General features: G+C 48.6%; 1 non-coding gene across 1 annotated transcript; it reads left to right on the top strand.

The window, feature by feature from the left end:
• The first annotated feature begins 28,967 nt into the window (after window positions 1–28,967).
• Window positions 28,968–29,153, top strand: LOC147707177 (U2 spliceosomal RNA). Its single transcript, XR_015297096.1, has one exon. It is a non-coding gene; the product is annotated as a U2 spliceosomal RNA (small nuclear RNA).
• Window positions 29,154–72,089: the final 42,936 nt, after the last annotated feature.

Below are 72,089 nucleotides of genomic sequence, written 5' to 3'. Positions count from 1 at the left end.
GGACTGGGTAAGAGTGGTCTGCTTAATTCAGACACTCTGTTCATCACCACCCCCTTTTCTGAATCGTTTTTGGCCACTATAGGTGTGGCAGGGTACTCATACATGAGTCCCTTTCTCACTGCACCATCAGGATTCAAGCAAGCCGGGCCGAAGAAGGCTGAAATGCCAGAAACCGGTCCCCGGTAGCTTGTCTCCTTTCTGGTGAAGAATTGGCTTGGTAGTTTAGTCTGCCCTGTTCCCATGATGCACTGGGCCAGGGACAGACTGATTTGCATATAGCCAGGTTCTGAGCTGGGATGGTGCAGTGAGATAAATAACGGTGATGGATCAAGCCCTGATCTTTGGACTGGGTAAGAGTGGTCTGCTTAATTCAGACACTCTGTTCATCACCACCCCCCTTTTCTGAATCGTTTTTGGCCACTATAGGTGTGGCAGGGTATACTCAGACATGAGTCCCTTTCTCACTGCACCATCAGGATTCAAGCAAGCCGGGCCGAAGAAGGCTGAAATGCCAGAAACCGGTCCCCGGTAGCTTGTCTCCTTTCTGGTGAAGAATTGGCTTGGTAGTTTAGTCTGCCCTGTTCCCATGATGCACTGGGCCAGGGACAGACTGATTTGCATATAGCCAGGTTCTGAGCTGGGATGGTGCAGTGAGATAAATAACGGTGATGGATCAAGCCCTGATCTTTGGACTGGATAGGAGTGGTCTGCTTAATTCAGACACTCTGTTCATCACCACCCCCTTTTCTGAATCGCGTTTGACACTGTAGCACATTCCATCTTGCTACAGTGTCTAAACAAAGCAGGGGTCACCAAAGAGGCTTTGGGATGGCTGAAGGCCTTCCTTACCAACAGGAGCTTTCAGGTCCAAAGAGGGACCTTTCTCTCGGACAGCATGACACTAGTGCAGGGGGTACCTCAGGGCTCTGCCCTGAGTCCCACCCTGTTCAACCTGTACATGGCACCGTTGGCAGAGGTGGTCCAATCGTTCGGCGTAGAGCTTGTCTCTTACGCTGACGATACTCAACTTTGATCTCCTTGTCTCAAGCTCCCTCCTCTGAGGCCGACAATTTTAAATCCTGCATGTGCAAACTTGCTACTTGGATGACCGAACATTGCCTCAAATCAAATGGCTCAAAAACTGAGGTACTAATAATAGGAGGAAAAGACAATAAGTGGACTAACGACTGGTGGCCTACCTGCCTGGGACCCCTTCCGACTCCCAGTCAGGAAGCGAAGAACTTGGGTGTCTGGATAGACAACAAGCTCTCTTTTGACAGCCATGTCAAAAAAACAGTAGGTAAGTGCTTTGGAGTCATGAAAACCCTCAATCGTACCCTGGACTTGCTCCCGATGAACTCCAGGCGAACCATGACGCAGGCACTTATTACCTCCCGAATAGATTATGGTAATGTGCTGCTGCTGGGCACCTCGGAAAAAAACATCAGGAGACTACAAGTCTTACAAAATTCAGCTGCTCGCCTGGTGTTAAGACTCCCTCATAGACCTCCTTCCAGACCAGCCCTGGCCTCCCTCCACTGGCTGCCTATCAGTAAGAGGATACTTTTCAAAGCACTCCTCTGGTGCCACAGGATTATCCATCAAAAAGCCCCCTCCTATATGTCTGATCTGGCTTTACTGTATGAGCCCAACAGATCCCTCCGTTCCAAGGGAATAGGTCTGCTTACAACATCTTGCCCAAAAAAAGCCAGAATGGGAGGTAGGTCTTTCCGCACTCTTGCAGCTAAGAAGTGGAATACCCTCCCCATGAATATCAGACAAGAAAAAAAAGAGGCATCTTTCAGAAAACTGCTGAAGACCTTTCTATTTACTCTCTAGTTGCCTGTCTCTCTGTTTTCCACCCTCCTAAGATTCTTCTCCACAGCGCGGGGACACGCCGGGAGGCGTCACCAGGCGCTTTACAAGCCCCTTTAAATAAAATAAATAAAATAAATTAAGTCCCGAGTTTGTATAACTGTAATTGACAAATGTTATTGTGTTTAAACTCTCAATAGTGCTCTCGCTCTTGCAACACTATGTCGAGTGACAATGATAATGAAGAAGCTTGTGTAAGATAACAATATTAGTAATCAGCAGTCCAAAACAACATTAGAAAACTACAGTTCCCAAGTTGCAGACGGCTAATTGTAGTTTTGAAGTCACGTGTCTAGGAAAGTCATGTGACACGAAGCAAACAAAAATGGCGTTTGCACTACACACCGGCGCCCCCCTCCCCTCCCCCAGTTTGCCTAGCGTGACGCTAGGTGTACCGACTGGAAGGTTAGTGCCCTGTAACAATTTCAACCGGCTGGTGGGTAATGTAGTCGGTCTCCGGCTGGGGACCTTGATGAACGCGTGCGAAGGATTTGCTCGTGTACTAATATGTGCAAAGAGAGCAAAAGAAAACCTTTTTTATTATACGAAGTAAGTGCAGGTTTGTCGAGCAACATTTTGTGATATAACGGGCACGATGTATGCATTAAGGACATCGATTTGTTTGTGCATATATCTGTCTGTGCATTAACAAGCTCACATAAAGTAAGCACAAGATTGTCGAGCTATGCTTGAAGATAACTTGGCACTATGTACGTATCAATGAGATTAGTTTATTCTCTAATCATGAAGTAGTACTTACATAAACCGATGATTAACCACTGCGCAGCATACTACAATTCGATGAACATGAGCTAATGTTCTGTCCATTCAATTATACCTGAAAGTACATAAACATATTAATACTGAATCTAGATTGCAGAGGATGTGTGGCTGTTTGGAGTTAGTTTAAGTGGTTTGTTTTTTGTTTTGCGTTGGCACTAGAGCGGTGCTCCTGATACCTGAGCAGCAGCCAGGCGGGGTGATGCATTTCCTCCTACCGATTAGGTAAGATGGCTAAAAGTCTAGATTTGAGATAATGGTGATTTTTTGACCATCTCTATAGATATGATGAGGTATCTACATCATATGGCTAAACTATATGTTTATGCCCCTGTGCTAATTTTACTGTGTTTTCGTTTGTTGTGGTGCATTGTTTCCTTTTCTTCTTTTTTTTTCACTATTAGTCACGGAGGAGAGGACTGAGCAACACCGAGAAAAGTATACAGGTGATATTTTTCCATTTTTGTGCAGTAGCCATTAACATCAAGGTCCTGAAGAAAGCAGTGACATATTTAGAGTCACATTTGCTGAAACATGTTGACCCTACTGACTTGCAGATATTATGTCACATCTGCTTGTTTTCCTATATTTTAATATTGGGAGTATTGAGGGAACCTAATAAAATATTTCTCTTATCCACTCAACTACTACCTAATTTTATTATCTGCACTTTTTCATCACAAAATTTATTTTTGGCACTGGAATTCAGCTACCCGGATATACAAAATTTTCCGGTCCAACCCAATGTACAACTCTTGATTTTCTTGAAGTTGTCAGTCTGTCAATATCACACTCGTAGACAGACTGTACTTTCTCCTGGGTAAGGAGAGCCCAAAATATGTATAGGGCGGTACCGGGCGGGAGCTGATGGGCACTTTTTTCCAAACTCAGGAATTTAAGTGCAGTATGACACATACTTTCACATATTAGTCTTACCTTTGTCCATCTCACAGTACCTTTTCTGATGTTTACACAGTAGGATTGTAGCATTCTTTGACCCCCCAGACATTTTTCTCGTCTTTATAGTGTTAATAGGGCATGTGTCTGTTCGGTCGTTAATCTAGCCCTAGGACCCTTTTTCTAACGTTGTATTTTATTAATGGTCAGAACCCTCCATCACAACTAAATATAGTCTCAGTGGCGACTTATTTGGGCATTAAAATTATGGTCCCGGTTTTGGCTATTCCAGATCTAAATATGAATCCTGTTTTGAAAAAGGCAAATTCATCGTTAGAATGCATTGATCAACTTAATTTATCCCTATTTGGTAGGTGCAATGTTTTAAAAATGTTGATTTTGCCAATGTTTATATACATGTTCAGGACAATTCCATTAGAATTTCCGCTCAGTTATTTTAAACAATTAGAAAGGATGGCAGCCAGATTTTTGTGGGGATATAAACGCCAGCGTAGAGCATATAAGAAAATGATGCTCCCTAAGATTAGGGGTGGGTGGGGCATCCCTCATTTCTTGTACTATTATCTTGCGCCTGTCATACAGTTTATTTCACCGCTGATAATTGGTGGGAGAGCGCGAATTCCATTTAGTCATTCACCTTTAATGTTTGAATTTGCAATGGGTGTGGAGTGTCAAGGCATATTATAAAGTAAATTATAGAGCCCAGTTATTTAAAAAAAACTAAGTTTAAGACTTAAAAGCTGCGTATGGAGTCTGGAGGATAATTGAACGCCAGATGGGCATTGAGAAAATCTCGCTGTATACATCTGTTAGTATTTTCCCTTCAGTTTTTCAGGGCATTTAATGACTAGGTGGCGTAACTCCGGAATTTTGTGTGTTGGTGATCTTTGGCAAAATGATCAGTAAATGGCTTTTTCGGAATTAGTAACAAATATAACTTAATTGCCAATGATTACTTTAAGTATCTTCAGATACACAGTTTCTTTAATACTTTACGACCACAAGATCGATCTGGGCTCCAGAGAATTCTCCTTATTGAAAGTATGTTTACTAAAAAAACGATAGGTTATTATTATAATCTATTTATGGCTTCATTTCCAGACGATATTGACTTCTATCAAAGGAGGTGGGCTGAAAAATAGGGTATTGATAATATTCAGTTACAAGAATCTATAACATTGGCCAATACTATTTTAATTACTGGCAGAGCACTTACCCAGCATTACATGGCCTTATTTGACCTATATTATTCACCTTTAAAAATTAGTAAATGGGGGACCACTGTAGGTACATCTTGCAGTAGATGTGGACTGTTTGCAGCCGATTCACTTCATATGTTTTTTTACATGTGCTCGGCTGTCTTCACTTTTATCCGAAATTCAGACCTTTCTCGCATTATTATGTGGTCCAACAATTGTCCTTTCAGGAGAATTAGTGTTAATTGGGATATCCTCTCTTGAACTTCCTGAAGGACAGAGAAATTTTCTCTTTATCTCCATGGCAATATTGAGGGCTTGTATCACTCAAGAGTGGATCAATCCAAATCCCCTATCCTTTCTCACCTGGAGAGCTCGTCTGCTAGCTACTTATAATCTGGAAAGGGCCATATATAGGACTACGGGTCAGAAAAAAGAATGTTTGGTGTAAAGCTTTGGGCGCCGTTAGAACAGTGTATTCAGGGGACCCTGAATTGATTTATTATGCTCAGGTTCCAGGACAATGTTAATGTTAATATTTCTTATTCTTTTTTTTCTCTTTTTAGGTAATGTTCTGGCTAATGGTCAATGCTTTGCTTCTTTTTTCTTAGCTTTGCTTCTTTTATGTTATTGGGATCTATGGAATTGTGTCTCTTTTTTTATGATTTATAATGAATTTCTGTTATTCATGAGCTACCCCCTGCTTGCATTAAAATGTTTAAAACTCAAAAATAATTTTAAAAAAAGTAATCCACGAAGAGTCTGGTCTAACATTTATTAGTGATACTCTGGCTATGCGTCCATTGCTTTTTTGGCTCAATTGTTGGCTGAAAGAAGATCTCGGCCTAACCCAAGAAATAATGAAAGAAATCTTGAGCCTGGATCATATCATTCGGATACCTTGGTTACAATACCTAAAGGGCAGCGTTGAAGAGTTTGGACGTCCGGACCTCTTTTTAAGACCCAATTGCATCACCAGATCAGACGTGGCCTTTGTGAAGCAATCTTTTATCTTGCGTAAAAAATTAAATAGAGATGGAATTGTCTAAAAACAGCATCGGGGGCGTGGCTTAGCGGGCGAAGATGGCAGTCGCAGCCTTGTAGAGCTCCCGCCGGCCCGGACACAATTTGCTAATTTACCTGGCCCCCCAGGCCCGCTAGCTGTACCACCTGGGTGGCGAGTGTCCTTGGCGGCGCCTAAACCTCTCCGGTGTGCCGAGCTATCCTCCCGGACGTTCCGGTGGGCCAGGATCATCTGCGGTGTGGTGTGGCCTAGTGCCCGTTGGTGGAGCCGGGACCTCAATTTTCGGGCCGCCGAGCGGTGGTCGGACCGGCCGGGCAATTCCCCGGCCTGAGATTGCAGCACCGGGGATCAGAGGAGCCGCAGCGGAGCCCTGTGGAGCTGCCCTGCACGTCGGGGAGGCCCCAAAACAACACAAAGACATTGAGGCCTGTGCGGACCTCGGGTAGCCGGGGCCTCGAGTTTCGCGACCCTGGGGCTGGCCCGGGCCCGGATTGCAGTCAATCAATCAATCAGTGACACTTATAAAGCGCGCTACATACCCGTGGGGTCTCAAGGCGCTGGGGGGGGGGGGGGGGGGAGCCGCTACTGCTCGAACAGCCAGGTCTTCAGCTTCTTCCTGAAGGAGAGGTGGTCTTGGGTCAGGCGCAGGTCGGTCGGGAGGGAGTTCCAGGTCTTGGCGGCCAGGTGGGAGAAGGACCTTCCTCCTGTAGTCGCTCTTCGGATGCGGGGGACGGCGGCGAGGGCGTGGTTGGCTGATCGGAGGTGGCGTTTGGGAGCGTAGAAGTTGACTCGGCTGTTGAGGTAGCTCGGGCCTTGGTCGTGTAGGGCTTTGTGTGCGTGGGTGAGGAGGCGGAAGGTGATTCTTTTGTTGACGGGGAGCCAGTGAAGGTCTCGCAGATGTCCGGAGATGTGGCTGGTTCGTGGGATGTCGAGGATGAGTCTGGCTGAGGCGTTCTGGATCCGCTGGAGTCTCTTCTGGAGCTTGGCGGTGGTCCCGGCGTAGAGGGCGTTGCCGTAGTCCAGTCGGCTGGTGACGAGGGCCTGGGTGACGGTCTTCCTGGTCTCGGTGGGGATCCACCAGAAGATCTTCCGTAGCATGCGTAGGATGTTGAAGCATGCCGTGCGTGGGATGTTAAAGCAGTGCGTCGGCGCTGCTCGTTCCTGGAGTTGGTGGGGCCGTGGCCGTGCCCTGAGAGACCATCCGACGATTGGAGGAGGTGCCTGGGGAGGCGAGACACTGCTGTGGCCTGTGTAAATTGCGGGCGGCAGGGGGCCCCGTCTTTTACGCCCGGGGGTAGGCCGTGGACCTACATGTGGAGCAGACCGACGGCGGGAGCTGTGTGACCGAGGCCCTGGAGAGAAGCGGTGTGGCCTGTCGGTGTGGCTGTGCCCACCCCGCCCCCCTGGGGCATCCGGCGGGCCGGGGAGTGACCGGCCACGGGAGTGCTGCCCGGAGGCTCACCGCAACTGTGAGTGACACACCTGAGACCTGTTGAGCGGTTGCAGCCGGCTGTGGGGCTGTGGGGCAGTGTGCTGGAGTGGGCCACGAGGCTGGACACAAGTGGTGGCCGGAGCAGTAGGGACGGCCCTGGACCAATTTGTGGTACATATGTAAAGGGGTCCCCGTAAGGAGAGTGTATTGTGAATAACATACACTGGAAACAAAATAAAACAACCAGTAAAGCAAAATTAGAAAGGCAAATTTTCGATTGGTATATATGATTTATTACCAAACACTGCTTGATTGCCGGTGACAATATATGAATTAAATTGTAATTAGCAAGCCCCAAGGGGGAGAGAAGGGGGAGAGGGAGGGGGTAGTGCTCAAGGGAGTGTTTAGAACATGGAAAATAACACAGTATCAAAAAGGTAACCGATATATTATAAGGTTAGTGACAGTATAAAAACAATTGTAGTGCACATGCCAAAATAAAAGGCACAATTTGAAGCTTTGTCAATGAATCACATTCAACGGTCACATCTGAATACTAGATGAATCGGGGGTGCCGGAATTACAACAAAAGAAAACAGTCGACGTTTCGACCCCTATCAGCAGGCTAATTAAAGTCCTTTAGCGGGGTCTTCATCAGGACGTCACACAGGGAGGGGAGAGGGGCAATTCTGTGTGAAAAAATAGAGCAAATGAACTTTAGTACATAGTAGGGAAGACGATTACTCATCCTATCTAAAATATAGACCAAGGGAAAAATTAACAACAGAATTACCAAGGGATACGGCCCAGCCGGGCTCTGTATATGGAAGGGACGTCACGCTAAGAAGTCGTGGTCAGTCAATAAGGCGGGCAACCTCAACTAGAGAGGAGACAAACAATCAATAAGATTCAAAAGAATCGGTGGGATTCAAAAGAATCGGATAACAGTTCTAACCAAGGTGAAATTTACTTCCGCCCTGTGGTGGAAGGTTAATGTGAATCTAGAACAGTGTAGGCCAAACATGATTGCCAGTATTAGCACGTAACACTCAGGGGTAAATCAGAACAATGTAATACTCTTGCCATATGGAGATTATACCTCTGATTTTGTAGAAAGTCGATCCTTCTAGGATCCACGAGTCTGGCACAATGCAGGAGACAAATTGTTGCTTTTGATCTCCTGTAGTCAACTAAACAGAGAAAAGTTGTATACTAAATGTGCTGGACGAGCAAATCTCCTAGTCTGGGATTTTCGCTGCAGATGGACAGATACTTACAAAAATAGAGCAGACAGCGCCGTCTACGTAGGACATTCAGTCGAACTCCGTCACGTTGAGAGCGCGGAGTGAGAGGTTCACAGATCTGGCTCGAGTCGGGATATTAATTCGTCCGCTCGAATTGTCTGTTTTACCTGCGATATCCCAGACTAAAAAAACTCATAAGAACCCGGCTACATGGGCACCTTTTCACCAGATATTTGCAAGAAAACATAATCCCGGTAGGACTGCAAATTAAAATCGAGCCAGTTATTTTTGTAGATGTACCAAAGTTTAAAGAGGGATTCAGCTACGTGGCAAATAACTGCTCCCGGCACTGGATGGTGCTGGGATTAGAGACAGCTGCTGAACAAGTTGTCTCTAAGCAAGGAAATTGCCGACCTAAAGGCCGAAATCCTGGGAGATAACACACTCACCAAAGCTGTAGAGAATTTGGAAGCCACAATCAAAGAGTTCGATACCACAGCCCAAACTAAAAAGCTGGAAAAACTAGCAAGAGACCTCAGATTGTTTGATAAGAAACTAGTCTACCCGTATCTACAGCCAGACTATTACAAACAGGACAATCAGGGTCGTTTTACCAACCGCGGACGCGGGGGGTACAGAGGACGAAGGAATTTCACGACCTTTTCCGACTCTTCCTACAGCTCCGGAAGTGAAGGTGAGGCAGGACCCAGCACCTCGTACGCTTATTGGCAACAACTGGCCCCGGGGCCAAACAAGAGGACAACAACAGAATCAGGCGGGATGGGACGGAGGACGAGGCAAGCAGCAGAAACAGGTGACCTTCCGACCGGAAGTGCACGGGGAGATCTCGACCCGCAGGAACACATACAGATGGTAGATGTACGTACCACACAGGGCCCTACCTCACCCACTACCACCAGCCCGGTTATCAACATCTCCAAATACAATTTACAGGACGAAGAACTTAAGGTCCTCGGCCGAGGACTCTCTTATGTCCCTACTGCCCCGGTGAATAAATTCCTGTTGAAGACAGAACTATACAGTTTTTTCAGGTAGATAAGACTACGTTATTTCTTTCGAATTCAAACATCAAGACAACAGAACTCGGTCACAGGACTTAAAGTACCCTCAACCTTTTTTCCACCCACGTATGCTATGAATAGTCGGATTCTTGCCTTTGAAGAAGTTGTCATCTCTTCAGTAGATCAATCACTGAAACAACCCAAATTCACGAATCTCAATTTATCCAAAACAGAGAAAAAGGCCCTGGCAGAATTACGCAACAACAAAGAAGTAGTCATTAAACCTGCGGATAAGGGGGGTGCCATTGTTGTGCAGGACCTTTCTGATTACAAGGCAGAAATTTACAGACAACTAACGGATGGCATTAGTTATCGCCTCCTACCCAGTGCTCGCGTGAATTGGCCAGCACCATTCTCAGAATCACACAGAAGGGATTGGATACTGGCTTCTTGAGTAAACAGGAATTTGAATTCCTCAATCAAAAATTTCCGAGACTAGCTACCATTTACACACTACCAAAGGTGCATAAGAACCTCAACAAGCCTCCTGGACGCCCCATTGTGTCCGGCTGTGGATCATTGTTAGAGCCCCTTTGCCAATATGTGGACTTCTTTCTAAAACCCATTGCCCTCAACACTAGGGCCTACCTAAGAGACACTACCCAGGTCATTAATTTGATGGATGAGAGACCATTCAACCCAGAACAAGCACTCCTAGTCACCTGCGATATCATATCGCTCTACACCAGCATCCCCCAACAAGATGCATTGGAAGTTATGAGAGAGGCCCTAGACAAACGAATTGCACCGGTTCAGGTCCCAACAGAATTCATAATCGAGCTACTGGAGATTGCCATGATGCACAACTTCTTTATCTTTCAGGAAGGATTCTATCTGCAGACTAAGGGGGTAGCGATGGGGGCTACCTTCGCTCCAAACTTGGCAATAATTTACATGGACCATTTTGAACATCAACACATTTTCCCAGCAACCAATCCCTTCAAGGCCAATCTGCCTCTTTGGGTCAGATATATCGATGACATTCTTTGCATTTGGGAAGGTAATGGGGATCAACTTCAAGTTTTCCACGACTGGCTCAACTCTCGGAACCCTCATATCCAGTTCACGATGGAATCCAGCAACAAAACAATACCCTTTCTAGACATCTCGATCTATGTGGAAACAGATCACTTGCAAACAACGTTGTTTCAGGAGCCGACAGAACGCAATTCTCTATTGCAATACCAGAGTCATCACCCTAGAGGTCTCAAGGATAACCTGCCGGTCGGACAATTTCTTCGAATCAGGAGGAATTGTTCCACTAGAGCAAACTACCTGAAAGAGTCCGAAGTCTTAAGCGAACGCCTTATATCACGGGGGTACCCTTCCAGGATGGTGAAACGAGCCAGAAAACGGGCTTGGTACAACCCTCGCGACTCCTTACTCAATCCAGATGACTTGCCACGTGCCTCAGCTGACCGCGTCATTTGTGTCACGACCTTCTCAACACGTAGCAATGACATCAAGAAGATCATTAATCAAAACTGGCTTTTGGTTGCGGATGTAATTAAACAACCCGAACTGCCTCTCCACTCTTTCAAGAGAGCTAAAAACATTAGGGACATGGTGGTCCACTCTTACCTGGAGTCAGCAAGTCAACCAACCCTAACATCCCTTTGGAACCTACCCCCTGTAGTTGGCCATCACAGGTGTGGCACATGCATCGCCTGTGACACGACCATCCAGACCAAAACCTTTGATCACGGGGGTAGAACGTATAATCTAAAACATTATACGAACTGCAATTCAACTGGAGTCATTTACATCATTCGGTGCCCATGCAGCCTGTTATACGTAGGCCAAACTCAACAAAAAATCAAATCTAGAATTTCATCTCACTGCAGCAGACTAAGATGCAAAGTGGCAGGGGCGCCCTTGGTAGACCATTGGCTGACAGCGGGACACACGGTCACAGACTTACGCTGGTTTGTTATTGAAAAGATAACCCTGGGTAGAAGGGGAGGTAATCTTGTATCAATACTGAACACACGCAAGTCCAAATGGATGTCCCTTCTGGACTCCATTCAGAATGGGTTGAATGAGCAGGATAGTAGTATATCACAATTGGCAGCACTGGGTTAAGCTACATCTCACAATTTTAAATGCTTTTCTAATCACCCACACAACTCGTTACACTCTCATGTTGGAGAAGTGCACGAGTAGACTGCCATGATTTGCTGTCAAATGTTTCCCACCTATGACCTTGTGTGATAAGAGTCGCGTGGATTTGTTACATTACATGATTTTGAATGCTGACCCCCTGGTGATCACTGTTTTACAATACTTTGCTTACTGGTTTACATCCTCCTGTGTGAGAGTTGCACCAGTGTCCATGTTCTCCAATTTTTCCAATTACAATTGTTCTATTTCTCACTATTTGTATATTCACCCTGTAAATCCATATCCAAATATGCACTTTGGCTACTAAAACCTTACTCAGATGCCCATCCCGGCGATCGTGAGTAACTCTTCTATTTAACTGAATTGCTATATCAGTTAGCTCCTCCCCATACTCCGCATTGCAGCCGCTGCGGAGTTCGTGGCAGGACCAGTGTAGACAGCGGCGCCCGCTTTTCCTTTTGTAAGTAACTCTCAAGTCCGATACCCTTTTAAAAGTACAGTCCCGGCCTTTAGGTAAACAATTACTTCATTTATCGCAGGTAAAACAGACAATTCGAGCGGACGAATTCATATCCAGACTCGAGCCAGATCTGTGAACCTCTCACTCCGCGCTCTCAACGTGACGGAGTTCGACTGAATGTCCGGCACACTCCCGATTCATCTAGTATTCAGATGTGACCGTTGAATGTGATTCATTGACAATGCTTCAAATTGTGCCTTTTATTTTGGCATGTGTACTACAATTGTTTTTATACTGTCACTAACCTTATAATATATCGGTTACCTTTTTGATACTGTGTTATTTTCCATGTTCTAAACACTCCCTTGAGCACTACCCCCTCCCTCTCCCCCTTCTCCCCCCCCTTGGGGCTTGCTAATTACAATTTAATTCATATATTGTCACCGGCAATCAAGCAGTGTTTGGTAATATATCATATATACCAATCGAAAATTTGCCTTTCTAATTTTGCTTTACTGGTTGTTTTATTTTGTTTCCAGTGTATGTTATTCACAATACACTCTCCTTACGGGGACCCTTTTACATATGTACCACATAGCGCCCAGGTACCCGTGACTGCATTTTTGTAACGCTGGACCAATTTGTGGCGCATTGACTGGTTCGGCTGGAGGGCCCGCCTGCCGTCAGAATCTGTGGTGCCGCGGCCGCCTCCCCCCTGGGTTGGAGGAACCCCCAGTGCTGATCGGGGTGGAACACCTTTGGGGCTCTGAAGAGCACGAACGGACGCGGACACCTGGGGTGTTGTGGAAGTGGGAATACACGCAGCAAGGACCAGGGGAGGAGGTGGTCCGCCCAAGCAGGGTCCCATCGACAAGTTTACAGGGCCCAGTGGAGGGCCTGGTGCGTCCAGTGGCAGCAATGGAGCGGTGCCGGACAACGCGGCGCTCATGGCGGCAATCACCCAATCCAGGGACATGCTGGACGCCAAGATTGGGGCAGAGGGTGCGGACGTAACGCTATTGCGCCAGGACCTGCGGAATGCGGTAGAGCGGATCACGGAGACGAAATCCAGGGTCTCGGTGGTTGAGACAGACATTGGGACACTGAAACAGAAAGTGGCGGAGATGGAGCACGTCCAAAAGACTCTCGCGTCTCGGGTGGAGGATGCTGAAAGGCGCGCACGCAGAAATAACCTCCGCTTCATAGAATTTCCAGAGAGATGAAAGAAAGATGACATGGAGCAATTTCTGTCCCAGTGGCAGGAGAGCTGGCTCCCACCGGGGGTTCTATCTAATTGCTTTGTGATTGAGCGTGCACACCGGGCCCTGACACTGAGGCCGCCAGAGGGTGAGTGTCCTAGACCAGTCATTGCCAGATTTTTGAATTATCACGACCGGTATGTCATACTGCGAGAGGCGAGAGGAGATGGAGTTGGTTCCTCCAACTCCATTTCCTATGAAAATTGGAAGATTATGAATTTTCCCGACTACACGAAGCTTGTGCAGCAGCAACGCCAATAATTTGTGGCTGCCAAAGCCAAGTTGCGGGGCCTGAAACTCCAATACTCCTTGTTATACCCGGCTCGCCTGCGGGTGGTGTACCAGTCCCGGACCCACTTCTTCGACTCCCTGGAGGACGTCTTCAAGTGGACAGACAAAACTGTGAGGATCAGGCCACATGCCCAGCCGGGTCTGGACCCGGGCGGATTGAGGGGATCATCGCAAGAGCGGGCAGACCGCCCAGCCCGGAAGGGAAGACATCGGAGGTCCTGATCACGCAAGAGATCCGCCTCTGCCAGCGCGACGCAGACCAGTGGAACAATGGAATCCGACCACTCTGACAATGGCCGTTAAACTCTGGAGGGGTTCTGCCCTTCTCTACAGAAGTATCGCCTTAATCTGCTGGGGGTCCCATGGCGAGACTGCCTATTGGGGGGTGCCGCTGACGCGGAACTGCCTGCTCTGAGAAGTGCCTTGAACATATGTGGTATCACAGCTGGGGTTCGGGAGGACACTTGATAGGGGCCACCAACCTCCACACGCTATGGGAGTTGCCTAGGGGGGGTGTGATCTTAAAGGATAAGGGGTGTTGGGATCCATTGGCATGGTTGGCCCTGGGTCCTCGGTTCTGGGTCCGGGGCTGTCCATGCCGCAACAGATACTTCAGTGTTTCATGAGGTATAGGGGTGGGGGGAGTTGGGGACAGGGGGAGGTGAGAAGGGGTTTGTTGGGGGTGGTTCGGGACTGGGGTCGGGTGGGGGTAGATGTTGCTGCTTGGGGGTTCGGGGTTGGTGGGGGGGATCGCACGTGCTGTTTTCCGATGTACTGAGTAGGATGTGGGGTGTGTGGGGGTGGTGCAGAGGGCCTGGTTGGGGTTATCACCTTGACTATGGTTGAACGGACTACTATGCTTCCTAACGAGTCCCTGCGTGTAGTAACCTGGAATGTTAGGGGGATGCTTGATAAGATCAAACGTGGGGCGGTACTGCGCTGGGGGAAAAGGGAGACAGTTGATGTACTTTTGCTTCAAGAAACACATATGTTGGGTTCCAAAATCCTTAGCCTACAGAGGTTTGGCTTCCAACAGGTCTTTCACGCCGGATTTACTAGAGGGTCCAGAGGAGTCGCTATTTTGGTGCATCGCAGGGTGGCTTATGTGCATGAGAAGCAGTGGGCAGACCCACAGGGTCGATACATATTTGTCAAAGGAATGGTGGGTGCTGAACCAGTGGTCTTTGGCAGTGCGGGTGGCATCTGACGGGCTGAAATACCTTGGGGTGTTTCTCTCGGAATCGCCAACCATTGCTTGGGATCGCAACATCGTGCCTGTGTGGGAGCGAGTTCAGGCTGATACCAAAATGTGGTCCAGAATGCCCTTAACCATATTCGGCAGGTCCGCAATCTTCAAGATGGTTGCGCTCCCACGCCTGCTATATCAGTTGCAAAACTACCCCTACCCTATCAGCCCGCAGTGGTTTCGGCAAGCCAACTCGGTGCTGGGCCGCTTCCTGTGGGCTGGAGGGGCGGCCAGGGTGGCGCTACGGACGTGCTTCTTGTCCACCTATTGTGGTGGCCTGGCCACCTCCGATCTGCTGTCTTATTACCAGGCCTCTCAGCTGCTTATTCTTAACGAATGGTGGTATGGCGATAGGGGGGACCCGGCATATGCTTTGGAGCGCTCGCTCATGGGGGAAAATACGCTACACACAATCTTGTACTCAGCCCGACTGCGGCGGACGTCGCCGTCCGTCACGAAGGTGGTTTTTGCTGTGTGGAGACCGGCGTTGCGCCGAATGGGCTGGTGGGGCAAACTGACAGCAGAAACGCCACTGTGGCATAATGGCCTGCTCCCGGAGCTCTTTACTCTGGCCGGGTTTGAGGGATGGGAGGCCATAGGGATCTCGCTGCTGGGCCAAGTCATGTCTGGAACTACCCTCAAATCGTTTCAGGAGCTCAGCGCGGAGTTCCACATGCCTCAATCCCAGTTCTTCCGCTATCTACAACCGCGTCATGCACTCACCCTCAGTATCACTCACTTGGAGTCTCTCCTGAGTTTAGTCCGGTCGAGGCGAAGGTCTTTATGGGAGACCTGGAGGATAAGAAGGTCTCCCACATCTACCAGCTGCTGGTCACTCACTGCTCCTCTACATTGCTTCCCCTCCGGGCGGCATGAGAGGTGGATGTGGGTCCCCTAGACGAGGATGATTGGAGGGAGGCCCTGGAGTCCCCGCGTGGGGCTGCTATCGCAATGCGGCTTCGGCTCATCCAATTTAAGTATCTTCATAGAGCCTATTACACCCGAGAGCGACTGTGGAAGGCGGGACTGATTGAGTCTCCGGAGTGTCAGCGCTGCGGGACTGCACTGGGTACTATGTTGCATACGGTGTGGTCGTGTGCTAGACTGTCTGGCTTTTGGAGGGGTGTATGGGGCTGCCTGTCTGAGGTCCTGGGTTGGGATCTCCCCCGCACTCACCGGCTGGGGTTGCTGCATGTCATGGAGGGTATTGGTGGAAACATATACAAACGCCACTTACTGTTGTTAGGACTTGTTGTGGCTAAGAGAGATCTGGCCCGGGCATGGAAGGGAGAGAGAGCCCCCCCCTTGTCTGCAAGGAAGGCTGGGCTGGATTACTACATGGGGCTCGAGAAACTGGTGTTTGAGGCAAGGGGATGCCCCCGCAAGCATTTTAAAATCTGGAAGCGGTGGGCTGATTATAGGGGGCTGTCTTTGGATCCCCCAGCGGAACGAGAGGAAGACATATGAATGAGATGTGTTGCATTGGCCTGAGTTCTGTGACATACCTGTCACACCGCACCTAAGTCTTACTCGCAGTTTTATACACACATCCGGGGGGGGGTAAGGGGGGGGTCTGGGGGTAGTGGGGTACTGGGAGTTGGTGGGGTAGGGAGGGATGTGGGGTAGTTTTCTTGAGCTTTTATCTTCTTATTGATTGGACAGTTGTGCATGCGTAACAAACTGTACCATAACTGTTGGTGGTGATCTCCTGATTGTGGAGAGCCATAATTTCCCCTTGCCTTAACTGCTCAATAAAATCTGTTGTGAAAAAAACAGCATCCGCAAGTATTTAATGCTTAAGTCCACTCCAGATATGAAGCCATACCTGTCGAGGCCTTTTTCGGCCCACGAGCGGTTTTTACTAACCAACTGATTATTGCCATCTTTTACTAGCCGTCCCGAGGGGGTGTCACAAAGGACAAGTGTTAGCACCCTGTGGCTGCGACAATTTGTCTCCGCAGGACTTGCTGCACTTTGTGTTCTTCTGTAGTTTTTATGATGTTCCAGTGAGGTTCATTTTAAAATCATTTTTAAAAAAGTTAAAATTTAGTCAGGTTCGCCCGCTCTCTATTTTATGCAACTTCTAAAGCCAGATTGTATACCATTTATGGTTGCTTTTTTGAAATCTTGTTTTAGGTACAGAAACAATGTGGACCCCTAAAAATTGGGTAATGTATTCTCTCAAGTGATTTCCCAAATCTCGATGACGTTGTGCCTATTGAATTTCATTCATCTCTTTTTAGTCTTTTTTGTATGTAGTGGGATATTTGCATAATATGTACTGATATGTATATTTGTGGCTTTTATATTTTTAAGAATGAATTGTGAACTTTTATGGTTTTCAAAACATGTAAACCGAATAAAGTATTTTGAAATTGAAATTGATAGAATACATCGAAAGCTATTTTCAATATTGATGGACATGAAGTATCCCTAAAGGTGGACACAGGATCTAGATATACTATTATTCCTCAGTCTATTTTTAATAGCATCTGGAAAGAGGAAAGGTTGGGACACAGTGACATATCACCTAGAGGTTTTCAAGGAAAAAAGATTGACATTGTTGGTTATTTTGATTCAGACATTGTTTTTGAGAAGAGATCCACTTTTGGTAGGGTATATGTTTCAGTTGATGGCGATCCAAATATTAGGATGGGTACACCAATATGATCTTTATATTGTTATTATTCCAAGAGCTAAAAAGCAAGTGATGGTCATCGAAGATGACTCTGTTGAGAATATCCTGGAAAAATTCAGTTCAGTTTTTAGAAACGAACTTGGAACTCTTAAAGGTTATTCTCATCTCATTAAACTTGAAAAAAAATAGTTTGCCAGTACAACACAAATTGAGGAGAATTCCCCTCTCCATTAGGGATGAAGTAAAGTCCTTGATCAATGATATGCTTCAGAGTGGGGTAATTGAACCGGTAGAGGCATCTGCATGTGTGTCTCAGGTGGTGATTTCGAAGAAATCGGATGGTAAGCTGAGGTTTTGTGTTGACCTAAGGTCATTGAACAAATGTGTAGTTGCAGATACATTTCCTCTGCCCAACATTGGCGAAATGGTGTCCACTCTTCAGGGGGCAAAGTTTTTCTCAAAACTTGATTTGAAGAGTGACTATCACCAGGTAAAGCTTCATGAAATCTCAGAACATCTCACTGCTTTCACTACCTCAGAAGGAATTTTTCAATTTACACAACTTCTGTTTTGCCTAATATCGGCAGCTAGCGTGTTCCAACGGATGGTCACTGAGAAATGTAAAGGCCTACGGAAGGTAGTGTTTTTTTCAAGACGACATCCTGATCTTTGGTGACTCAGTAGCTGATCACAATAGAGTGCTCAGAGATGTGTTGCATAGGATTTGGGATACTGGCCTTACCCTGCGTAAGGAGAAGTGTTCCTTTTTGGTGCAGAACATAGAGTATCTTGGTCATGAGATTTCGGCTTGTGAAGTAAAACCGAAGAAAGATCTTCTTGAATCCATACGCCTTGCCCCATGTCCGGTAGACAAAGACCAACTGCGGTCGTTCATGGGGTTAATTGAGTACTACTCAAAATTTGTAGAGAAATTTTCTGAGAAGACAATACACTTGAGAGCGTTATTATAGAAAGTATGTAAATTCGTATGGGGTGCTCACCAAGAATCAAGCTTCATTAAAATTAAGAATGACATTTGTGGAGCTAAAGTTCTTGCCCCATTTGACACTAATACAATTTTGACCTTGATGGTCGATGCAAGTGCCACTGGGCTAGGGGCTCTGCTTCTACAAAAACATAAGGAACGAGAACTTGCCATTGCCTTTGCTTCGTGTACGCTTTCATCATCCGAACAGAATTATTCTGTCATTGAAAAAGAAGCGTTAGCGGCAGCCTGGAGGGCACACTATTTCCGTACTTATCTTTGGGGCACCAAATTTAATTTGAAAACCGACCATAAACCACTTATCCATATTCTTTCACATGGGGGTGCAATTAGAGGTTCACCAAGGTTAGCAAGACTAGCTGCTAAGCTACAGGACTACCATTTCCGAATTTCTCATACACAAGGTTGGAGAAATTTCCAGGGAGATTGTCTATCTAGACTTTCTATACAAGGGAATGTTGCAAAAGATGTGTGTTTTAGCTTAGAAGGCAAAGAGGAAAATATTGCCTGGATTGATGACATTCTTTCCATAAGCAAGGGGTCTTTCTCACACGATGATTGGGTAAATGCTATGCTCAATGACAATGTATTGCAAGAAGTCATTTAGGTCCAAGACGAGAAAGTTGTGTACATGTTACTGTTCGTCCGTGTTTGAAAGTCCATGATGAGCTTTCTATGTGTGACGAAAATGTATTAATGCATGGAGAAAAGTTTATCCATCCCTCTGAATTAAGACCTAAGCTAATATCCATAGCGCACAAAGGACATCTTGGACAGACCTTAACACAGCAGAGATTCAGAGCCAACTTTTGGTGGCCTGGAATGGACTCTCAAGTGTCTTTGTGGATTGAGGCGTGTCCAACTTGCAAAGAAGGAGAGAAGAGATTGAAAGTTGCTGTGGGTTTCACTGTGGGGAAATTGAACTCTAATGACATTCCCTAGCATACCATCTGTATAGACTTTATTGGGCCTATGGAGGAACTACCTGTGTCTCAGCGTTTTGCAATTGTTTCCATTGATACCTTTAGTAAATGGTTATCTGTGGAGTTTTTAAAAGATATTACCACATAAACCACCATAAAGCATTTAAAGTCTCTTTTCCAACAAGAGGGTTTTCCAAGTGCCATTATTACTGATAATGGGACACAGTTGGTTTCTCAGACTATGAGTTCTTTCTTAAAAAACTGTGGTGTAACACACCATCGAACTTACCTTCATAACCCACAGGGAATTGGCCTATGTGAGCGAATTAACAGACTTGTGAAAGGCACGATCCAAATGGCACTTTCAAAAAGGTGGTTCCGTCAATGATTTAGTCCAAGAAATGATTTGTGCTTGCCGCACCACTTTTCATGGTGCAAAGGACAAGTCACCTTTTGAAATCATGCGGGGAGGAGTTCCGAGTACTAAGTTAACTCCTTCTTGGTTAAATCATTTGATATCCAATGATGGTCAATTGAAAGTACTTACTGCAGTAAAAGCATGTGCTTTTAACATATCCAAAGGAGACTATGTTAAGGTGTAACCAGGGAGGGTCTCTAAAGGTGTATCCAAAGTTAGAGGCCCATACTATGTTAAGTAAGTATTTCCTCACTTTGTTGTTCTCACTAATGGCGAGAAATGGAACATTAGGAGAGTAGCGTTGTATCAGAAGGAAAAAAAGCATGTCTTCTGATAATGGCGCTGGAAAAAATCAGTCCGGTTTGCATTACAATGATAGGTATAGTGGTTATATGTTTACTTCTACAGAAGATTCTACTACTTCACACTCTTGTCCAGCTCACAGGAAAAGTAATGGTGGAGGTTATGCTACTAACTCACAATGTTGCAATAGTTTGACCAATGTCACTTCTGATTCTTCTAATTCCTGCACTGTTCTTTTACCTGTTAATTCCAGGATTTCAAGGTATCGTAGACCACCTTTATATTTGAATGATTATTGTTGTGATTAATCCTGATATATAATTGTTATTCTTTATTGTTTTCATTGTTAATATTTGTATTTCTTTCAGAGGGCCCCTTCACTGTCCCATGCCTTAAAGATGTTCGGGAGTGGTCCTTGGCTGAAGAAACACACATGCAGAGCACGCGACGCGATGAGAGACTGCAGGAAGACCTCCTGGCTTGGAGGGTGATGTGTGCTGAGGGGATGCCGGATAATGACTCGGATTGCCACTACTGCCGAATTGTTCACCTCTGAGGGTTCTGATTCCGAAGAGGATGTGGTGAGAAGTACGACAGAGGGACCTGTGTTGGGGTAGTGCCCTGATGGGCGCGCACTGATGTTCCCTATCTTGTAACCCTATAAGTTGTCTTGTGTCCCAGAGAAATGACTAAGTTTGAGGTCTGCACCCTATCGGGACGTGAGAAAGTAACCTGACTCTTGCATGTACTCTATTGACGATGCCGTGTTTTGGGGGAGGGTGTTTAGTTGTTGGGTGTTTGATGGGGATCGTATTGCAAAACCACCTGTGCGGATGGGTGGTAGGTGGGCTACATGGAAAAGGGAATAAATGACACGATTAAAGGGGGAAAAAAAAAGAAAACCAAAAACGGAAACTACGGAAGTTAGAAATCCTGGCATGTTTATATAATTGGTTATGATTTTCTCTGTGGCATTCCTCAATGTTACGCCGCCCGGCCTCCGGGATGTGGGCCAGAAGGCTGTGTCTTATCCTGAATGTGGACTTTGGTCAAATTCGAATCAAAATGTCTGTGTTTTGGATCGGCCTGGAATATGTCTATTATGTTGTTGTTTTCCGCAATAAATCTATTTAAAAAAAAATAAATAAAGTTTGTATTTCTTTTTCTCTGTAATGAGGGAAGATCTGTTGTATACTGCTTGTACTGTTAACTCTATGATGCCTACATCTCTACGTCATATGCATATATTCCGGAATGCTGATGGCTCTGACTCATCTCAGAACCTTGTGAGAGTCAGTTTGTACTTGGCCAGGAGGCGTTGGGTTGTCTGTTGTCCCTTCTCTGAATAACTTACCTCTATTACAAGAAAACTGCTGTAACTTACTTACTACACCTTATCAAAGGCATCACAAAACTTGACACTGTCACATATGAGCTTATCCTATATGGTATAGGGTCCTCCCTGTCAAAAAATAAAGACAAAACCCTATGGAGGATTATTTGTGCAGGGAAAGAAAGTTTATGGATCGCAAAAAAAATGCTTGTTTTTAAACAAACATTTAGAGGTAGATGATACCATACATATTTGCCTAGATAAACGAATGACTTGATTTCACTGACATTAAACTTTTGGGCATACAAAGAGTCGATCTGGAAACAAAAACAATGGGTGCAATGGGTAATTTGATGTACTTTAGGGGGCACACTTAAGCATGAAAGTGTATTCCCAAGTTAAAAATATCTCGATGGAAAACCGCTACGTAGGTGCCTGCGTGCATCACCTAGTCAGGTTATAATTAGGGCTCCCGGTTTTATGGTATATATTTTTTTTCCATTTCCGTCTGTATTAATCCATATTTATTTTTGGGCCATTTTATCTGTATTTATCCACATTTATTTTTGTCACAGGCAAAAGTCGACGCTGCATCTATGTATTTTTCCACATTTATTTAAATTGACCATGCACACATGCACTCTGTTGTTATAGTGTCAACACTATACATTCATGTGAAAACTTTGCCATTTGCAGAATACACTTAAAAGGGCTATCACAAGCCATTTGTCTCAGAGCCTTGAAGTTTCTTTCATCTGCAGAGTGCCACATCCTCTCCCCCCACTGAACACCATACTACCCCACTGAGAGAAACTCACACTGCCTTAAGCTACAGCCCAATTGTGCCCCGCTATAAACACTTGGAAGCAATTCAATTCAAATTATGCACTAGACTAGTGTAATATGCTGCCTGAAAAAAGTAACAACATTCTGGAAAAAGCAAACACTCATAGGGAATACAACTTAAAGCTTTTACACTCATTATTCAGAGATAAATAAGTGTTTTTGCTTGAAAAGCTAAAAGAAAAGTAACGTGATCGCACCGTAAAACATATCTAACCCCAGGTGCGCAACGCCCATAGGGCCCGAGGATCTCTACCCCCCCCCCCCCCCCCCCCCCCCCCCCCACCATCCGTTGTGTGTGACGCCCGGGCTGAGACAGCTTCCCGGGCATACACACAGACAGTTTTTGAGCTGCAGTTGGCTGGTGTTCATTTTATCGCAGCCGCCCCAAAGTACTTCACAAGTCTTTAAAAGACCATTTACTTGTTACTGAGGCTTTGTTGTTTTTCACCGCTTCTGAGAGCCCCTGTATTTCCACTCTGCTTATTGCTGGAAGAATTAGCCCTCCCCTCCCCCCCCCCCCCGAAATTTGGCTCTAGCTGCGCCTCTGTCTAACAATGATGTTAAAACTGCAACTCCGACCTTAGCAGGAACATTTATAATGTCAGCAGGTTTCAGTTTTTACACTTAGCAAGACTCTGAGTCACAGTGCTGCAGCAGGAGATATAAACACTGCTAGCTATGGGCCTCTGTAGTTTCTTAGAGTCACTCACAGACAGCTGCTGGCAACCAGGATATATTTCAGGCAGTGGCCAAACGAAACTTGAGGGGGCCCCCATGCAAAGTACATGGTGGGGGCCCCCTTCCTGACTCACTCAGGAGCTCTCAGGCCAAGGTGCTGTGCTGAGCGAGCCCCTTGGAAATAAGGCCCCTCCACACTGTGGGGGTCTTTGTTACGCCACTTGTGCTCAACTCCTACAATTCTGTTGATAAAGTTTGAGAGGGCAAAAAAGTTTGAAGACCTCTGCAAAAAGTCTCCCTCTTCTGTGATTTCTGTTCTAGTTCACCCTTCACTGGCTAATTCATAATTTCTTTGAACCGCTCTCTAACTAATCCTTGTCCTTTCTGTGCTTCGGGTACACTGCTGTGACACCTTCACACCCCTCCACCCATTTTCTAGGAGGAGCTGCACATTTATTGCTCGGAATATGTGCTAGACACATTTCAGCTGATCTGATTCTAATGTATACCTGTCTTTGCTCTCCACCCTCTGCACTTCTGGATTCTCTTTTACCTCCTGCTCAATTGCCCATTTACAGAATCTGAGGGAGTGGAAAACTCATATTAAACATCATCAATCTGATTTCTGGGCAGTTAATGCAAGTTTGTTGTTTAAATAGATGTGTCTTTACTGCATCAGAAGTGCAGTAGTGCCGCATCCCAGTAAGTAAAACCCGTGCATCTAAGCACTAGCCAAAATTTGATGTTAACTTCGCAACTTGATATATGGAACACACTGTTAACGCATATTATTCTCTCTATTAACCATATCATTCTATACCAATCCAAGACAATTTTCATAATTACAGGTTGCAGTATTTAAATGAACGAATCCTTGTATCTAAAAAAAAACCTGACACCCTTAAAACGAGAAAGTTATTTGATTCACCTAATTGTACTAAGCTATGGCCTTTGGAATTTATTAAACAAGTTCGCAAAGCGATGAGAATTTCCCCCTATCTTTTCAGGAAGAATATATTCCCCAGAAATTGTTTCAGTAGTTGTAGGCAGTAGCAAGATATCAGAGGAAGTGATGAGTCAACAACCATTGGTCCCTGCAAAGGCAAGAGCTGGGATGTCTGGTACTGATGCTGGAGAGAGGCTGCTGTGATTTTGGGGCAAAAGAGGAACACTTTCAGCCTGATTAATGAAAACCGGATTCTGCAATTCTCAATTAGCGATTAACTGCGAATCGCAATTGAGAAATCGCAGAACGGTATTCATGATGTTTTGAGATTAAAAAAAGCGATTCGCACGCGGCCGCAAAAGCAGTTAGCGATTATCGAAAATCGCATGAAAATCGCTATTTCCGGCTACATCCATGTCGGATTTGCGATATCACAAATAGAGATATCGCTAATTGTGAGATCGCAAAAAGCGAGATCGCAAAATCGCGAGATCGGGAAAACGGGAAGTCGCATTTCGAGCACAGTGATGACATCACAACCAGGAAGCAGCCAGTCCCCACCCCCATTCACCACAGTGAGGCAGACCTCGAGGCAGCCACAGAGACAGCTCCTGCAATTCACCTTGGATTACCACTTTCCAACTACACTGCAGCTATGTCTGAGGATGCAGTACCTGGGCCCAGCACCACCACAGGGCGCAAGAGAAAGCTCAAGTTCTCGGAGCAGGAGTTGGAGCACTTAATTGAAGGGGTGGTGGAGAACCACTCCAAACTGTTCGGGATGGACTCAAGGAGGGTGCCCGAGCAGGAGAAGCGGAGGATCTGGGTGGGCATAGCGGCCGCTGTGAACTCGGTGGGTGTGGCCGACAGGTCACTCGACGAACTTAAGCAACGTTGGTACGACCTCCGAGGTCGTGCCAAAGAGAAGGAAGCTGAGAGGCTTGGAGAGTCCCTGGGCACTGGATGGGGAGGACCTACAGTTCCTCCAAACACCCCCATGGAGGATCGAGTAGAAGACACGCTGGAGGCTGAGGCGTGCATCGGAGTCACCCGTTTGGACTCATCCCGCCCCACCCAAGAGATCCAAGTTAAGTGGCATGCGACTGCGACCCTGTCCCCTATGAATAGCCATGACCATGTAGCCTCCCATAATGTCCCATAGTCATGCCATCGGTGCACATCAGGTGACGCCCTAAAGCATTGTGGGACATGTAGTGTGGCCACAATGTAGAAGTACCCCAATGCAGCCAGACAGGTTCAAAAGTACGCAAATCCATAGGCAGTCAGGGAATGTCACCCAGCAGGCATGTAGCAACTGCACATGTGACAGAAACATGCAACTAATGAACGTCCACTTCCCCTCACAGGTGGCGCAGACAGCAACGACAGCGAGAGGCTGCAAATAGATGAGGAAGCACAGGATGAGAAGGAGGTGCCCTTACATACACAGCCTCCAGCCCCTGCCGCAGCAACAACCCCTGCAGCCAGGCCGAGTACCAGTGTGCCTCCAGCCTCTGCCGCAGCAACTACTCCCGCAGCCAGGCCCACTACCAGTGTGCCTCCAGCCACTGCCGCAGCAACTACTCCCGCAGCCAGGCCCACTACGAAAGTGCCTCCAGCCCCTGCCGCACCAGCAACGCCTACCGTGACACCACCAGCAGCTGGTGCTTCAACATCAGGTCCCGCAACAGCGGGAACACAGCGGCCACCCACTGTGTCAGGCCAGCAGAGCAGGCGTGGCAGGTCTCGCCTGCAGACCAATGCACCTATCACCAGGAGGGGGAATGGACAGCGGCTGGCGAGAATGAGTGTGGAACGACGCATGCTCCGTATTCATCAGCTGCAGGCACGCCGGCAAGGGGCCATACAGCTTCAGCTTTACAACATTGGCCGCAATGTGGCAGGTGTGGGGGACCGGATGGTCCGCATGACGGCAGCCATGGCAGGTGTGGGGGAGGGAATGGCCCGCATGACTGCAGCCATGGAGGCCAACACTGCTGCAATGATATCGCAGTGCAACACAGCCCGCCGCTGCCACCGTCAGCTACTGACTCGGCTGACTGGCTACACCCAGTCCAATTATGTCATAGGCAATGCCACCTCGCAGCTATCGCGCCGGTCCCTTGCGCAGCAGCAGCAGCTCATCCAGTGCTGCGAGGATGTGGCCAGGGTACTTGAGCACCTGACCACTGCCGTGACAGCACTTCACCCTGCTCTACCTGCCACTGTTGGGGGTGATGATGCCAGTGAGGGGAAATCGAGTGTGAGCAGCCACTCTGCCTCACACGTAGGGGCACTCAGACGCAGCACCAGGCCCACTGCAGGAACACGTGCCTTAGATGAGGAGGAGCCGCAGAGGCGCTTGGGTGGTTTGCGCCGGAGGCGCACATGACTGAATAGGACTTGTACAGTCACAGGCTGAACATAAGCCTGCCCTGTGTATTGGACACAGCAGTATGCTGAAATACTGTTAGCAATGGCAAGATTGAAACTGGTACGATTATTGTGATTCAAACAATAATATTTGATTTAGCATCACACATTGGCGTTGTGTCATTATTACATTTTGCATGCAATTGTGATTTGTGGGGTGAGGGTGCACTAGAAACTGTTCAGTGTGATGTGGTTGCGACGTCTGTGGCCTTCAGCTGGGTTCTCCACGCGTGCATGGCGCGCATGTGCAGGTGGCCGGTCGTCCCCTTCCGATTCACTGCCAGAGATGTTGACAGGTATCCGGCGCTTGGTAGCAATGTTGTGTAGGATAGCACACACAGCCACAATGCGGCAGCACACTTCAGGACTGTAGTACATGGCCCCACCTGTCTTGTGAAGTATGCGGAATCTGCTCTTCAGTAGGCCAAAAGTTCTCTCAATGCAATTCCTTGTGCGTATGTGTGATACGTTGTAACGCCATTGTTGTGGTCTAGCAGGGTTGAGGTATGGGGTGAGGAGGTATTCACGTAGGGCGTAGCCACTGTCACCTGAATTAGAGGAGCATAGGGTGAGTGCCTGTGCAGCGCAGCTACTTTATCGCAATGTGACATTGTGGGCAAAGTGTACTTACCAAGTAGGTGTCTTTCCCGTAGTCTCCCCTGACCAGTCGTGTGTGGAGGCCGCTGTGCCGGAATATGATTGAGTCATGTGTACTCCCCGGGTACTGTGCCACTATGTCCGTGATGTATGTCTTTGCATTGCAGACCATCTGGATGTTGAGGGAGTGGTAGGACTTGCGATTGCGGTACATGTACTCCGTTGCAGCAGGTGGGCAAATGTGGACGTGGGTACATTCAATGCATCCTATCACGTGTGGGAAACGGGCGACATTGTAGAATTGTAGCTTGGTCTCATCCAATTCCCGTTGGCTGGTGGGAAATTTGATGTAGTGGTGTAGCTGGGTCAGCATTGCGTCAAGGAAACTACGTAGGCAGCGGGACATGGTGGGCTGGGATATCCCCCCCAGCTACCGCAACTATCTCCTGGAAGCTCCCAGAGGCAAGGAGGTGCAGGCTACACAATACCTGGACATGTGTTGGGACAGCATTGGTCCGCCTTGTTGGGTGCTGCATCAGGGGGTCAAGGTCCTGTATTAGCTTGATGATCATAGCCCCATTCAGCCGGTACTTTGCGTATATTTGCTCTCTGGTTTGGCCCAGCAGGGTGACCCGCTGGCGGAATATCCTGTCCTGGATTCTGCGTCTCCTACTTGCTGCTCGCTGTAGCCTTCGCCGCCTGACCACCATGTACATTCCTGGCATTGTGAGACTCCTTCTGCTGATGCTGCTTCTCCTTAAGTGTGTTTGGTCAGGCCTGCACCACTTACTGATTGGCCAACGGTTTTTCCAATTTTTTTTTTACTATGGGCTAGATGGTTACCACCTGCTTTGGGTTGTCCTTAAATTGCGCCTCGCAAAATGCGATTTTGGGGTTTTTCGCTATTTGCGATTTTTCATGAATACCGATTGCGAGTAATGTGCGCTTTCGCTATTATTTTCGCAGGATCCGTGAATGCTCGCTATTTCCGATTCGCAAATGGTCTACTGCCGGGATTCTGCGAATATTTTTGCGATTTCGCCAATCTGTGTTTGCGAATTCGCAATTTTCATGGTGAATTCCGATTATGGGAATTGCGCCCGCGATAGGATTTTCGCAGCTATTGCGAGCTCAATTTTGCTTCATGAATCAGGCTGTTTATCCGCTGAGTTCTGTCTGCATGCACTGCTGATGGTGATGGTGATAAATATAGGGTCGGAGATGAGACAAAGGATGAAACAGCCCAGTCTGCCGTCCCAGTACAGACCTTCTCCTTAGTTTGATCTATGCCAAACTGACAAGATGATTTAATGCTGGAACTACAGGGAAAGGGAAACGTCGGAGGACTGTCTGATTGATAGCACATTGGCTGGAGTTCTCAGGCCTCACTACTGTGCAGAGGGGGCCCCCTGCAGCTCGGAGGCGTTACGCCACTGATTTCAGGTATAACCGTGAGATGAGCTGCTAAGTGGCACCGTTGACTTGAGAGCCATGCTTGTGCCTTCTAAAGACACACAGCACCTGCTCAAAAATTCACGCTGTGACAGGACATAAGCTTCAGGGATCCCCCAGGACAGGGGCTAAGTAGGCAGGAAATGTCAAGGTCAGGAGGTGACAGGCTGGACAACGGCCTCCTCCTGTAATAATTTAATTCAGCACAGGGCGGCAGATAACTCTTGGGTGCCGGGTGGGCTGGAAATTGAGATTTAAGAAGTGTGTCAAAGGAGGTAAATACCTTGACACTAATTTACATCACGGACGCCGTTGTTATTTTCCCGTTTTTATATACAAATACAGACAAAGGAAAACTTGTTTTCCGTCTGTATTTATATGTCAAAATCAGTTTAAACGGAAAACTGGGAGCCCTAGTTATAACGTACCACCCTCTGGGATTGGTTGAAATGTATCTGTACTCCTAAAAATTTATAAATAAAGTATATTAAAAAAAAATCTGTTCTTATCAGTTTAATATCAGATATGTCTTCTATCTGGGGACCATATATTAAAATTGATTTTTGGAACAGGGAGATGGAATAGGACCTTGCTCTGTCCACTCCACGCATCAACCTGGTATTGCAGTACCTCCAGGAATGGTGCAGTTCCCCACCCGAGGAACACAATGCTGTCGAAAAATAGACGTGAATACAAAAGTAGTGCTTCGCTATCAAACCCTGCCAAGTGGCACTACTGTGTTTGCGTGAGAATAAAACCTACCTGGTCACTGTGTCTTGCTTTAATTAATTTACCGCTTTGCGGCCAACGTACCGTGCTTTATATATTTATTAATTTTTCCCGTTTTCTTGTTTGTTTTTCTCGCCCTTCTCCATCCAGACTCTGCACTTTGAAAGAGAAAAATGAAAGAAACAGTGCTTTTCCAGCAACATAATTTCAGTCGATTTTGGATCCATTTCACTTGGGAACAATGGAGGACGTTTGCCAGCAAGTCAGTGGGATCGAGATCGAGGTAGAGATGGACGGAAAGAAAGGGAGGGAGGGAGAGAGGAAAGGCGGGCAGGAGGGAGGCAGAGAAGTGGACACTGTCCTTGGCTTCTCTGAGCTAGAAGGAAGTTACAGAGTCCATTTTCTTCTCTGCCCCCCCGCCCATCCACAAACGGCCAAGCCTTCCGGGGCATCCTGGCCCGATGCCGGGCCCCGGGGGAAGCAAGGTCGCAGACTAGTCTTCCCCCGGGGTCATTCGCGCGGGATAGGACAGGAAGGGGAGCAGTTAGGGGGTGGGTATATAGGCGCGGGGGAGGACGGGAACTTCCTCTTCCTGCGCCTGGCACCATCGGGAGGGAGAAAAGAAAGTGAGAGTTGCTCAGTTTAGGGTCAGTGTGTTAGTGTAGGCCGGGGGTGATTAATTCAAACCTGCTAGCTTCGCGTGGCTGCCTGACGGTAGCGGGGACAGTGCTCACGATGGTCGGGTGTGAAAAGGCGATGCCGGAGGTTACGACGGAGGAGGTGCGGGCGGCCCTGTTGCTGCTAGCGCGCGGGGAGAGATGATCTCCTGCAGCCAGGTGTGCTGGGGCAGTCATGGGTTGGGTGCACCAGGACCCCGCACGGCCTCGGCGAGGGTCGCGGCGGCGGTCGTTGCGTGTCATTAGGATGAGGAGGCAGAACAGGTACCGGCGACTGGGCGATGGGGGGCGGAGCCCCGAGGGACGCGGCGCGGGGCGGGAAACGCAAGAGACTGCCCCCGCGAGTCTTCCCCCCGCTCCAGTTTTTGCCCGGGGCTTCTGGGAAGGCCCCTTGTTGAGCTGTCTAATATGGCCCAAGAGAAGGTAGAGGTGGGGGAGGGGGCAGGGCCAGGCACTCTGTTTCCTGCTCCGGCTGGTGACCTTTCTGGGGCGGAGGGGGCGATTCAGGCCTGTGAGGAGGGGGATCAAGCGGAGGATCTGTCCTTGTGGTTGGCACAGGGTCTAGGGTCGCGGGGCAAAGGGATGATGGCCCCATCGACCTGTCCACTAGTTCCAGGGCGCCCACCACTGCCCCTGCGGGACGGGAGTCGGCCGGGAGGCAGGTAGAGGAGGGGGTGTTCCCTGGGCCTGGTTTTCTGGGTGTTGGGATAGCCGGGTCCTGCCCTAGGGGGTTGTTTCCCGCCCGGGGTGGGTTTGGTGGGCTACTGCCCGCCCCCACCCCCGCATATCTGGGGCGCCATGTCCTGGGAAGATAGGAACAGGGAGCAGAGGATTCTGGATCAAATCCGGGAGGTCAGGTGGGCCGAGGAGACCAGGGCCAGAGTGGGTGCAGTGTGGGGGGCCGAAATTGAGGGGCCTCCTACTCCAACCTCCGAGGAGGAACTGGAGGCTGAGTTCGAAGAGGCGCAGAGGAGGGTCAGGGCCAAGAAGGCAGAGGAGGGGTCCACCAGGAGAGTTATGGCCGGCGTAGGGACGTCCAGGACGGCTTTGAGGCCCAATGGTTCTGGGGCCCACTCAGGCTGGAGCGACCTGAGGGGGTGGGAGGGGATCCAAGCTGGCGGCTGTCGGCAGAGCCTGGGGGTGCCTGGCGGGGCGCAAGACGGCTCCAAGACGCAGTACAGAAGCAGCAGGGCAGTCTTCGGCGGCTGTCCCTCCTCTGAGGGCTCGGGCTCCGGTGGCGCGTGTGGAGACTGGCATGCGTGCGCATGGGGGCGTGCAGAAAGGTGTGAAGAGAGCGGTGAAAGAGGTGGAGAATGCGCGGGTGGATCTGGAACCGGTGCTTGAATTGGATTACGGAGCGGAGAGTGATGAGCTTGAAGAAGGGGAGGTGCGGGATGACGCTGCAGGCTTAGGGGGCGCTGCGGACAACGGCGACATTGGTGTTTTGCATGTCCCGACAGTGACAAAGACCAAGGCCGGGACAGCGGCGGTCCAGGTGGCGGTGCACAGAGGAAGGCCCAGGGAACGGAACACGGCACTCACAGGTGAGGGATCCTGGTGGGCAGCCTGGGATGATGGTCCACGGGGGGGAGGGACATTAGAGGACTTGCAGGTCAGTGGGAGTGGGCGATGGTTCGGTGCGGGAGGTGGAGAAGCCATCGGGCAGTCCACCTGAGGATGGTGAGAAGGTGGACGGTAAGTCGGTGACGTTGGGGGTGCAGACGGACAAAGGGGAGGGTAAAGAGGAGGAAGGAGTAAAGGTGCCGAAGAAACTGCCGAATATGGGTCTGGCTATGCCATTGGGTTTGCATCTCTCAGAGAAACTAAGGGCACGGATTTGGAGGCATGAATTTGTGGAAGTCTTTAAACTATTGCACAGGGAGGTACAGGCAAAGGAGGTGTCCAAGGAGGAGGAGTGGGAGCTGACGAGGCGCCCTAGGGTGTCAGTGACGATGGAAAACTGGGCGTCAGCGTTCTTGATTCATGCCAGTATTTATTGCGAGAAGTATTTGGACAGGAGGATTGCGCTTTTCAAATACATGGACATCATTAGCAAGGCTCAGATGCAGTTCGGGGGTATTGCCTGGCTGAGCTATGATGAGGAGTTTAGAGCTAGGGTCTTTGCGAATCCCGAGAAGAGTTGGGGGGAAGTTGATCAGGAACTCTGGGTGCAGTGGATGTCGTCCACGCACTCCACTACGTCCACACAAACGGCCAGCGGCTTGCTGGTTCTGTATCGGTCTTTTCCGCCGCGTCCCGCCCAAGGCGCCGCGGGGGGTGGAACAGTGCCCAACACCATCGTCTCGGGTCAACAGTCCAAGCCAGGGGGATACGCCACAGGGGCCTGTTGGAGCTACAATAAGGGGTATTGTTCCAGATATCCCTCTATGTTCAAGCATGAGTGCTCGAAATGCGGCGGGAAACATGCCCTTACTCAGTGCCTCACCCTCGCTACACCCTCCGAACAGTGGAGGAACGCCAGAGGTCGGGCCACCCTGGACAGAAGGGCGCCTACACCGGTTAGGATGGAGGCGATGGCCCCCTGGCTCTCGTGCTACCCGGATCAGGAGGCAGCGGCGCGGCTGTTCTGGGGCTTCCCAGAGGGTTTTAGAGTGGGCTACCAGGGTCCTAGGGAGTGCCGGTGGGCCGACAACTTGAGATCTGCTAAGGAATTGCCTAGTGTGGTGGCTGCGAAATTGAAGAAGGAGGTTGAGGAAGGAAGGGTAGCTGGCCCGTTTACTGACTGGCCTTTGGCGGACCTGATCATCTCTCCATTGGGGGTGGTGCCAAAGAAAGAGGAGGGTGAGTTCAGGATGATTCACTACCTGTCATGGCCAGAGGGCCAGTCTGTGAACGACTTTATTGCAGAGGAGGATTCTAGAGTGCTCTATGCGTCGGTGGACGATGCGATCCGTCTGATGAGGGTGTGTGGGGCGGGGGGCTGAATTGGCGACATGCGACATCAAGTCAGCCTTCCGTTTACTGCCTATTCATCCGGCGGATTTTTCGCTCTTAGGAATGCAGTTTGGGGGGCCATCTACGTGGACAAAGTTTTGCCCAAGGGATGTGCCATCTCCTGGTCTCTTTTCGAGCTATTCAGCACTTTCCTGCAGTGGGTCATGGGGCGAGTCAGTGGGTGCCGTGAGGTCACTCATTACTTGGATGATTTCTTCTTCCTGGGGAGGGCAGGTTCCGGGGATTGCAGCAGGGCCCTGTCGCGATTTCAGGAGATGGCCCTTCAGTTTGGTGTGCCTCTGGCACCGGACAAGACGGCTGGTCCCAGCTGTTGCCTCACGTTCTTGGGGATCGAACTGGACTCGGTGCAGTGGCTGGCGCGCCCCCCTGCGGCCAAGGTGTCGGAGATACTGGCATGTCTGGACTGGGCGGTTGGGGAGAAGCGGATTCCTTTGCGTGCGGTTCAGAGACTTCTGGGTTTCCTTAACTTTGCGTGTCGGGTGGTGCGTGCAGGGCGGACGTTCTGTAGGCGGCTCGGCATGGCCATGTCGGGGGCAGTGCTTCCACATCACAGAGTCAGGATTTCCATGGGTGTGAGGGCAGATTTGAGGACCTGGATGACATTCTTGCAAAACTTTAACGGTGTGTCCCTGGACTTTGATGAGGAGAGGGCGGTCTGGCATTGCCAACTTTACTCTGACGCGGCTGGGTCGGCGGGGTTTGGTGTTTTCTGGGACGGCAGGTGGTGTGCGGAGAGCTGGCCGGCTTCCTGGCTCAAATAAGGGAGGAGCCTTGCTTTCTTGGAATTCTTCCCTTTGCTGGTGGCACTGGAAGTGTGGGGGGAGGAATTTCGGAACAGGTCGGTGCTCTTCCATGTGGACAACATGACGGTGGTGGACCTGGTGAATCATCAGAGGGCAAGGGACCTGAGAGTGCTGCGGCTGTTGCGGAGGTTCATGCAGGCATGTTTGCGGTTGAAAGTGGTGTTTCGAGCGAAGCATGTCCCTGAGGCGAATAATGATATTGCGGATGCTTTGTCTCGTTCGCAGTGGCAGCGGTTTCGGCACCTGGCCTCGGGAGCGGATACTTGCAAGAACGAGCTGCCGGCCGGCATCTGGGCCTTGGGGAGAGTGAGGATGATTGGCCTGGTGGAGGGCTCTGTAGCAGACACCACGAGACGGACGTATCGTCTGGCATGGTCTGAATTCAGTGCTTTCATGGGTTGGAATCCGGATTGCGTCATGGTGGTTGAGTCTGAGGTTGAGCAAGGGCTGAGACGGTTTGTGCTGGACTGTATTGATAGGGGTTTGACTGCGGCCACGATCTCTGGCAATTTGGCCGGGATATCCTTTTACTGTGTCTTGTTTCTGGGTTTTGATCCGTCCAAAAATGTGATCATGAGCAGGATGTTGCGGGGTTGGGGCAGGGAATGCAGGAGTGGGGGGAGGGAGGCTGCGGGAAGCGTTTACTTTTGAGTTGTTGGTCTGGCTGGTTGGGGTGTTGCCGGAATGTTGTTATGACCCAGTGGAGGTTAGCCTTTTTCGATTGTGTATGGTGTGGAGGTTTTTCAAGGCTTTCAGGGTGTCTGAGTTGCTGGGTACAAGGAGCATGGCTGGCAGGTTGTTCGAGAAGATTTGAGTGGATGGTGGTCGTTTGGGTATTTGGTTGCGGTGCTGGAAGACTGATCAGTTGGGCAGGGGTAAGTGGGTGTGGCTGAATGAGACGGAGGGTGGAGGAGTATGCCCGGTGGTTGAAAGGCGGACTTTCCTGGGGACGGTGAGTGTGGGGAAATTTTCTGTCATGCATCGGGCGCGAGACTGATGGCGGGACAGTTGTTGGCTGTGTTGCGCAAGGCTTTGCGCCTGTTGGGGCTGGATGAGTCTGGTTTCGGGACTCACTCCTTCAGGATTGGGGCTGCGACAGCTGCGGCCAGGTTGGGGTGGTCCTGGGATAGGATTAGGAGGATTGGGCGGTGGAAGTCACGCTGTTGTGAGAGGTATGTAAGGAAATGAGATGGTCCCAAGTAGGCTGTTGGTTGATTCATGGTTGCTTTTCTTGTTTCTAACATCTTTTTCTTCGTAGGTCACATGGGTGTACAGGGCAGTAAGCCGGTGACATAGATTGTTGGGCACTCCTTCGTGCATTGGGCATCCAAATATGCGGAGCAACAGGTTTACGGCCGTAACCTGGGACTGAGAGGACACTTGCTAGAGGTACAATGGTGGGGCAAATGTGTCATGCGATGGGGGGCACTACTGCCCTGGCTCGCGAAGATGATCCCACAGAGGGGATGCCCTGTATGTTGATAATACATCTGGGGGAAAATTACCTGGTGCAGCTGTCCGGATTGGCGCTTTTACAGCTTATGCAACGGGACCTGGAGGTGTTGAAAGCTAGGCTTGCAGGGACCTGCATTGCCTGGACAGAGTTGGTCACCAGGAAAGTGTGGAGAGGGGCTATAAAGCATGGGGCGATCGAAAAGGCACGAAGAAAGCTCAACAGGGCAATGAGACTTTACTGTGGTGACAAGGACATCAAAGTGATTGCACATGGGGGGATTCGACTCGAGGAACCTTTAGTTTTTAGGGACGACGGAGTACACTTGTCACAGCTGGGCAATGCTTATTACATGATGGAGATGAGAGATGTGGTGAGCAAGTTATGGAATGAGGCTATCTGGTGTCGCAGGGAGTGAGTGCGAGTGTGCTTGATGCGGGCGGACGGACCTGAGAGGGGGGGGGGGTGGGGCAGGGAACCGCCCTACAGGGGGTTCCCTGGTTGGCGGCATGTTGAAGGGACAGGGGGGTCAAGAGCGGGCACACCCATCCCTTGGGGGGGGGGGGGGGGGGGGGGAGTTCGAATGGCGGATAGAGGCATGACCGGAAGGACGCAAGGAGTGGGCTGGATGACAAGTGATTGAGGGGCAGGAATAAAGTATGGTATGGAGCTTCTAGGGGTTTGTGATGAGGTGAAACAAGTGAAACGAATGAGAGGGGAGTGTGAGTGGGGGTTTGATGTTATTACCTGTTTATGTTTATTGTTATGTACAGATTACGCAGCCTGGTCTAATAAAATGGCCTTTTACGCTGACACTGCGTGGTCTGTTTATTGCGCGATAGAGGCATGACCGGAAGGACGCAAGGAGTGGGCTGGATGACAAGTGATTGAGGGGCAGGAATAAAGTATGGTATGGAGCTTCTAGGGGTTTGTGATGAGGTGAAACAAGTGAAACGAATGAGAGGGGAGTGTGAGTGGGGGTTTGATGTTATTACCTGTTTATGTTTATTGTTATGTACAGATTACGCAGCCTGGTCTAATAAAATGGCCTTTTACGCTGACACTGCGTGGTCTGTTTATTGCGCGATTCCCAGCAGCCCCTGGCTGCAGGCTTTCCTGACAGCCGACTGAAGGCAGTGCACAGGAAGGGGCGGGGCATGCTAATAGTAGAAAGAGGACAACGTGGGTATGCTAAGTGACTCCTAACGAGGCGACAGCTGAGGAGGACTCTGGGAGCCAGGAGAAGGACTGAGGCCAAGGCCTCCTTTCCATTGACACATGCTGAGCTCTTTCTAGGAATCAGAAAAAGAGGCGAAAGGGCTGCAATTGACGCTGCGAGGGAAGACCCCGTTCCGAGTCAGCCAGGTAGATTGCTTCAGGAGACGTTAATTCTGGCACCATTCTGGTTATCGCTTCTCGATGTTTTGGCTAAGATCAAGTACAATGGTGCTTGGTTTTATCTAGGGCTGGTTGGGATTCCTTCAGCTCTGTCGACCTGCGCTCCCTGGCTTGTCCGGGGCCAAGCTGCGCACGAACAGCTGCGAGGTGCCTGACATGTTTTCCTTTTCTATCACCTCTCCTGTCTATGGGGACAGGCCTTCGCACTGTGGTTTGTTCGGGGCAAGGCAATTGCAATTAATAGCGTTTTGTGGTTTGTGCACTGTACCTTTTTGTTGTATATTTCAGTCATCTCACGTCTGCAGGTGTCTTCTGATGCAGAGTGACAGGTGCAAGGAATTTCAAGCAGTGACAGCCTCAAGACCGGGACCGTTTCCTCTGTTCTTTTCTCCTCTGTGCCCTGCTGGTGGGGGCTCTGGTCTCTCAGCGGCTCGGCGCTGGAGTCCATGCTGGTAGGGGCGCGGACTGCAGGGGCACGAGTCGGGGTACCACGCGGGTGGACGGCATCCCCCCACTTATTTCCGAGGGTTTTTCAAGGTGGACGCCGTCCACCCGTATAAATCAAAACCGTGTCCACCATTACAAAATGGGAGCGCGGCGCGCACAAAGTAAACAAAGCATTTCCGGGTGGGCGAGTGGCTGGCTGAATCCGGAAGTTACCAAGCACGCCGGTCACCACGACCCTGCACCTACCAGGTGCACCGTTGCCAGGGTACCCAATAGACGCCAAGTTCCGACCTCAACCAATGAATGGGTGGGTCTGCAACTAGGCAGTCCCGCCCACCTGCAACATGCCCTTTATTTTTCGGGCTTTCCTGCAATTAGCTCCTTTACTTTTTCGGAGCGAGTGACCCCCTTGACTCGGCTGCGACTGTCCTCCTTGCCTGCTGCCTGACCTGCATCCGCTTCCTGCACCAGACTTCCCGGCCTCGCCTGCTGCCCCCGCCCGGCCTCGCCTGCTGCCCCCGCCCGGTCTCGCCTGCTGCCCTATCCCGGTCTCGCCTGCTGCCCTATCCCGGTCTCGCCTGCTGCCCTATCCCGGTCTCGCCTGCTGCCCTATCCCGGTCTCGCCTGCTGCCCTATCCCGGTCTCGCCTGCTGCCCTATCCCGGTCTCGCCTGCTGCCCTATCCCGGTCTCGCCTGCTGCCCTATCCCGGTCTCGCCTGCTGCCCTATCCCGGTCTCGCCTGCTGCCCTATCCCGGTCTCGCCTGCTGCCCTATCCCGGTCTCGCCTGCTGCCCTATCCCGGTCTCGCCTGCTGCCCTATCCCGGTCTCGCCTGCTGCCCTATCCCGGTCTCGCCTGCTGCCCTATCCCGGTCTCGCCTGCTGCCCTATCCCGGTCTCGCCTGCTGCCCTATCCCGGCCTCGCCTGCTGCCCTATCCCGGCCTCGTCTGCTGCCCTATCCCGGCCTCGCCTGGATAAACTGCATTACCGCCTTGGTGCTTTGGGTTTGTTGCAATGCTTTCCGTACGGTTTCCTGTGAAATTGTTGCCATAATTCGACTTCGTGCATATACTGAAACTTAGCTTCAATTAAACATCCTTATTGACGTCCACAACTCTGAACTGTCGCATTCGCATTGCTAGTGATCATGCAGTGTTGCGGTTGCCATGGTCGTTTGCTGTTACTGCCATGTTTTATTTTTGTTACTAGGATGGAAGGGGCAGTCTGTTTCTTTAACATTCTTGGTTGTTCTTTTCTGTTTCATTTACGAGATATGTGAGCAACTAAATCTGTTGTTCTCCAGGGCAGCGCAAGGCCATGGGCACTCGATGTTCGTCAGATAATATCAGTTTAGAACAAAGGTTGTAATAAGACTACAACTACATGAATGTTTGATGGCCTACTCATAACTGGGGTTATTGAGAAGTCGATCAACTTCTCGATGTGAACTGGCTCGTTGTGGCCCTTCCTTGGTCAACGCCGTGGGTCCAACTAATACACACAAATGTTTTGTGACTTACTTGTCCACGTAAAGAAATAGGACTGAGAAATTTGGAAACTCCAACCAGAAACATTTAAAGTCACTTGTTCCTACCAGGTGATCCTGAAAGTGCTGCTAAAGCGTACTGTAGAATTGCCTGTTCCTCACAAATTAATCACTAAATGCCCTTTCCAAAGTTTGTTTCCACAAAATAAACAAGATTTTACAGCAGGCCCCCAAGAGAGGAATACTGGAGGCATGTGGTGTGTAATTTGCAGGGGAGCTTGCAGTTCTTGCTCCATCTTTTCAATACTCGGGCCCCCCATAGTAATATATCAAGGTTGTGTGTGTAAAATGTCAAATGGGTTCAATTGACTGCAGGTGGGTGGGTTTCACTCCCTCTAGCTCTGAAGATGTCTTAGCCACTTTACATGTGCACCATCTTAGCAACTTTTTAGGGATAAACTTGGCATTAGAACAAGGAGTCTTTATCGAAGTGGTAAAAAACTGTCTTCTCAGACGTGACAACCGTCTTCTGGTTCTACCAAAGTTTGAAAAGCAACACCCCGTACGTGAGACTTGCTTCATGTAAATTCCATTTCAACTAGATTCCATTCCTGCCTTGGGAACTAATTGCTTAGGCTCATAGCAGATGTGCTGATGACTGTAAAGGTGAATCTATCAGTAGCTCAATGCCTGCTGCTCGAATCTCCAGCAGACAAAGGTCTATAACAAAGGGCCTGAGGAAACACAGGTTCCAGCTCACCATTGCCGATTCTCATTTGTAAATTGCCCAGTACTCCCCCTCCCCCCTCACCCCTCCCACACCGGAAGTTCCAGTACCTGTGTTATTGGTGCTTCCGGGTTGAGAGAATACTAATGTCTTGTTCCCGCATGAGTCATAATCGGCCCTTTTTTTGGGAACTATCACAAAAATAAACAGTATTAATACAAAGTAAAGCAATGTTTATTTTTTGTTGTACTGAAGTAAATGAAGGCAAATAAGTCAAACTAAAATATACCAAAACTAAATACATTTCCTAAAATAAATAGAAATAAATCTGCTAAAATAAATACAATGGCCAGTTAATATATGTAAAATTCAGGCATTGACCCAAGTTAATGCCCTGGCAGCTTCATTGTCTTCAGCCAAGATTCCCAATGTTAGACTAATGTTCTGATTTGTTACCTTTGCTGCAAATTGTAAAGCGCTCCGATATCCTTCGGGATCAAGTTCCTGCTATATAAAACTTTATAAATAAAATAAATAAATCTAGCCACAGCTAGAGAGAGGCAGCTGGGACAAAACTATTTAATACAGAGTCTCTAGTTTCCAATAGGTGTGGAGATAACATAACACTCATCGATAGAATAACGTGAATATGGAGCCCTACTGTGTGTAATAGTCATTGTCGAGGGAACCTGTAATGTATACAAAATCTTGCAGTCAAACTTTCCTGTAGCGTTTTGAAAATGTGTTCATGTCACCTTCGCTCAATTAAGGCTACACTGCCATCCGGGACCACAGCACATTTTGTTTAAGGCTTTCAGTCTTGTACACTAGCCATCTTACCATAGTAGGGGTTTGTTTCTGAAAAATAAAAATGTCTCCTACCCACAGGGAGATTTTCCCCTACAAGTGGTGGGCAGTGTTAATTTTTCCTGCCAGGCATGGCAGACACTGAGAGTGGTCTGCCTCAGCAAATCCGCCCCAAGTAGGCAGACCTTTTTAAATGACAATGAATTTTATTTGTGTGTTACTTATCAAAACAGAGAAATAACATTGTCATTTACAATGCCAATAGCTTAAACTCTCGCAAATCTGAGACCTATTGCATTTCAAAGAAGTGGCAGGAATTGTCCCGGGCTGCTTGAAAGTAAAAAGTTGGTGCACACTGCTTTCTCAATGATTTTTCAGATTAACGATGGCTGTATTTTCTTGTGCCCATTTTATCTGTATTTCTCAATTTTTATTTTGTGCTTGTCGTTCGGGCAAGGAAGCATGGATGTTTCTAAGTTTAGGGTTAAAAATGATCACTTTTGAAAGGTCTCCATGCATTCATTAAAGGCAAACTGCTGTGCCGCCAACATCCAAAAGCACTTTAACCTCTTCAAATATAAAAATGTGGGTGCCCAAGATTGATGGACATCTATGGAATGCCTCAGAATCGTTTGTAAGGAATGACTGGTGGTGACTCACCATTCCTTCAACTATGAAAATTTTGACAGTTGCCTAATGTGGAATCTTTTTTACACTACAGCTTACAGTATCTTGGGAGCCATCCTATTTAAAAGATCTCCCTGCCTTGAATTTGTCCTGCTCACACCTGCAATGGTTCATCCTGCAGCACAACAGGGCCGAGTTGGGTCCCATGCTCACCCAGGACACAACACAGATCACCAGGAATTCACCCAGCCAGCTGCTGCCAGACCTCAAACTTTACCTTCTACCCCAAACACGGATGCTGCAACAGTGGTAGCCAAGAGAGGTAAAAAGCGCCAATACTCCTTGGCAGAAAATGTTTTGTTCATTTATGACCACAAATCTTTTTTAATGCAATGTTCATACATGACATCGGAAACGAAATGAGCAATATCACACCGGTAAAATCGAAGATCATCAATTGCGAATTGAGGGAATTTTTCTTTTTTAAAAGGGCATTTTGTGACTTTCTCTTTTTTTTATTATAATACCACCACAAACCGGGATGGGTGGCTCATTGGGCCACAAACATTTAGCTTGGTGCCAAAAGTAATACGGAAAATATTTTTGCCAAGCAATTTTTCAATTTTTTCTCCTCGCCAACCATCAATGAATATGAGTGACAAATGCAAAATATAAAACTGACCCAATGCTTTCTGCTTTCTACAGAAATAAGCAAATGCAAATCCAGCATCATGGATTTCTTTGCGAATGCGAATAAGAGATCGCGGTTTGATTCGGAAAGTAGCCTAGTACAGCCTGGTGCGTGCTTGAAAGATGTACCTGCACAAGATTCGGAGAAATTGATGTCAAGCCAAGGATCAATTCCACCTTCTCCACTGGATGACTCTTCAACAAAGATCCGGGATGTGGGCGCCACTTTTGAAAGGGATACCAGCTTGCCAGAGTGTTGGGACCACAATCAGTGGGCTCAATTGAAAGAAAAGTATACATGGCTAAGTTGTGCAAATGGCCGCCTTAGCTGCAACATATGCAGTGAGGTTAAGCTACTTGGAGCATCACAGGGTGTGGGTTTGTCAAGAGAATGGGTCACTGGTAGCATTGCTGCATCTGGCCCAACAAAAGCTAGCCAGTTAGGCTCACTGCGGAAAAAAATACATAGGCATAAACTTTCTGAAGCACATTGTAATGCATGTGCTATCCAAGATGCATCCAAGAAGGAGGTACTGCCGTCAACGTTCCTGGAGCAGCAGAGGCATTATCATGCTTCAACGGTTAAGGTGTTTCGCACTCTTTACTTTTGTACAAAAAATATTCGCCCCTTTTCAGACTTTCCAGGTCTAGTAGCTTTGCAGGTTGCTAATCAGTCAGATATGGGCTTGATTCTACACAGCGAATTCACTGCAGCACACATAACTGGTTGCATTGCTGAGGAAATGCGGAGAAAGCTTTGCATAGGCATTGTTGAACAGGCTCCAAAAATATCTGTTTATATTGATGAGTCGAAAACCCATTCTTCATTGACTGTTTTAATTATTTATGTTCGTGCTGCATTCAATGGAAAAGAGCCCCTAACCTTTTTCCTTGACTTGCTTGAGTTGCCTAGGGGCGATGCAGAGTGCATAGAGTCCTCACTCTTGAAATGTCTGGAAAAACATGGGTTTTGCAACACGTTCCTTGCTGACAATTGGATAGGGGTGTGCAGTGATGGTGCCAGTGTAATGCTTGGGAGAAATTCTGGTGTTTTGGAGAGGCTATGTTGTAAAGACCCTCGACTTGTAAAATGGCACTGTCTATGCCACCGGCTTGAGCTCAGTGTAGCGGACACGGTTGATACAGTGCCAGGCCTTAAGCACCTTGCATCATTTTTTGAAAAACTGTATGCTGTGTACCACCAGTCTCCCAAAAATCAGCGGGATGTTTCTGCATGTGCAAAAGAGCTAGAGATTGCAATTCTGAAAATTGGGCGAGTATTTTCAATCCGGTTGATCGCTTCTAGCAAAAGGGCAATACCAGCAGTGTGGGAGTCATACCCAGCCTTTCACCAGCATTTTGTTCAGGCCAGCTTATGTACTTCTCGTGATGCCAAACACCGGTCTACTTTCAGCGGGCTGAATAGAATTCTGACATCTTCCGATTTTGTGCTCAATCTAGCTGGTGTTGCAGATGCGGTTCATGAGATTGGAACACTGTCGGAAGCACTTCAAAGGGATGAAGTAACTCTGCCACGAGCATACCAGCTCATCAATCATTCAGTAAGGGCGATTGAAAAGCTTAAGGAGTTTCCAGGGACACACAGGAAGGAGGCTGAAAAAGCTATTGAGAGCGGCTTATTTAGAGGAGTGGCAATCAGCTGTGAGGACTCACGTGGGCAGGTCAAAATAAACCTTCCCCAGTTTTATAAAAATCTGGCAGATAACTTGCGCTCTAGGTTGTATGCGCAGTCTGCAAGCAATAGGTCGGCCACATCATCTCGGACAGATGAATTTTTAGCTCTTACATCAGAGATAGATGTTCTCAACCCACAGAAGTGGCCATATGACATTGAGAGCCCATGGTTTGAAGGTGAGGAGAAACTACAAAACCTGTGCAGGAGATTCTGTCTTAATTACAAAGGGGTATCTGAAGGCTTCAGAGACTATATTGATAATGGTGGTAATGACATTCCAGAGCAAGTGCAACCTGTTTTGAAGGCAATAAACACACTTCCTGTGAGTTCAAGTGACTGTGAAAGGGTTTCAGCACAATGAACTTGGTAATGTCACCCATACGAAACTGCCTTGGTATCGGACGCCTTTCATCATTAATGTTCATAAACCTCATGGGTCGCCCTCCTCTTCCTCTTTGGAATCCAGTGCCATATGTGAACAGGTGGTTGATTGCTCATTGTCATGCAGATGATAATCAATCTAGAAAGGTCGATCCTACAGCCCAGCACAATAAAAGATATGCAGATGCATGGTCGTTTTTTAATTGATAGCTTACAATGATATAAGCTGTCTCACATTTTCCATGGCCAGACATTCTGTGGCAATATAACATGCCCCATAATGTCTGAAATAACAGATGTACAGAGTATCAGGCTTTAACTATAAGTGTGCACCTTGCATTTTTTTCTCTCATGGTCACAGTGTATTATACTTAATAAATGTAAATGTCATGTTCTAGGTAGCGTAATAGATTTTATAGTTTTGATAATCACTATTGTAGTTTCTAGTATGTGCTTTTCCTCTGCTTTTTTCAACACACTAATTCTACTTTTGTTCACGGTCCCAATTTTTAGTATGCCTCACTTACAGCACTTAATGGCTTGACTAATGTAGTTGTACGCCAAACTTCATCCACATTTGGGCTGCTAATTCCTCCATACAGGGACCTTAAGTCACAGGCTTAAGGACCAAGCAGCTTCAATTGTTAAATCTTGCAATATATGCAAATGATACATCTGCCTTACATGTGATGTCACTTCCTGCTGTGATATCACTTCCTGCCGTGATGTCGTTTCCTGCCGTGATGTCACTTCCTGCCGTGATGTCACTTCCTGAGACCACGCCTACCTTGGAGAGTCCCCCCACTTCTTTTTTTAGGACTTGTGCCCTGGCGCGGAGGGAGGGGGCACGCTGCAGAAACGTTCGTAGGAGCCTCGTGGACATAGAAGCTTTGTTTCAGTGACAACAACTGTAATATATTGATCTTTAGTGTAATACACCTTTCATGCCACTCTGCTTTGCTGCTCAGCCAGTGTGGATGTTCTTGGAATGTTGGTATGTGTGGTAAGATCATAGAATGCTGGTATAGCTTTGTGTGAAGTGTCAGTTGAGAGGATGGGCTGAGCAACAAGGAAGCTGCTCCTGGTGGGGCTCTTTAGCCCCTTCGGGCTGGGCTCGTCATGGCGCTTACCTGCCGTGCGCTGATGACAAGGCCAGCTCGTCATCAGCCCCACCCTCGGGGGAAGCGCTGGCGCTCCCCCCGAGGGTCTCCGATCTTCGTTGTTTTGCTGGGGGCGGCAGCGGAAGAGCTTCTGCTGCCGCCCCCGCACCCCCCCATGGGAATCCCTGATGACGTTAGCGCGCACAGCGCGCGCTGACATCATCAGGGATTCCCAGCACTCGGGAAGCCATTTGCTTCCTGCGCGTCTGGGGAAAAGGTAGGTTTTCAGTGTCTGGCGGGGGGTTGGGGCAGCGAAGAGGCATCAGGGGAGAGGAAAGAGTTTTTCCTCTCCCCTGATGTCTCTTTGCAGGGCATTTCTGCCTCACGATCGCACACAGCGCCGCGATTGTGCAGCGGAAATGCCCCCACTAGCACCAGGGATGTAATTTTAGATTATAGGAAGCGACCCCTTGGGCAAGGGTCGCTTCCAGGCGGGCTCTGATAATGTTTTCGTTTTTCTGCACCCCCGGGGGCAAATCGGCCCGTTTTTTCGGCCGTTTTGCCCCCAGGGTGGGCAGAAATTCCCCACTAGCACCAGGGTTGTTCTTTGGAGCCAAGATGGCGGCCATATTTTTTGTTTATGTTTTTCAGTCCCCCCTGGTGGCAAATCGGCCCGTTTTTTTTTGCCGTTTTGCCCCCAGGGGGGACAGAACATGCCCACTAGCACCAGGGATTTTTTTTTTTAGCTCTTAGGAAGCGACCCCCTGGGCAAGGGTCGCTTCCAGGTGGCCTCACACTTAACTTTTTGTTTTTTTGCCCCCCCCTGGGGGCAAATCTGCCTGTTTTTCGTCCGTTTTGCCCCCGGGGGGGGGGCAGAAATTTCCCACTAGCACCAGCGATTTTTGTTGGGGCAATGTCTTTGTTTTGGGAAGCGACCCCTTGGGTAAGGGTCGCTTCCAGGTGGCCATGATTGTGTTTTTGTTTTTCTGTCCACCCTGGGGGCAAATCGGCCCGTTTTATTTGCCGTTTTGCCCCCAGGGGGGGCAGAAAATGCCTACTAGCACCAGGGAATTTAAATTTAGTTTCTAGGAAGAGACCCCTTGGGCAAGGAGTAGTGCTTGGCTGGCGGTGTGTGTGGAGTGGTGCTTGGCTTGCAGTGTGCGTGGAGTGGTGTTTGGCTGGCGGTGTGTGTGGAGTGGCGCTTGGCTGGATGGTGTGCGTGCAGTGGTACTTGGCTGTCTGTGCACGGAGTGCTGCTTTGCTGGCGGTGTGTGTGGAGTGGTGCTTGGCTGGATGGTGTGCATGGAGTGGTACTTGGTTGTCTGTGCACAGAGTTGTGTTTGGCTGGTGGTGTGTGTGGAGTAGTGTTTGGCTGGGGGTGTGTGTAGAGTGGTACTTTGCTGGATGGTGTGCGTGGAGCGGTGCTTGGCTGGCGGTGAGTGGCGCTTGGATTGCGGTGTGCGTGGAGTGGTGCTTGGCTGGCGGTGTGTGTGGAGTGGTACTTGGCTGTCGGTGTGCGCTGAGTGGTGTTTGGCTGGTGGTGTGCGTGGAGGGGTACTTGGCTATCTATGCACGGAGTGGTGTTTGGCTGGCGGTGTGTGTGGAGTGGCGCTTGGCTGGTGGTGTGTGTGGAGTGCTACTTTGCTGTCTGTGCACAGAGTGCTGCTTGGCTGGCGGTGTGTGTGGAGTGGTACTTGGTTGTCTGTGCACGGAGTGGTGTTTGGCTGGCGGTGTGTGGGGAGTGATACTTGGCTGGATGGTGTGCGTGGAGCGGTGCCTGGCTGGCGGTGTGTGTGGAGTGGTACTTGGCTGTCGGTGTGCGCTGAGTGGTGTTTGGCTGGCGGTGTGCATGGAGGTGCCCTTGGCTATGTATGCACGGAGTGGTGCTTGGCTGGCGGTGTGTGTGGAGTGGCACTTGGCTGGCGGTGTGTGTGGAGTGGCACTTGGCTGGTGGTGTGTGTGGAGTGGTACTTGGCTGTCTGTGCACGGAGTGGTGCTTGGCTGGTGGTGTTTGTGGAGTGGCGCTTGGCTGGTGGTGTGCGTGGAGTGCTACTTTGCTGTCTGTGCACGGAGTGCTGCTTGGCTGGCGGTGTGTGTGGAGTGGCGCTTGGCTTGTGGTGTGTGTGGAGTGGTGTGTGGCTGGCGGTGTGTGGGGAGTGGTACTTGGCTGGATGGTGTGCGTGGAGCGGTGCTTGGCTGGCGGTGAGTGGCGCTTGGCTTGCGGTGTGCGTGGAGTGGTGCTTGGCTGCCGGTGTGTGCGGAGTGGTACTTGGCTGTCGGTGTGCGCTGAGTGGTGTTTGGCTGGCGGTGTGCGTGGAGGGGTACTTGGCTATCTATGCACGGAGTGGTGCTTGGCTGGCGGTGTGTGTGGAGTGGCGCTTGGCTGGTGGTGTGTGTGGAGTGGTATGTGCACGGAGTGCTGCTTGGCTGGTGGTGTGTGTGGAGTGGCGCTTGGCTGGTGGTGTGCGTGGAGTGCTACTTTGCTGTCTGTGCACGGAGTTCTGCTTGGCTGGCGGTGTGTGTGGAGTGCTGCTTGGCTGGCGGTGTGTGTGGAGTGGCGCTTGGCTGGTGGTGTGCGTGGAGTGGTACTTGGTTGTCTGTGCACCGAGTGGTGTTTGGCTGGGGGTGTGTGGGGAGTGGTACTTGGTTGGATGGTGTGCGTGGAGCGGTGCTTGGCTGGCGGTGAGTGGCGCTTGGCTTGCGGTGTGCGTGGAGGGGTGCTTGGCTGGCGGTGTGTGTGGAGTGGTACTTGGCTGTCGGTGTGCGCTGAGTGGTGTTTGGCTGGCGGTGTGCGTGGAGGGGTACTTGGCTATCTATGCACGGAGTGGTGCTTGGCTGGCGGTGTGTGTGGGGTGGCGCTTGGCTGGCGGTGTGTGTGGGGTGGCGCTTGGCTGGTGGTGTGCGTGGAGTGGTACTTGGCTGTCGGTGTGCCCTGAGTGGTGTTTGGCTGGCGGTGTGCATGGTCTGGTGCTTGGATGGTGGTGTGTGAGTAGTTACTTTCTGTTGGTCACTACACACACAGCTAGTTGAGTGACACTCTACGCAGTCCATCATTTTCTGTAGTTGCTGTGTCAGATATGTGGGCGTGTGAAAGTGATGGGCCCTTGAATGGCGCTGGCGGCTGGCGCTGTAAATGTGTTGTATGTGTCACACGTACAAAAGGTGTATGAATGTCCTTACTGCCCCTGTGTGATGGGGGTACTGGTAGGAGCAAAAGACTGACTGGCACCAAAGGGGTCAGGCAGAAAAAAAAATGCAAAAAATTAACCAGTGTCTTGATGTTAAACCTCATCTAATCCCAATTGGTCTAAGCCCTATTTGATGGCCCATCTGGCCGAATTTAAATTTGGGGGGCAAATTTGTGTGGTGTTGTTTTAATTGTTATATTGTTTGTGAAATGTGGTAGTAATTTTTTTTTCTTCTCTATTTTTGTCTTGTTCCAGGCTTTTGCTGTTTGGATTGTTGTAGGTTGCGTGTCTGTTTGCAGCTTGTGTAGTTGCTTGTGCTTGGTAAGTGAATGTATTTTGTACTACTTTCCCTTGATGTTTGTCTTTTTGAAAAAGGTTGTACTTCTAGCAGTTTGTGTGGCTCTGTGTTTTCTTTTTCTTTTTCAGCATTAGTGTTTGATGTGCACTTTGTTTTCTAATCTGTCATTTCTTTTTTTCTTTCTAGTGAGATATTTCTTTTTGCTGTGTCTCAACAGATTAGGGGCTGGTGAGTGTAGCAATATTTGGTAAGAGTGAAATTGTTTTGGATTGTATTTATCTTTTTGTGAAAGCCTTACCTTGTTTACTTCTTACTTTGCACAGTGTAGGTTGTTGTTCATTTGTGTGTGCAGTCTTCTTGCTTTGTAAGGATAATGGCTAGTCGCAGGATTACTGCTCAGCAGGTTCTTGGTTTGCTTTTTGAGTCTTCCTCTGACCATGGTTCAGAGAGTGAGTCCGATTCGGACTCCCAGGTGGCGGCAGAAGATTCTGGCAGTGAGTTTTCTCTTTGCATGGAATCATCATCATCGGATGATGAATCTTCTTCTAGTGCTGATGAAGGGCCTATGGTAGAGGAGGACATTGAGGTGCCGGTAGTGGGCCAAGAGGCACCTGTGCTGCTGCCTAGGGGTGCAAGGTTTCCTTTCTTTTTACGTCGGCAAGAGGCATGTGGGCTGGAACCTGCACCCAAAAGGCTTCACATTGCTGTGGTGCGCAAAGAGGCATCTGGTGCTTTTCGTCTTCCTGCTGGTGTAGTGCAGCAAGAGGCATCTGGGGCTGTTAGGCTTCCAATTGGTGTAGAGCGGCAAGAGGCTTCTGGGCCTGCTTGGTTTCCCGGTGGTGTAGTGCAGCAAGAAGCATCTCAGGCTGCTGGGCTTCCCGTTGGTGTAGTGCAGGAAGAGCCCTCTGGGGATGCTATGTCTTCTGTTGGTGTTGTGCAGCCAGAAGTATCTGTGGCTGTTAGGCTTCCCATTGGTGTAGAGTGGCAAGAGGCATCTGGGCCTGCTTGGTTTCCTGGTGGTGTAGTGCAGGAAGAAGCATCTCAGGCTGCTGGGCTTCCCGTTGGTCTAGTGCAGGAAGAGCCCTCTGGGGATGCTATGTCTTCTGTTGGTGTTGTGCAGCCAGAAGTATCTGTGGCTGTTAGGCTTCCCGTTGGTGAACAGCAGCACGAGGCTTCTGAGCTGCAGGCTGGGGTGGCTGCTCCCCCCGTTGATAGGGATGGCCTCTGGGTTCCCCCTGGCATGGTGCAGCCGGCATTGCCAGAGTTCACTGGTGTTCCTGGGTGTAGAGTGAATATTGAGAATTTTCTGCCAATACATTTTTCTCCGTTTTTTGACGATGTGTTTTTGCAAGAGATTGTTGATCAAAGTAATTTGTATGCTGAACAATTTTTGAGGGCCAACAGTGCCAGCCTTAAGCCCTATGCTAGAGCAATCCGGTGGACTCCCACAAATGTTGAAGAGATGAAGAAGTTTTTGGGATTAACTTTTTTGATGGGCTTGCTAAGGAAGCCATCAATGACTTCATATTGGTCCAGTAGTCCCTTGATGGCAACAGCTATATTTCCAGCAGTCATAAGTCGTGATCGGTATATGCTGCTTCTTCGGATGATGCATTTTGTTGATAATAGTTTAGCGTTGCCACGCGATCACCCTGATTGTGACCATTTGTTTAAAATTCGGCCTGTCCTTGATCACTTTGTTGATCGTTTTTCTGAGATCTTTGCACCTGGGAAAGAAATTGCAGTGGATGAGTCTTTGGTGTTGTTCAAGGGCCGCTTGGTTTTTAGGCAATACATTCCTAGTAAGAGGGCACGCTATGGAATCAAACTGTATATGCTGTGTGACAGTGAGACTGGATATGTCTACAATTTTAGGGTGTACACTGGTAAGGAGTCCAGCATTAACCCTCCTGGTTGTCCTGCTACTTTTGGAGTGACTGAGAAAATTGTGTTTGAACTAGGTAGAGGATTATTTAACAAAGGCCAATATTTATATGTAGATAACTTCTACACTGGTGTATGGTTGTTCAAGGAGTTGGCCAAAGTGGGCACTGTTGCTTGTGGCACAATGCGCAGTAACCGTAAAGGTTTCCCAAAGGAACTTGTTTGCAAAAGGCTTGTGCCGGGACAGTCAACGGCATTGCGAAGTGGGGAGCTTCTAGCTGTGAAGTTTTCAGACAAGAGAGATGTGTACATGCTGACTACTATCCACAATGAAAGTACAGAACCTGTGCCTGTTTGGGGTCAGGGTGCTGAAGTGCGCAAACCTGTGTGCATTTTAGCTTACAATAAGTTCATGGGTGGTGTTGACAGAGTAGATCAGAGGTTGGAACCTTATGCTGCTCTTCGAAAGGCTTACGTTTGGTACAAGAAGTTGGCTATCCATCTGTTCCACTTGGCATCCTTTAATGCTTTTGTTGTGTACCAGAAGTCTTGTCCTGAGACGAAGATGCCTTTTGTTAAGTTTCAGGAGTCTATAATAGGCAGCCTTGTACTTGTGCAGCAGGCAAGTGTTCCTAGATTTGGAGTGGTGGAGGAAGTGGCTAGATTGAAAGATCACCACTTTCCTGAATCTATTCCTTCCACTACCGCAAGAGACTTTCCGACTAGAAGATGCAGAGTCTGTTGTCGAAGAGGCGTGCGGAAGGAGTCTTGTATATACTGTCCTGACTGTCCTTTTAAGCCTGGATTGTGTCTGTCAGCTTGTTTTAGATCGTACCACACGAAAAAGAAAAAAGAAGTTTTAGGAGTTTTAATGAGCTGTAAAGTGAATTGCCTGTTCTGTATTCTGTAAAATAAATTGGGTTTTTTCAAGGTTTGGCATTAGTGCAATGTGTTTAGTTTTAGAATTTGTGTTAGCTGATTTGTAGATATTTCCATTTGTTTAGTGTTATTTTGAAAAGAAGAATTCTAAATGTGATTGTGGTGTGTGCCGGCTGGTGCTTGGATGGCGGTGTGCGTGGACTGGCGCTTGGCTGGAGGTGTGTGTGGACTGGTGCCTCCCTGGCAGAGTGCATGGTTTGGTGTTTTGCGGGTGGTGTCTGTGGATTTTTGTTTGGCAGGCGGAGTGCATGGTTAGGTGCTTGGCTGGTGGAGTGCAAGGATTGGTGCTTGGCTGGTGGTGTGTGTGCACTGGTGGTTGGCTGGCGGGCTGCATGGACTGGTGCTTGGCTGGTGGTGTGTGTGCAGTGGTGCTTGGCTGGTGGTGTGTGTGGAGTGGTGCTTGGCTGGTGGTGTGTGTGGAGTGGCGCTTGGCTGGATGGTGTGCGTGGAGTGGTACTTGGCTGTCTGTGCACGGAATGCTGCTTGGCTGCCGGGGTGAGGACTGGCGCATGGCTGAATGGTGTGCGTGGAGTGGTACTTGGCTGTCTGTGCATGGAGTGGTGCTTGGCTGGCGGTGTGTGTGGAGTGGTGCTTGGCTTGCGGTGTGCGTGGAGTGGTGCTTGGCTGGCAGTGTGTGTGGAGTGGCGCTTGGCTGGATGGTGTGCGCTGAGTTATGTTTGGCTGGCGGTGTGCATGGTCTGGTGCTTGGATGGTGGTGTGGGTGGACTGGCGCTCGGCTGGCGGTGTGTGAGTACTAACTTTCTGTTGGTCACTACACACACTGCTAGTTGAGTGACACTCTACGCAGTCCATCATTTTGTGTAGTTGCTGTGGCAGATGCGTGGGCGTGTGAAAGTGATGGGCCCTTGAATGGCGCGGTCTGCTGGTGTGAGTGTTGTAATGTGATGGGTCCGCGGCTAGCGGTGTGAATGTTTAGTATGTGTCACACGTATGAAAGGTTTATGAATGGCCTGTAAAGAGGTTGGTGCCTTGACGTGGCTTTACAGCTCACGAGCTGTGAGTCAGTGGTTCAGTTTATCATACTTTCAATTATACGCAGTGTATTTCATTTTTGTGAAATTACTTGCAAATAAAATTGTATGTACCGAATCATCAGTCATCCTCGTGCCAAATCCAACCAGTATGTGTGTGTGCTTGCGGTTTAGATGGCTGTCCAGTAATATTTGGGTTTTTTTCTCTTTCAGAAGTAGGGTGTACCTTGTCCCTTTTTGTGAATGTTGTAATGTGTTGCTTTTCCTTCCGGATGGTGTCAATGGTCTGGTGTGTATCAGGTATGAAAGGTGTGTGAATGGCCTGTAAAACGGTTGGTGCCTTGTCATGGCTTTACAGCTCACGAGTTGCGAGTCACTGGTTCGGTTTTCATGCATTAATTTATTGATAGAGCATTTCATTTTGATGAAATATCTTGTTAATAAAATTTTATGTACTGAACCATCATTCGCCCTCGTGCCAAATCCAACCTGTATGTGTGTGTTGTTGAGGAATAGATAGCCGTGCTTGAATGTTTGACTTTTGAGTAAGTCTGTTAAGGTATGCATTATAGCTAGAAATAACTTACTAAATATAGATATTATTGATAAACCATGGGAGTATATGGTCATGTCTTTCTGGTGTATTCTATTTTTTTTTTATCCACAATCTCCTGCAAACTTGAAAATGTCTGTCACAATTGCCATGCAATATTGTTCCAAGAATTGTACGCTCTCAAATTGAAAACTTAAATCTTTCAAAACAATTTCGGTTTTGCAAGGGGGTTCCCATGACTTTTTGGCCCAGGGGTCGGCCGGCATCTTTGGAAACTACCAAACCCGAACAGTTCTGTAAACTAGACACCCGGGGGAGTCCAGGGAGGTATGGCATGCGTGGGTCCCCCAATGTTTTCCAACCCAGAAATCCCTGCAAACCATATATTTAAGTTAAAAAAACAGTTTTCCATACATTTTGCATGGGATCTCCGTGTAGGCACAAATGTCCTACCACTCAGCATTCCCCTTGTTCTCCCGAGTAAAATGATACCTCACTTGTGTGGGTGGGCCAAAGGCCTGTGACTAAGGCAGGGGGGCTTAACTTGTCAAACTTAAATACTACTTTTTTCAAAATTCATTTATGGCCTGTTGTGCTTTGGGGCACCCTCACAAGTGAGGTATCCTTTCACTCGGGAGAACAAGGGGAACGCTGGGTGGTAGGACATTTTTGCAGGCACGGAGATCCCACGCAAAAAAGTTTGGAAAAGTGATATTGTTACCTAATTTTAAGGTTTGCAAGGAGTTCTGGGTAGGAAAACATTGGGGGATCCACGCATGCCATACCTCCCTAGACTCCCTCAGGTGTCTACTTTTCAGAACTGTTCGGGTTTGGTACTTTCCAAAGAATACCACTGAGCCCCGGGCCAAAAACTCAGGTGCCCCCCCCCCCCCAAAAAATCAAGGTCGTTTTGCAATTGGGTATTGTAAATTCACCACCGTACGATTTGAACCGTTTCCTGTCGCAGCTACTATGCCTTCCCACGCAAGTGAGGTACCATTTTTTTCGGGAGACCTGGCGGAACGCTGGGTGGGTGGAAATTAGTTGATCCACGGAGATTCCAGAACTTTCCACCACAGAAATGTGAGGAAAATGTGTTTTTTGGGTCAATTTTTTAGGTTTGCAAGGGATTCTGGGTAACAAAACCTGGGGGTAGGCAGACGAGTCACCCCATCCTGAATTTCCCTGGGTGTCCAGTTTTCAAAAATGTATAGGTTTGCTAGGTTTCCCTAGGGGCTGGCAGAGCTAGGGCGCAAAAACAAAAGGTAGTCTTTTTGTCCAAAAAGTGCAAGATTTCACTGGGAAATTGAGGTGCGACCATGTTGCGTTTTGCACTGTTTCATGTCGCAGCCACTATGCCTACCCACGCAAGTGAGGTACAATTTTTTTCGGGAGACCTGGGGGCACTCTGGGTGGGTGGATATTTGTTGATCCACGCAGATTCCAGAACTTTCCACCACAGAAATGTGAGGAAAATGTGTTTTTTGGTCAAATTGTTTGGTTTGCAAGGGATTCTGGGTAACAAAACCTGGGGGTAGGCATACGAGTCACCCCATCCTGAATTTCCCTGGGTGTCTAGTTTTTAAAAATGTATAGGTTTGCTAGGTTTCCCTAGGTGCTGGCAGAGCTAGGGTGCAAAAACAAAAGTTAGGGGCATATGTATGAAAGTCCCGAATTGCGATTCTGAAATTGCGATTTTTACCGAATCGCACTTTCAGAATTGCAAATCGGTATGTATGATTGAAAATGCAAATAAATTGCGATTCCTTAAAAATCGCTATTTATTTGTGATTACCCCAAATGCGATTCCTTAACCAGTAGGAATCGCATAATTTCTGAAATCGCACCGGAAAATCGCTATAATAGCGAAAAATCGCTATTCGCGCCGAGAAAATCGCTAATTAGCGAAAAATCGCAAATCGCGGAGAAAAACTCGCTAATTAGCGATTTTCTCACATGATCCAATCAGGAACCCTGGTGCATAACAACCAGGAAGTGAGTGACTTCCCATGCTGAACCTGACTTCCTGAATCTGAGGCAGAGTGAAGGAGTGTTTGGCAGTGAGCAGTGCACACCTTGGAAAACATGGCTGACAGTGGAGCCATGCCCAGGCAGGATTCACAGCAGCAGGAGACTGAGAACACCAGGAAAAGAAAACAAAAGTCCTCAGAGGCAGAATTGGAGGCCCTCATCCACGAAATGGTGTCAAACCATGAACTTCTTTTTGGTGCAAAATCCAGGGAGGTTCCAGAGAGCCGCAAAAGGAAGATCTGGGAGTAAATCCAGCACCATGTAAATGCTGTGGGTGTGACACCCCGGAGTATTGAGGACCTCCGAAAGCGCTGGTATGACCTGCGCCTGCGCTCGAAGGAGAAACCTGCTGCAAGGCTGGAATAGTCCAGGCAGACAGGTGCTGGGACCTCAACTGTACCTGCATCTACACCCCTGGAGGAACTGGTTGAGGGGACCCTGCAACCAGAGTGTGTGGGAGGATTGGCTGATTTGGACAGCTCTGACCAGCCAGCAGCAGGAAAAGTTAAGAATCATGCCCTCAGACCCCTCACACCCTCCAGCAGTGAGCCAGGTGCGCAAAACAAGATATGCAGTCCAGAGCAGGCACACAGGCAGCCATAGCAATGCATTATGGGAGATGTAGTCACATATAAATGAAAGTGTCCAATATTTAGCAAAAACAGTATCACATTATCTGCTGTTCTTGACAGTGAAACAAGAGCACAATGTAACAGAAATATAAGTGCAAAATTTATTTACACAGTGCAAAATAGTGAAGTAAAATAATGTGTGCTGTTCTATTCACAGCACCATCTACAACACAGCCCTCAGGCAGTGGGACATTGGCAGAGAGTCACCAGTCGGGAGATGGCGGCCAAGATGCCAACACAGATGGGGATGAGAGCCCAGTGACCAGGCGCAGACATGGGAGGAGACAGGTAGTCAGGCCTCTGCCACCATACCAGGATGAGGCGGAAGTTATTGGAGAAAATGACAACAATGCTGACACACAGCCAGGGCAAGAGGGATATGCCACACACCAGCAAGTCCCACGTACTGCAGCCAGGCGCAGACGACGCGCAGCAAATCCATTTGAAGGGCGAGGTGAAGAGTCAGTGTACGCAGGCCTGGAATTGAACATGTTGCAGGTGCAGCGCCTGCAGGCAAAAAATATAAAACTGTTACAGCGGGAGATGAGGGAGGGCTTCCGAGCACTCAGGAAGGACCTGCAGGATGGTGTACAGGCAGTATGTGACCAAATGCACACAAGTACGCAAAGACAAGACAGGTACACCAGGGCCATCAATCGCTTGGCGGCTATGTCTGGCATACAGGCAAGGCGCAGCATCGACATGCAGCGCCAATTCACTCACGCAGCGCAGGACATTGCCAGTGCACTATTGCAGGTGACCACTGCGGTGGATGAGTTGCGCCAAATACGCGCAACTGGGCCGGGAGTGCTGACTCCCAGTGAGGAAGACAACCAGTCTGGTAGGAGCAGCATCACACCACCACCAACCCTTGAGAGACGCCGTAGTGCCAGGAGCAGTAGGGCTGCACCTACTAATGACCAATAGGCTGTGTAGCGTTTGACTGGTGAATCCTACTTTTTTGTTTTAGAGGGCACTGTGACATTAACATGTGCTAAGGTATTCAATTACACTACTGTTCATTTTCACTTCATGCGTTTCCTGCCATTAAGGAATTAAAGCTAATTTACACACTTGCATTACTTGGCATTGTGTTGTTTTTTCTTACCTAAAAATAGCTGCGCGTTATCTCATCACGCCTCTGTCGCCCAGCTGCTGCTACCGCGCTACCAGCTACCATACGTCCAGGTCCATGCCCCTCTACATCAGAGGATCCAGGGTCACTCAGTTCCACTGGTGTCCCTTTTCTTGTTGCAATGGTATGGAGCATGGCACAAGCCACCACTATTTTGCAACACGTATTGGGGCTGTATTGGAGTGCACCTCCACTCTTATGGAGGCACCGGAATCTGCTCTTCAGTATTCCAAATGTTCGTTCTATGGTGCCTCGGGTAGCAATGTGTGCCCTGTTATATCTGCGTTCTCTTGCATTGTTGGGATTGAGGTAGGCAGTCAAGATGAAATCACGAACAGCATAAGCACTGTCACCTGTGGGTTAGATAAAAAGATGTTATCATGTGACATGCACATGGTAGTTACTATAAATGACCCCTATGTGTGAAGGCATTTACTGAGTAGGTATCCCTCGCCAAACTCCCCTCTTGCGAGTCTACGGTAGATTCCACTGTGTCTGAAGATGAAAGCATCATGGGTGCTGCCAGGGTACTTTGCTACAATGTCAGTAATGATGTTTGGCATCACACACCACCTGAATGTTCAGTGAGTGGTAGCATTTCCGATTTCTGAAGAGGTATTCATTGTGTGCGGGTGGGGTTATTGCAACATGTGTGCCATCAATACATCCGATCAGGTGTGGGAAATGCGCTATTTGATAGAAGTCCTGCTTTGTCTGTGCAATTGCCTGAGGAGTGCTGGGGTGTTAAATATGATGAGGCATCCTCTGGACCATGGCATCTAGGAAGGCATGGAAGAATCGCGATAGGGATCTCTGTGACACCCCTCCTGCTGACGCTATCACCCCCTGGAAACTTCCAGAGGCCATGAGGTGTAGTGAACACAGGACCTGTATTTCAGTGGGAATGGCATTTGTCCTGCGGGTGGGGTGTTCAAGGTAGGGTCTGAGTTCAGCTATCAAATCATTAATGCTGTCTTCATCAAGCCTGTAATGGGTGTGGAGGTCCTCCTCAAGGCGCTGGGAGATGCTGATGCGCGAATGGAATACCCTCTCCTGCCGCAGCCTCCTCTGTGCAGCAGCTCTCAGTCGCATCCTCCTTGCTATGATGTAAAGCCCCGCCATTGTGGTAAACAGTTTTTTTAATTCTGTTGCTGCTTAAATAGTTTGCACCTGGTTACCACCTGCTCCTACTTGGTGGAAATTGCGATTCTGAATTCTGCGAATTAGCGAAATTCGCTAATTGCGAATTGGTCATACATATCATTGCGAATCTGAGAATTGCAAAATGAGCCATTCTGCGATTTTTATGCGATTCCCTACTTTTGCGATTATCATTTAGCGATTTTCGCAAACGGGAAAATCGCTAAAATGCATTATCGCAATTTTTTCGCAGATTGCCTCTTTTCGCATTCTGCAGATTCGCTCTTTTAGCGATTCCCATTTTTGCATGGCTTATACCTTCATACATGCCGTTCTGCATATTCGCATTCGCTAAGGCCGAAATTCGGCGAATTTCGGCCTTTGCGAATGCGAATTTCCTTGATATATATGCCCCTTAGTCTTTGTCCAGAAAGTGCAAAATTTCAATGGGAAATTGAGGTGCGACCACGTTGCGTTTTGCGCTGTTTCATGTCGCAGCCACTATGCCTAACATTTTGGGATACTCCCTCTGTCACTCATTTTACTTCTATTACTCACAAAACTTGTCCTGATTTGTGTTTTATCAGCATAAATTGCCGATCTCTCGCTAAACATAAGAGAGACATTTTTAACCTCCTTGTGTCCTCTAGCCCTGCAGCCATGTTTGTGACGGAAACATGGCTAAATGAGAGCTCCGGCCCGGACATCGCCATGGCTCTCCCTATAACTACACCTTTGTGGGGAGAAACCGAGTACACAAGGATGGTGGTGGTATTGCTGTAATTTTTAAAAGGGAATATTCTTGCAAATGGGAAGATCTTGATTTTCCCAACTGTGAAGCTGGTCTCTTTAAACTTTTACTTTCTCCTAATTTCACTTTGACTGGAACCCTTATTTATCGTCCCCCTGGCTCGGCCTGTGCATGGGCATCCTCCTTCCCAGAGCTCATTGCCCCTTTGATGTTACAATCCACCAACTTTCTAATAGTGGGTGATTTAAATATTCATTTTCACAACTTATCCTGCCCCATTAGCACTCGTCTGCTACAGGATCTAGCCGCCCTGGATTTGCATCTGCATAATTCTGGCCCCAACCACAAAGCTGGTAATTTACTAGACCCCATTTTTTCTAATCTCAATATCATCACCTGCCTTCCCCCTCAACCTGTCATTTGGTCCGACCATTTTATCATAAACTTTTCAATAAATATATCTGATTACCACAAATCTTCTACTAGTTTACATCCACATAAAGCCAGCAGGAATTGGGGGAGGAGCTTCGTGGGCGACCAAGATGGCCGCGTAAGCTCGGAGCTCCGTGGACCGTCCGATCCACCGCAACTATCCTGCTTGAAATCCTGACCCACGTTGGTGGAACTGTGATGCTGGTGGCCTACTGAGGCGGGGACTGAAATCGGCTTCCAAATCGGTGGCTCCTGAGCAAAGTTACGTCGAGCCGAACTCCGCTCCGTGACGGTGCCATTGTCCCTCCGGACTTCGTCACTTCGCATGATCGGACTGGGTGGTGCCCGCCTGCCGCCTCCTTGGTGAAGACACTGCATTCCTGCCTGGCCCTCGTCAACCTGGTCGAGGCTTCTTGATCCGTCTGCCTCTCGGCTGTGGACCCTGACCTGCTGCCGCCTTGCCTTTGTTCTCCCGTACCCATCATGGCGGGCAGAGGTGATCCGGACAGGGCATCGAATAAAGGTGGCCGGGGCAAATCGCAAACACAGAACAATCGCATGGAGCGATATGTAAACCTCAAGTCACCACCTACATCTGGGGCCGTCTCTAAAGGGACTCCATCGACCAGCCCGCCGGACGGCTCGGATCCTACCCTCATGGACATCATGGGTGCCATTACTAGCCTCCGTGCCGACGTACAGCAGCAGCACGAGACTCTGTCCCATAAGGTGGACTCCATGGCTATTGACGTTACCCTCATCAGGGCCGACTTGGGCAAGACCAACGAGCGTGTGAAAACTCTCGATATCAAGACTGCCAGTCTGACTTCGGATGTCTCCGAACTGCAGCTTGAGGTCCGCAACCTGCGGTCGACCGCTGACCTGTTCTCAAAGCGGCTGGAGGACTTTGAGGGGCGAGCCAGGCGGCAGAACGTCCGCATAGTAGGGGTACCGGAAGGGTCCGAGAATGGCGCAGCAGACCTGTTTGTGGAGGACTTGGTCAAGACTCACTTGGCGCCCTCTGGGCTGAGTAATTTCTTCTCAGTGGAACGAGCCCACTGTGTACCAGGGGGCCCACCTAAAACGGGAGCGTCACCGCGACCGATCGTGGCGCGCCTCCTCAACTTTAGAGACCGGGATGCGATCCTTCAAGCATCTAGATCGCATGGACCGCTCCACTACCAAAATGCGGAGGTGCACTTTTACCCGGACTTTACCAGGCTGGTACAGCGTCAGCGGCTGAGCTACGCGGGGGTGAAGAGACGCCTCAGAGACATGGGTCTCAAGTACTCCATGCAGTTCCCTGCGAAGCTCCGTGTTGAACACAAAGGACGTGCCTTCTTTTTTGACTATCCTGATAACGTCAGCGAATGGCTGGACACTGTTTCGCCTGCGCGTGATGAGCAAGAGGATGATGTTGGAGGTGCCTCGGGCAGAGCGGAGCGGCAAGAATGAACTGGGGGCTGATGCTACCCCTGCCTCGAATGACCGCCGGCGGGTGCTTTTGTTGTTTACTATTCTCTCCTTTATTTACATGGTGGGTGGCGGGACGATTTCACGGGGATTCCCCACTCCTCTGGGTCTTTTGTAGAGTAGTTAATGGGGCGACAGGCACACTGCTGGTTGGGGGGGCTTTTTAGTCTAATGCAGGGGTGCAGGGTGGGGGGTTTGTTGGGCACATTTATGGTTTGTGTTTTTTTCCTTTTTCTTTCTTTAGTGTGGCAATGGGACATTGGTGCTCTTGAACTGTTTCTGATGCGGGTGTCTATGGGATCTGGGTGGGGCGGGCAGTGGAGGGATGGGGGGTAGGATGTTAAGAATTCTCAGTTGGAATGTTAACGGGTTGGGTGATCGAATCAAGAGAGGGGTGGTGATACAACTGATTAAACGGCATATGCCAGATATTGTCCTTCTTCAGGAGAAACATTTGGTGGGCAACGCTTGTAAAGCTCTGAATCGTAAGGGTTATAAAATGGTGGCACATTTGGGTTCTCTTCCGGCTCCCGGGGGCGGGCATACTTGTGCGCGCGTCCCTTCCCCTAGAGATAGAGACCACCTTGATTGATGATAGGGGGCGGTACGCCGCCGTAGCAGGTAGATGGGAAGGGCGTTCCCTCACGTTGTTTTCTGTGTATGTCCCCCCAGGGCTCCAGTCTAGCACTTTTCAGGACCTTGGTGGTGCCATCTTGTCTATGCCGGCTGGTCGTTTGATAGTGGGGGGCGACTTTAATTCCGTCTGCTCCGGTCTGCTTGATCGCCAACCGCCCCGCGACTTACCTGGCCCGCAGATGTGGCAGCCGTCCTTCCTTGAGTCTATTGGGCTGGTGGACGGGTGGCGACTTTTGCATCCCACGCTCCGCCAATTTTCCTTCTTATCGGGTGCACACGGGAGCCTTTCGCGCATCGACTGTCTTCTTACGTTGGCCTCGGACGCACTTGCCGTTTCCGAAGCCCGCTTTCTGGCGCGGGGCATTTCCGATCACTCCCCGTTGTGGGTCTCCTTTGATTTTGGTGTGACTCTGTCGGAACGTCCGGCAGTGATCAATCCATGGTATTTCCGGGATTTCAGGACCCGCTCCCTCCTGGCCAAAGCCATTGATCTTTACTTCTCCGAGAACGTGGGCTCGGTGAGGTCGGCCGTTACACTCTGGGAAGCCTTTAAGACGGTGCTCCGTGGCGAGGCCCAGGCGCTCATCGCTGAGACTCGTCGAACTAGAGACTCTGACATGCTGGCTATTGAGCAGGAAGTGCTGCGCCTCGAGGCCCAATTGGGACCCGAGCCGGACCCCTCTGTCCTCCATACTCTCTCGCTTAAACAGGCGGAGTACCATGCCCTGGCCACTAATGCCGCTCTCATCCTGGCCAAGGAACAACGAGGCCGTATTTACGACGTGGGCGATAAGGCCGGGAAGTTGCTGGCTTGGCTTGACAGGAGGGAGAAGGCCAGCCGTGTGGTGCCCGAGCTCGTCGGAGACGACGGTGTGGTCCTTACGGACCCTAGCGCTATTGTTGACTCATTCGCTGGCTACTTTCAGGGGGTCTATGAGTCTGCCTCTGACTTTTCGGAGGCGGACTCGTCGGCCTTCCTCTCAGATATTGACCTGCCCAGCCTTTCCGAGGAGGAGAGAGACGACTTGGATAGAGACATCACCGCTGAAGAGATTGACCTTGCGATCCGCTCCCTAAAGACCGGAAAGGCCTCCGGTCCTAACGGTATACCGGTGGAACTGTACAAAATCCGCTCGGACGCGGTCTCCCCGCACCTCCGCAGAATGTTCTTGGAGTCCTTTGAGAGAGGCTCTCTCCCCCTGGATCAGCGACTGGCTACCATCGTGGTCATCCACAAGGAGGGTAAGCCACGGGACGTCTGTCGCTCGTACCGTCCCATTTCTCTCCTTAACGTGGAACCCAAGGTCCTCGCCAAGTTGCTGGCTAATCGTTTGATTGGAGTCATCGGCGATCTCGTGCACCCCGACCAGTCTGGATTCATCCCCCACCGAAACACTGCCCTTAACTTGCGTCGCCTTCATGGTGTCATGGCCAGGGCCCACACTCTCGAGGAGCCGGCTGTCCTGGCGTCCCTGGATGCCACTATGGCATTCGACTCGCTCGAATGGCCGTACCTGTGGGCAGTGCTGACCAAACTCGGGTTTGGGCCTGTCTTTGTGAGCTGGGTGAAGCTCTTGTATGCGGACCCGATGGCCAATGTCACGGTCAATGGTCGCCTTTCGGCGCCATTCCCCCTACGTCGAGGTACCAGACAGGGCTGCCCCCTGTCTCCCCTTTTGTTTGCCTTGGCCCTCGAACCACTTACGGCACTACTGCGTGCACATCCTGACTTGCGAGGCATTACATGGGCCCCTGGCTTTGAAGACAGGGTCTCCCTGTATGCCGACGATATACTGCTTTACCTGACCTCCCCCTGCAGATCCCTCATCGTGGCCTGCGATGTCATCAGACTTTTTGGGCGGTACTCTGGCCTGATTATCAACTGGGCCAAGTCCTCCCTATATGTCCTCAAGGGGGATACTCCGCGTCTCCCCAGAGGCTGCGGTATTCAGATTGCCACGCGCGGTTTCAAATACCTGGGCATTTACATCTCTGGTAATCCCAAGTTGAGGCATGACAACAACCTGCTTCCTCCTCTTCAGCGGTTGCGGCGTGACGTGGACAGCTGGCGTAAACTGCCACTCTCCCTCCTCGGCCGTGCCGCTCTTTTCAAGATGATGGCCCTGCCCAGGTTCCTGTACGCACTCCAAAACGCCCAAGACCCTGTCCCGGCCCGGTACTTTCGGGATCTCGAAGGCCTTCTCCGTACCCTCCTCTGGGAGGGTCGCCCCCGTGTTGCCTTTCACAAACTCACGCTCCCCTGGTACGATGGGGGCATCGCCCTCCCAGACGTGCGCCGTTACTATTGGTCTTCGCAGCTAGCTGCCCTGAACCATGGCTTCTATGGCCCAGTGACGAGCCCCGGATATGCCATGGATAGGTGGCTGATGGGCGATGGCAATTACTATCGGGCCCTATACTCGAGGTCTTTTGACCGACGGTTGACGGGCCCCACCCGCACGGCTGTCCGCACCTGGCGAGCGGTTACTAAGGCTCAAGGGTGGCAGGGCAGACTCACGAAGTTCACTCCCCTCTTTGATTCCGACATCCTGGGTAGACTATGGCACACCAAGGGATTTGATAGGTGGGACCTTATCGGCATCAGCAGGGTTGATGATATGCTCTCCAAGGGCTTGATTAAGACCTTCCCCCAGTTACAAGCTGAATACCAGCTGGGCGCGACGGAGTTTTTTCGCTACGCTCAGCTGTGACATGCGCTGCTCTCGGCCTCTCTGCCGGACGGCGTCATTCCCGAAAGTTCCCCATTGGAAGACAGGATCCTAGATGGACACATGCCGGACAGCGCAATTTCACTCTCTTATAAAAAGCTGATTAATGTACGTACGGACCTCCTCCTTAGTTTGAGAGACCAGTGGGTGGCAGATGGCCTTGAATTGGACGATGAGGATTGGCAGAGCGCGGTTTCCTCTCCTAAGGAGGTTGCCATTTCTTCCCGTCTTCGCCTCGTACAGTTTAAGGTCCTGCACCGGGTGTACATGACAGGGCCCCGTTTGGTGCGCATGGGTTTCTCGCCTGACGGTCTCTGTCACAGGGGCTGTGGGGCTTCTGCCACTTTTCTACACATCCTCTGGGACTGCCCGGTGATCGCCTCCTACTGGAGAAGGGTACACCGCGTTATGGAGGAGGTGACTGGAGTGGCTTCCCAGGCAGAAGCCCGTCGATGCCTCTTGAACGTATGGGAGCCTTCCGACCACAACGTGGCACAGACTAGGTGGGTTACCCTTGGGAACATGGTAGCTAAGAGGGACATAGCCCAGAGATGGGGTGCGGCCGAGGCCCCCCTGCTGGTACAGTGGAAGGCCAACATGGACTGGTGCATGTTCAGGGAGAAGAGAGTCTATGTGGCCAGAGGGAGACCTCGAACTTGGACCAAAATTTGGGGAGCATGGAATGAATATAGGGGTGATGTGTGCTTACCGCCTGAGCCAATCAGTCAACATGACAATGCTTCTCCATAACCTGTGACGCCAACTGAGCTCTATTGTATTATACTCTCCTGCTACCCTCCCCCTCCCGCCTCTTTCCCCATTCTGCTATTTCTCCTTGATATGTGTTTCCCTACCCCATTCCCTACCCATCCCTGACACCCAGCATCAAATTACACACACTGCCACTTCGCGCCCGCGGGCGCTTGTTGTTGTATTTATATCATATAAAATTAACCTTCGATGATTATGTCTCTATTGTTTGACACTATTTTTCTCCTTTCTTCTTGCTGCCTCGCCTCCGGGATGTCAGGCTGAATAGCTGTGTGTTCTGGTTTCAATAAAGGTTTTCAAAAATTAAAAAAAAAAAAAAAAGCCAGCAGGAATTGGAAACGCTTAGATAATGGTAAACTTAACATCTGCCTTGAGAATTCTGGACCCACGCCCCCTACCATCACTACTAGAGATGTGTCTGCTATCAACTCTTGGCTGATGTCAGCCTTAGATTCTTGTCTTCCAGCTCAGAGGAATAAGCCTCATATCCACCATCCACCAGCACCCTGGTTTAATGATACACTTAGTCAGGAAAAATCTTGCTGCAAGAAACTGGAACGCATTTGGCGCTCCAACTATTGCATGGATAATAAAAAAAGATACAAGACTGCCCTTCAAGCACACCATTCTGCCTGCGACACTGCCAGGGCTAATCATGCCAATATCACTATACTTAATGCCAAAATCGACCTAAGGCTCTTTTTAAAGTAGTAAAAGATCTATCAGGCATGTCCTCTGCACCTAAAGATTCATGTCTCGACACAGAACAATGTAATTCTCTTGCCAATTTTTTCCTTGAGAAAATAGATAAAATCTACGCTAATTTTAGCGTCCCCTCTTCTGGTATATCCTGCTCTGATCCACAAACATCCAACTCCTGTTCTGTTGAGGCATCTAGTACAACTTCCCCTGCCCCCCAACTTCACTCCTGGGATTTGATCTCGTTCTCTCTTTTTCGTAAATATCTAGACGAAATAAAAACTGGCTCTCCCCTTGACCCCATGCCTCCGCAAATACTTGGCACCCTGGATTCATCTACACTTCAGATCATTTTAGATCTTCTGAATGCTTCACTGGTTGAAGCCACGGTTCCTAAAGCATGGAAGCACGCAATGGTGGTTCCGTTGATAAAAAAGGCCAATGCGGACCCAAATAATCCTTCTAACTTCCGGCCCATCTCTCTGCTTTCATGCTACTCCAAAATTCTTGAAAAGCACGTTAATTCTCTTTTTACTTCCTATGTTGAATCCTCTGATTTCCTTCACTCCTCTCAATCCGGGTTCAGGGCTGGCTTCTCCACTGAGACCACTCTTCTTGGAGTATCAGAGACCATCAGAAGACAGGTGGACAATAGGGAGACAGTGGCACTCAATCTGTTAGATTTGAGTGCCGCATTTGACACTGTCTCCCATACCATCCTTTTGTCCACCATGAAATCTGTGGGCATTGACGGCCCTGCCCTGGCCTGGATTGCTAGTTTTCTTTCTGAACGCACTTTTCAAGTTTTCTCCTTAACTTCTGTTTCCTCCATCCACGCTTCCTCTCACGGTGTTCCCCAGGGTTCTATCCTCAGTCCCCTCTTTTTTAATCTTTATGTGAGACCTCTAGCTTTCCTAGCTGAGCAAGCAGGCCTCACGATTTACTCTTATGCAGACAATACTCAAATCGTCTACTCTCTATCAACCAACAAGCATCTTCCCACATCCTCTCTGCAGTCTGGTCTGGAACAAATCTCCAACTGGATGCATAGACATAAATTAAAACTAAACGGAGATAAAACGAAGTTGCTTTTATTTGGTCCGAACTCATCGCTTTGGGGCCCGCAACACTGGCCTCAGCAGATGGGCCCTATTCCTACCCCTTCAGTAACAGCTCGTAACCTTGGGGTCCTCTTTGACAACCAGTTGTCAATGAAGCAACATGTGGTAAAAGTCTCAGCCACCTGCATTACCATCGTCAGGTGGCTGAGAAAGATCAAGTGGATGGTTCCAAATGACACCCTGAGGACTGTTGTCCAGGCCCTCGGTCTCCGTCCATCTGCGCAATCTGCACTGGATGCGTATTGAGAGCCGAGTGAAATTTAAAGCTCTCTGTATAATGCATCATATCAAAACTGGCAAAGCCCCGAAATACCTGTCCTCTTTGGTACAGCATTATGTCCCTCCCCGCACTTTGAGATCCTCTACGCAAAATAAGTTTCAGATCCCGCGCTTCAACAAAGCCAAAATGGGCGGTCGCTCGTTTGCGCTTTTAGCACCTTCTCTATGGAACTCCATGCCTCAACCCCTGCGATCCGAAATCTGCTATCTTAAATTTCGCAGGGGAATCAAGGCCTGGCTTTTTAATTCTTAAATGTGTTTGCTTAATCCTTCTCAGCTTATCTTACCTTTTGTCTGCTCACTAGCGCCGGGAAACCTCCGGGTAGCTGCGCGCTCAATAAATGTAATTATAATAATAATAACAACGCAAGTGAGGTACCATTTTTTTCGGGAGACCTGGAGGAACGCTGGGTGGGTGGAAATTTGTTGAGCCACGCAGATTCCAGAACTTTCCACCACAGAAATGTGAGGAAAATGTGTTTTTTTGTCAAATTCTTAGCTTTGCAAGGGATTCTGGGTAACAAAACCTGGTGGTAGGCAGTCGAGTCACCCCATCCTGAATTCCCCTGGGTGTCTACCTTTAAAAAATGTATATGTTTGCTAGGTTTCCCTAGGTGCTGGCAGAGCTAGGGCTCAAAAACAAAAGGTAGTCTCTTTGTCCAAAGAGCGCAAGATTTCACTGGGAAATTTAGGTGAGACCACGTTGCGTTTTGCGCTGTTTCGTGTCGCAGCTACTATGCCTACCCACGCAAGTGAGGTACCATTTTTTTCGAGAGACCTGGGGGAACACTGGGTGGGTGGAAATTTGTTGATCCACGCAGATTCCAGAACTTTCCACCACAAAAATGTGAGGAAAATGTGTTTTATTTGGTCAAATTCTTAGCTTTGCAAGGGATTCTGGGTAACAAAACCTGGTGGTAAGCAGTCGAGTCACCCCATCCTGAATTCCCCTGGGTGTCTACTTTTCAAAAATGTATAGGTTTGGTAGGTTTCCCTAGGTGCCGGCAGAGCTAGGGTGCAAAAACTACAGGTAGGCACTTTGCCAAAAAAGGGTCAATTTGTAACTGCAAAATTTAGGTGTGACCACGTTGCATTTTGCGCCGTTTCCTGTCGCAGGCACAAGGCCGACCCACACAAGTGAGGTACCGTTTTTATCGGGAGACTTGGGGTAATTCAGATTTGTAAATCAACTGTTATTACCAATTGAGCTTTTATGCATTTCTCCCTTTCAATGAAAGACATTGTGTAAAAAAAATTCTTTTTTGAAAATGACCAATAATTCTCATGCTAGTATGAGTATTTCCAATTTTGAAAATTTGCAATTATATACTGTTTCTGAACTCTATAATTTGTACCCAATTCAGAAATACATAGGTGTCTTTCATACAGATTTTTCCATGTATACATTTTCCAAGACAAAGTGCTCTATACCCAGTAAATGAACAAATACCATTTCAAGTTGCTGCTCAGTTTTTGGATCTGGGTTCGTCGGGTTCTTGGTGAAACTACAAGTCCTATATATCCCCACAACCAGGAAGGTCTAACGGATATAACGGTATATTGCTTTCCAACAGCTGTCAAAATTAGAAAAAGTTATAGGTGAAAACGTTGAGACAAAAGGCTGTTTTTTTCAACAAATTTTCAATTATTCCAATATTTAACTGTTAGTTTCTATAAAGAAACCTTCATGGAATTAGACAAATGACCCCTTTCTGAATTCAGACTTTTGTCTACTTTTCGAAAATGTACAGCTTTCCAGGATCAATTATAGCTCTCAAACTCATTTCTACCATTAACTGGAAGGAGGTGGAAAGCTCCAAAAATAGCAAAAATAGGCCATGTCCCAGAAAAATGCCAAAACTGTGTAAAGAATGTCGGTTCTCTGACAAAAGACTCATTTCCTAAAAGCTGAGAAAATGGAGATTTCAGCCCCACAAACCCTTTTTTGATAACATTTTCAGGGAAAAACCCAGAGACTTTCATTTGCAGCCCGTTTTTCCCATTTTTCTGAAAAAAACCCAAAATATTTTGGTTAATTTCTGGGACCCCTCCAAGGGAATCCACAAACCCGGGGCGCCTTTAGAAACCAGATGATGTTGGAAGAAAAGGACGCAAATTTGGCGTGGATACCTTATGTGGTCAAAAAGTTACAAGGGCCTAAGCGCGCACTACCACAAAACGCCAAAAAAAGCCTTAGCACAGGAGGGGAAAAGGTCTAGCAGGGAAGGGGTTAGAGAAGACCTACTCTACATCAAATGCAACAATAAATCTGCATGGAAATCCAACTGGCCTCGGTTCCATTCACTTATTACTTTTGGCAACAATCTGAAAAGAACCTGCCTTGCCACCTGATGGTCTACAGACATTTTGAAAAGCAGGAAGCAACTCCAAGCTATGTGCTTCCTACAACTACACATGTAAAAGGCATACTGGCCCCCAGTGAGCCCCACCAGTGACCTTCCATCGGTCGCCCTCGACTTTAGTGTGCCAGTTCCTGTCAGTTCCAGCCTGCACACAACTGAAGTGTGCCAGTTCCTGCAGATTGGTAGTGCTTAAGGAACTTTTTTGACAGAATAGGACAACGTGTATGAATAGTTGCCATCTACTTAGACTGCATGTATACCTCAATTGGCTCTATAGGAAAAGTTTGTCTTTTCATTCCTGCAAGCACTTCGTGGATCTGCATGTTGTGAAGTACCTTCTCAGAATTACTAACAACACCGACTGCAGCAGTTCCAGTGGAAAGTCACTGCCGCCATCCTCTGCTGATCAGGCCGTCATCCACTTGAGGTTGTACAAAAAGGATATTTAAAAGTGTTTCACTCTGAGGCAAGTTATATTTCAGATTTCTTCTTTATGCAAGCACGTTCAAGTGACCATGCAGGATCTACAAGATTGTGTCAAGTTTTATTTCTTGTCAGCTGCAACCCCTTGCCTACAATATCGCCTTCGCTTTGGCTGAGTGCCACATTAGAGGTACCTTTTTGTTTTTTATTCATCTTGGCTGTGCTCCCTGATTGCCAGTTTAACTGACGTGCATCTTTTGAAAATGAGGCGAGACATTTTCTACATGCGCACGCCTTCGCTTTGGCAGAGTGCCACATTAGAGGTACCTTTTTGTTTTTTATTCATCTTGGCTGTGCTCCCTGATTGCCAGTTTAACTGACGCGCATCTTTTGAAAATGATGCTCGAGACATTTTCTACATGCGCACGCTTTGTGATCATTGTGAATTCCTGACACAAGACACTTGGAAGATTAAAAGCGCAGATAAAATGAAACTACAATTTTCAGTACAAACTTTCGCATTCTTCATTTATTGGATGCTGTGCAGTCAAGTGAGAATGGTGTTGCAGTGGGGGGTCGTCAGGGACGCCTCAGCACAGACTAATCCACCAACAAAGAAATTCAGAGAAACCCAGCAGGAAATGGATCAGGTTTACCAAAGTCCCCCAAAAGAGCACAATGTAAAAGCAGGGGGGCTTAACAGTGCTCTAACACCCGAAAGCACAAAAACATTACAGTTAAAAACCGTTTCTGAAAATGTAGCCGTCTCGATCATCCCATCAGCTGATCTTTGCAACAATCCACTCGCAAAAGAAGCAATTACTAAAGCCCCACTATCAAAGCGGGAGAGGAAACGACTAAGAAAGTCAAGAAAGGGAAGACAAACAAGACATGCACCAATCATAATCAGTACCACAACGGAGCAAAACGTTACCCAAAGCGAAGACGATACACCAACAATAAACACAGAGAAAGTAAGCCTGGTGGTCGACACAGTTCTATCTACCAATAAGCCTACCAACACAACAATTCAAAAGCAACCAAAAATGGAACACTCGCAGCCAGCAAACGTATATAGCATATTCAAACCCATAGAAAAGGTAGAGAATCGGCATGTAACATCACAGCCCACTCAAATCCCAACAAACACTACCAGACGCAACCCCTTAGTCACATTAGAACCCGTCAAAACCAGCTCAAATGACGTAATTTGGCCTAATGAGGGAGACAGCAAGGATGGGTGCACCGCCGACAAAATATACAGGATTCACAGGGAAAGCAGTGTTCCAACCACTGCAACAAACAATGATATACCTCCTCTAAACACCGCATGCAACACTCAGAATCCTCGCCCGTCCACTGCGGGACTACCCTCAGAGGGAAATGAACTTAAAAAAAGCCATCACTCAGAGCTGGTCCTTTCCGACAGCAATAACTGTTACTACAAAAAGCTGCATTTCATCCCTCATTTCGAATCGAGGGGAACCCATGACATCCTTAATAGAAGCGTAATACTAAAACTGCTCAAAGCACTCCCGTCCCTGCGTCATATTGAGACGGAGAACCTTGAAAGCGTCGAATTCAGCCCTAATCCCGACCCATCCGGTCGAGAAATCACTACAGTAAGCTTTACTGATAACTCCATCACAGAGCAAATCTGGCAGCAGCAGGTTTCATTTGCCAAATGGGGTATAGAACTAACAAAACCAACGCCCGCCCGCTATCCTACCCCACTTCAACAACTAAAGTCATCAGAGAGCTTGTTGAGAGGTGCGAAAGGCCCAGAACACCAAAGCCCAAGAATTGGCAAAGATCAAGACGGAAGGAAAATAACCATAACCTTCGTTCATCCTGAAGCTGGAAAACACACAGGGCAAAGGAAACAGAACCCAGCTGGAACCCGCCAATGCACGGCATGAACAAACCCTTCCAAAGCAAAAATAACAGACCACGGGTGCAACATCTGCTCTTGGAACATAAATGGCCTGAGCTCAAAACTAGAAGATCCGGACTTCATGGAATTTCTCAAAAAACACAATTTAATTCTTCTCCAAGAGACATGGCAAACAAATCCTTCACCAATAGTAGGTTACAAAGAATATCTTAACCCGGCCCAGAAGGACTCGAAATATGGTAGAGCTAAAGGAGGGCTTTCAATCTATGTCTCGACCCACATCTCCTGGCAGGCCACGGAAGTAGATCTAGATACAACATGGATGCTATGTATCAAATTAACAGCCCCGACCTTCTGTAGCCTACTAATATTGAATATATACATCCACCCATCATCCAAACAAAAGAGATTGAATATTGACACTCTAGCAGCAACACTGGATACATTAAAACTGGCTCACCCACACTCCAACATAATTTTATCAGGAGATTTCAACATGAAATTACAAAATCTAAGGAAAGATAGTCCAACAGGCCATGTTCCACCTAGCAAACAACGTGACACACATGGTAACAGATGTGCCTCTCTGTTGGAAGAAAGATCATTGGGCATGTTAAACCGACAAGTGACATCAGAGAGCCACCAAGCATATACCCGAGTAACGCAGAGAACATGCTCCATCATTGACTATTCATTATCAAACCTAGACCTTCTCCCCTACATCACAAACTTTGAAATAAAAGATAGGTCAGAAAGCGATCACCATCCACAAACCTTCACCTTACTCGTAAATATGGCCGACCCCGCAAAAGACAAAGAGATGTCCCAATTCACAAAATGTTACAATTTGAAACGTCTAATTTGGAAAAAGGAAAATATCGGTGACATCATGGCCACATGCATAACCCTTTCGGAGAGTTTTAAAGTCAATCCATCATGCATAAAGGCTTGGGAAACCTTTGCTCAAGACCTAAACAAAGATTTCTCAAAAAATGGCCGCAAACCAGGCAGACCAGAAGGGATAGGGTGGTTCACCACCAGTTTAAGGAAACAAAAAAAACAATTGAATAAACATCTAAGGCATCTGCGAACTCGAGGCCCAGAATCTACTCAGGACATTCTCTCACTAATATCAAAAGCAAGAAAAGACCTCAAAAGAGACTCCAAGGCAGCCAAGAAAGCCTTCAGAGAAGAACTCTGGGCAAAACTCCTCCATGCCAGCAACCAAA

The sequence above is a fragment of the Lissotriton vulgaris genome, chromosome 6 (assembly GCF_964263255.1).
Source record: "Lissotriton vulgaris chromosome 6, aLisVul1.2, whole genome shotgun sequence".
Taxonomy (NCBI): domain Eukaryota; kingdom Metazoa; phylum Chordata; class Amphibia; order Caudata; family Salamandridae; genus Lissotriton; species Lissotriton vulgaris.
Note: the sequence above shows the minus strand (reverse complement) of the source record. Positions and strands in the feature narration are given on the sequence as shown.